This window comes from Silene latifolia, chromosome 11, assembly GCF_048544455.1.
Source record: "Silene latifolia isolate original U9 population chromosome 11, ASM4854445v1, whole genome shotgun sequence".
In the NCBI taxonomy this organism is placed as follows: domain Eukaryota; kingdom Viridiplantae; phylum Streptophyta; class Magnoliopsida; order Caryophyllales; family Caryophyllaceae; genus Silene; species Silene latifolia.
The window spans coordinates 4611438-4681188 of NC_133536.1; the positions used below are offsets into that span (position 1 = coordinate 4611438).

Consider the following 69751-nt stretch of genomic DNA (forward strand, 5'->3'; position numbering starts at 1 on the left):
TTTATCATATCAAACACATAACAATCAATATTTAGTACTCTCTTTGTCTTAAGATTTTATTCATCGTTTATATAATTTTTTGTGAAAAGTATATACTCAAATGCAAACAAATGATTGAAAGTTTTAACGGAGTACATCCCGTACAAGTTACAAGGATATAAGAAGTTCATATTAGTCCTTTATTGCTAAAGGGCCCTTTTTATCATGCACTTTAGGTAAAGTTTATCTACGTCGTCTGAAGTTGAGTCTTAAGCTCAGATTTTTGCAAGTTTGAAGCTAAGACTTGGAATAGAGTGAAGAGAATTTTATTAAGTCTTAAGTTGGGTGTTGAAAATCCAAGACTTAACTTAAAACCCATATTTTGCATGTGTAAAGCATGGGTTGAGTATGTCCCATATATTTTCATGCCTGTTAAAGATCGTCGACACATTACTAATTATCGTCGACAATTTGTAATGACTTTCCTAATCTACCCCTCTAAAGCTCCCATATATTAACATTTTTTTTCAATTACGACATTTCCGTTACCACCGCTTCAATTTCGTCAGCAAATTCAAGAAATCGACGACAAGTAATCTAAATTAGTTTAATTTTTAAAAAATATGTAATTAGTTAGTAGATTTAGGTAGTTTAGAATAAAATCGTTATTGTTAAAACGGATTATCGATTATCGATTACCGCAATAAAAATTAATCTAAGTCAGAAAATGATTTTTTTTCAAAAAAAAAAAAAAAAAAAAATTCCTGGACAAAAAACATTTTCGTCCAGACCAAGGTTCGGACAAAGAATTTTTTCGTTCAAACAAAAATATTTTTTGTCTAGACGGAAAATATTTTCGTCCAGGCGAAAAATATTTTCGTCCGAGAATTTTAGGTTTCTTTGTTCCCTTTTTGTGTTCTTTACAGTTTGGTAAAGTTACTTCTCAGCTTCTATTTTATCGTAATGAATTTGTTTTTGGGGTTTTAAAGTATCCGACTTTTCAGACGAGAGTCTCTTTCTTTGTACCCTTTCTTATTATGGTTCTCCGTGGTAAATAAAAATTCTTTGAATTTCGTTTACCTTTCTCATCCGAGATGATGATATATGTTAATTAGTCAACCTAGTTTTTTTACCTTATAAAAAAAAAAAAAAAAAACCAATGTACTAACTACCAAGTATGGACTCGAATATCACAAATTCTTATTGAAGACGGACACTGTTCGTCACAAGCTGAAGACGGATAGTGTCCCTCTCACAAAATGCAAATGGATAATGCAAGTGGGGGAAAATGGATACCCCACTTGCCACCCACTTGTATTTTGTGAGAGGGCTACTAATCTACTATCCGTCTTCAGCTTGTAACGGATAGTGACGGATAGTGGTTGTCTTCAATGAGACGGACCGCTCGAATATGGACTCTTATTTTAGTGTCTTTGTTTACCAAAATCCCAAATCTTTGGTTGAACCCAAAACCCACCTGTAGGCTGTAACCCTAAACGCACCTCTAACCATAAACTGAGATTATACGGCAGCCGACGACGATAGTGACCGGCGAAGACGACGACGACCAGCTAGAAGGATAAATCCCTCTTTTTTTATTCCTATTTTTAATCCATCAATTATTTAGTAGGTATGATTTTAATCTTTTTATTGTTTTTAATTTCATATGCTTATTTGAATTGAATCTCATACGAATTTGCTATTCAATTGATATTAATTTGTTCTTAATTTCATATGTTTCGTCTGATTTTACTGATGATGATTTGTCCAAGAGTGTGCTAGTTAATGAATGAATGCGTATACCTTTCCAATTACAAAAAAATGCATTAATTACTCTAGATAATTGTCCTCTTATTCTTTTGAGGTAAATCCAGTAGAAGAATAAGAAGATGGTGGCCGAAATTGGTAGTGAGAGAAGGATAGTGTCATAATTTGGAGTGGGTATAATGCAATTCTTTCGTGTAGCGGAAGAGGCTTTGTGGATTTTGGGATGAGCCATGCCGGGTTTTGGGCAAGTGGTTTGCTGCTTTCGCTTAAAAATAATATCTACCAAGAGGGGTTGTGGCCGAATTTTAACAGTGACCAAAGGAGTGGTGGTCGAATTTTAGTCGTGAGATAATGCAATTTTGGTGGTAATTTGGCCAAGAGGCTGGTGGCCAATAATTTTGGCGGTGGTTGACCAAAGGAGTTGCGGCAAAACATTAATAGTGGGTTTGCTGCAGTTTTTGGGGTTGTGTAAGGTGGATTAAGGGTGGTGGTAGTGGAAGAAGATTAACTCTTAATTAAGGCGTTAACTTTTATCAAGAGCCTCACCCTACCACATTTGAAGACCATCTCAATCAAAGCTTTAAGGTTATGATCGACTCAATCAGTTAATCAGTGATCATATATCTTATATCTTGGCCATTTAAATTAAGAAACCGTTGCTTAGGAATTAGAAGATGAGTTTTTAAATTCTAAATTTCCAATTAAAGAAGAAAAGAGTTGGGAATTCGGGTCTTAGAAAAAAAAAAAGAGGGTAGAGAGTCAGGGTGAGAAATTAGAAAAGCATTGCTTCGTTTTTACTAAATTAGATTTTTTTTCTTTTCCTATCACTATTATTATTTTAAAACTCTGAACAATGGGCCCCTTTCTAGCTTGGGCCCTAGGCCGCCGCCCCTCCAGACGACCCTCAGAACCGGGCTTGTTAATATTGTAATATTGTAAAACCATATGGAAGAGACCTTGATGCCTCATTATGGAAAAATGGTGGTTAGTGGAACTTATATTAGTAAGGTTAATTAGGTAAACTAGCATTCGGTTTTACAATAACATTTGTGTACATCGATTTTATACAAGAACTGTTCCGCAAATTATAGGGTAAAGAAATTCCCTAAAAATAAGTTGGAAGACAGCGAGCGATGAAATTTCCGTCTTAACGAATTAATGAAATTTAGGACTTGTATATAGTACTTATTTACTAAAACTTTAATTTTGTGCCGTAGTAAGGATGCCTCGAAAACCTCGAAGATCTGGATTGTCGGCGCCTTGCCCATTCACCTTCTCACCATTTGGTCGTTCGATTTCTAGAGCTTCTGCAGCTTGTTCGTCCTTTAACAAATCCTCTAATTCCAAGTTTGACGGTATGACTTCCTTAAAATGTTAAGGTATCATGTGTGTCGGTTTTTGATACAAATCCTCTATTTCCATTATATTTGATATATATGCTACTGGTTAACAAGATTTACGGCATTTTAGGTTTAAGGGCAAATGATCCAGCATCAGCATCCGACTCTTCTGAAGAAGAAGAAGCACCTGAAGTTAGCTCTTCAGAAGAAGAATCAGCTGAAGTAAGCATGTTTCCGCTCATCCCATTTTAGCTAAAATTCATCGTGTAGGATTATATTTGATAATCCACTTATATATTTTTTGCTCTATTTTATTTAAGGAAGTCGTCCAGGCAGACTTTGCATTCTTCGACCCTAAACCTAATAACTTCCATGGAGTGAAGACTCTACTACCCAACTATCTTGATGATACGCAATGGGATCTAAGTGGTTTTGCGGACATAATAATCGCACAGACAACAGTTGGATCCGTAGTCAGGATAGAGGACGATGAAGACGAGGGATTATTCGCATTTCTTACAGTTTTGAATTTAGGGAGATACAAGGTATTACAACTGATTTACTCCTATTGCAGCAATATGAGAGTGGTTATTATTGACATTTGTGTAGATTTCTAAGCTGTAACCGCATAGAAATAGCCAGCCATGAATATTTCGTGTCCTATGAATATACCATGTTCAATAGTTCAAGTCTTGTGATTCCAGGCTCATAAGTGTATTGCTGAACTCAAGGACTACTTGCTCAAAGTATGTCCAGAGGACGGTCCAGTTGGTAAGCTGAAAATACTTTTGGGGGACGATGCTCAGAATGTTGGCCTGATTGTTTCTCAGCGTGTCACTAATCTTCCCCCTCAGCTGTTGCCGCCTCTTTATGATGCACTGTTTGATGAAATTTCTTGGGCGACTGAAGATGAGGTTAGATCACTTATTTATCTGCAATAGTTGCTCAATGTGTGTGTTAAACAGTCTCATGTCTGTCCATTCAAATCTTTATCTGTCTCACTGGCGAGACCGGCTCTTTCAAGTTTCCGTGTTGATGCCGTGTGTGTCTAACTTAAAAATTTTTTTTTTTTTTGCATTGTTCAAAGCCGACTGTGGATCTCCGAAAATCATTCCGCTTTAAACACTTCTTACTGGTCTCTAGAATATACAAGGTACTACTATTCTGTTCCATGTTTCTAATGTTCTGAACAACTATACCCTTAGCAACGGTTGCATATACAATTTATGTTTTTTTTTTTATAATGGTCGTATGTAGAAAATTGCGCGAAATAAGAAAGGCTCAGCTAGTGGCAGTAACGAAGATGTGATTTACGTGAAGGCAGAAGATGAACTTTTTCATCAGGTTTTCCTTGAACCTGATGCCTTCTTGTTTATTTGCAACATGATTATGTCTACACTAATTTTGATCATTGCAATATCTAATTATTTTTAATGGGTACCTCAGCTCTCCTCATGGTCATTCACTTTTCCTTTGAGAACGCAACCGCCGTCTGCGCAAGAGGTTAGTTTTGTGTTCCCGTATACCAGTCTTGTGATGCACTTCTTTCTGATTGCGGTGTAAAATTACAATCTAGAAAAAAATGCTTATTACATTGCAGCAGCAACAACAACAAACATAGGTTGAGGTCGGCTAACATGAATCACATGCACTTTAGATTAAATTTTATGTAAAATTGCTTGCATACTTTCTCAGAAGAAGAAATGCTCCGATACTACCAATAAAATTGTTCATTATTGAATACGTGACTGTTCTTTTCTTCCATTTAATAATGGTTATAACACTGCAGCTAAAAGATTATCGGATGATCGGACTAGTGATGGCTGTTAAGGCAGACAAAGCCCCTACTTTCCGACAACAGTTGCGATCTCTTATTGACGACTCTTGATCCTGCTGGCCAAGGTGCTATCATTAGTCATTACATCTTAAATGCTTCCTCTTTTGAGTCGTTGTCACAGGCCCTCATCGCCCCGCCTTCGTGTGCTTTGCGCCTTTGAAAACCAAGGTCTGGACGCATTCGGACAGTTTTGATAAGATTACTCTCCTCCATTTGCTTCGTTCCCATTTATTTGTCTTGGTTACCCTTTTTATCGTCATTTTTAAAGTAGTTGTTAAACAGAGAAGAGATTTTTTGTCCTTCGATCAAATCTGCGCAACGCAATTTTTATTAAAGTTATTAAAGGGGGAAGAGAATTTTTGTCCATTTGATAAAGTCTGGGGAATTGTCAAGGTTTTGTCCAACTTCTTTAAGGACATTGTAATGAAGAATGAACAAGTTTTCCGGGGAGTTTTTCATCTGACATTGTTAATGAACGAGCACATCGAGGGTCTTTTTTGTAGTATATTTCTTTAACTGTGACACGGCCATGCATGAAACGCAAATTCTAATTTGCAGACAGTTGCAAGTTACGACGAGATATGTGAGGCTCTTTTATATTATAGGAAGTTCAATAAAATTGTCGACGATTTTAGCAATTGAGTTCCAAATAGGCTAATGTGGGCTTATGGGTCAACTTGGGATGCCTTTTCATGGGCCACTGAGGATGGCAAGTATAAGACTGATTACAATTATTCCCCTTTCGTAAGTCATACAATAATGTCAAGGTTTAGGAGGAAGTGGCTGTGACTCCTGCTTCCTTAGGGTCTCGTCATATGAGTCGGGTGCTTTGACCTAGAATACGTCTCGGTGATGCAATGGGATTAGAGAAATCATATGGTCTATAATTATTGTGAAGACTCGAAGAGAGATCATACTCTTACATCAAAATGTAAAATCTTTTATACACGAAAATGTGGATTATGTTGGTGATTATTGTTTTGATGCGTGTTCAAAGAAATTATTTAAATAATTTGAGTAAATTTAAACCGAATACAAAAATTATTTGCATTAAAGGAATATAATAGCACCTTTATAGCACCTTTTGACCCTCCTATTATAACATCACTATATTCAATTATCTTACATGTATCTTCCCTATTCTCGAATCCTATCGGGCCACCTAGTCGACACTTTTCATATGTCGGAACCCCAGCTTGTGACCAGGTCGGATTTTGGAATTTTACGTTTACACGATCACCAACTGATTACTTTTACGTTTACACGTTCAATCCGATTCTTGTCCCTTTTTTAATCACTGTACTCCTAGGACCTAGTTTCATCAAGGCCTTTGACGGATCATTTTTAAGGAAGATCAATATGTCTTGCTTGTGATCTGGGAATTTTGAGGCCCTAGTGTAGGGATACCCCTACGTGGCACGGTCTCATTGGCCTGAAACTCCAAACCTAGTGTAGGTCCCACGATCCAAAGTACGCAACACATTCCACGTGGCATCACCTACTTGGACCCTGTCGTTAAAAAGTAAGGCCCGCCGGACGTCTGGGTCCCACAGATTCCGTTGTATACTCGTGAGGTTTGTCCTTGCCACGTACTCAAGGATTTTACCAAGATTTACGATATCATTTTCAGCGACTACAAGTGAAATTTCAGCCCATGGAACGACATCGTCGTATGGTAATTGAATACCGTCTGCTATGATAACCGGAACGCAGCCTAAGGCAACTGACTCAACCAGTCGCGGACTCCATGGAGCCCAACCCAATGGACATAGACAAAAGATTGAACGTGCTATTTCTGACTGGTAACCGGCATACCTATTTCTTTTCAAGTAAAATCTCGGGTCGTCGTTATATTTCCTCCATATTTGTGTCCTCACCGCCCTGCAAATAAATAGAGTAAGTCTCCTTTAAAATAGTTTGATTACAAAGTAAATAAGTTATTTTAAAATGGTAACACGATCAATCGATTATGATCACCAAATTGGTTACGTCCGAGTTAACACAAATCAAATTACTGTCGACGTTAAATCGGTTACCAACAATTGTACGGGAAAACTAGCCGACGTGACTAATTTGATCACAAATAATATATTAACCATCTCTTACTCGCTTTTTCGACTAAAATACACATATTAAATATAGATACACTATAGCCAAATCAATCATAATCTCGTTATTATAAATACATACAGTAGTATAATGACTTTCGGCCACGAATCGTGTTTAAATTTTATTATATTTAGCTTTTACGTGTGTGAGAATCAAGCAATTTTTATTTATTTATGATATGTTAGTGAAACTGTTTTTTTTTTTATTCCAATATTTTTTATTTCGTTAGTATTTTTGATTGATCTATTTTAAAACCGGATAAATTATACTCCGTATAATATATTTGAATCACCCTTTCGAATTAACAAGACGACCCTACAAATCTAATTGATCAAAATAATTGTATTATTATATCACACAAGGCATGATCACGAACAACAAATTAATCATAAACAAAGTCGTCTCATGGGTCATGACGATTATACTTCATCAAATTTATTTTAAACCTTATATCAATTATGTCGACAACGATAAATTAAAAAGATGACGATTTTGACTAGGTGTTTTACGTTGCATTATTTGCTTGTTACTATCAACAAATTATTCTTTCTAATTACGTGAAAAAATCAACCAAATTACGTAACAATTTAATCTTTGAATACTACAAAAAATCTAGGGGTAAAATGGGAAATTCATAATAAAGAGAAGAGAAAAATCGTACTTGCTATAAAAGCGACCGCTGACATTTTTAGGGTTAAGTTCCATTTTACCCCTGAAAAATGCGAAAATATCACGTGGACCATCCAAAGGCCATTTCTCTAAGGTTGATTGTATGCTTTCTGGTGGAATATATGGTGGAATTACCACATGATTTACCTCTTGGCATGGGTGCTTGTATTTTACTCCAAATGTTTGTAATATTATTGATTTCGATAATATATCCGGTATCCCGTCCGATATTGCTACGTCCTCCTACGAAATAAATAACCCGAGAATTAGAAATATGATTGAAATACACGGAGTAGTACCGAAAAAAGGGTATTATGCCTTTTATGCGTGATGGTATGAAATTATGAAAATCTTTACACAAGATAAAGAAGAGAAGAAAGAAAATATCGCTCAGAAATAATAAAGGAAAAATATGAATATATAAGATGAGGATTATTGTTTTACATAAAATAATAAAAAAAAATGCAGAAATTGTCCTTATGCATAACACAAAAAATTTATAAAAAAAAATTAGTATTCATTAACGCTCATAAATAAGTTGTCTTTTTATATAATAGGGTCTTACGGTATAAACCGTCTCACGTAATATAAACATTACCATCATGCATGGTGAGCTAAGAGTTGGCATGGGACAATATTGTAGGGACATTTTATAGGGAATCATATGATCTTGAATTCTTGATTTGTCATTTAAAACTCACATTTTTATCTACAAACACAAGGATAAATGTATAATGTACTCGATTGGTGGATTAATTTTAACTAGATTTGCATAAAAAGTTGCTAAATAAGATGTTTTTATTGGAAAGAACAAAGAATTAAAAGAGGGGACAATTTTAACTAGACTCACATGTATATTGTCTAGTTCTATTGAGAAGGTAGTACTACACTACTACTTGCGTTATGGGACAATCTTAACTAGGGAATACCTCACATATATGGTTGGTTACGTTTTACTCTCCTAGTTCGGTTGTTTACTACATCTGATCAAATTATTACGATAAATTTAAAAAATAAAGTAAATTAAATCGAACAATTTCATCTCTTTTACAAGTTTATTATAGAGAACAATAAGCTTGAACGGAGATTATTTATCTCTTAACAAACTTTTTTAAAGAAAAAATTATTATTCGATTGACTTAAGTCTTTCGTTGCCCTATATTACGAAAATTTGAGTTCAGTTCGAGCTTAACTATAATAAACCTTGAAATCTCTATTATCGAGCTTTGACTTAGTCATGACGAACTTTAGCTATACTAGTACCAAAAACAATAATGAACACGACTCTAACTCTTACGGTCATACATATTTTCAAACGACTGAATAGAAGAACTCAAGTTATACTCGCTCCAAATCCATACTAGCAAGCTCTAATAAAATTTCACAAAAAAAAAAGAACATACCAAAGTATGGAAACAAGCACCAAAATCATGAGAAGCAACAAAGATATGATCCGACCCACGAGTCCGATTCCAAAAAGGAAAAGTGGAAGAAATCAAATCGATGGCGGACGAGATGAGAGAACGAGCATGTCCGATAGCAGGGAAGCCATTAATAGTGCTAAAATTGCAAGAAACGTATACAGGGACAAAATAGTAATTTGCTTCATTTGGGTCAAATGTTCTCAAATCACTTTCTAATAATGCCTTATGAATAGCCACCTCCGACGCAAATAAATGTTTGCTACATCTCTCATTTTTTAGCCAATCCTTGTTGTATTTTCTTGGTAATTCATATACATATACCTTCAATTTCAAATTCAAATCTCCTGCAAAAAATTCGTAACGTTAAAACGTTAATGATAGCAATAAATGAGACGTAATAACAACGTATAATGGTCTCACATGATAACTTGTGCAACGTTTGAATGAGGTGCACAAGTTATTATATGGCTGTTACATGCCATGCAACGGTCTTGCATGATATTGTAAAATGAGGTGTGCTATATGGTTGTTATTACATGCCATGCAACGGTTTTACAGGAGACCAGCTGAGAATAATTAACGAACCTTTGGTTAGGAAAGATTGTTGAATGAGAGACCGAGGTCGTAATTTGTGAGAATTTGAATGTTTGAATGAAGGAAAAGAGAAGAATAAATAAAAAGAAAGACAAATCCAAAGAACCCATTTAAAGAATTTATGAAAAAAATAGTGTAAACTATTTTTTATTTTGTTTTGGTTTTCTTTAGCTCTCATTCCATGCTTATAATTTGAGTGCAAAAACTTCATTTTTACATAAAAACCTTTTCTTGCTTTTGTGTGTGAGTTAAAATCAACCATTTTTCGGATCGATTTTTTAGGAGGAGAAATAAAGAGTATGAATTTGTGTAAATAGTGGTTGAGATAAGGCTATCGATCTTTGGTTGGTTTTTAGAGGATTAAGTGAAAATTAAGGAAGATGATTTGGTGAATGAAAGAGAGTTTGTTGAAAGTTCGTTTTTGCTTAGGGAAGAATGTATAATAGTGTTTTTTTTTTTTTATTGGTTTTGGTTGGGTTCTGTTAAAGGATAGGTTGGTTGCTGTCTTCAAGTAAGTTGAGATGACCAAAAAGTGCGGGCCAGCCCAACTTGTAACCCGGCCAAGGATCGGTCCCACTTTTGATAGGCCGGCTTGCAAACCGGGTCAGGTTTGGATCGCACTTTTAATCGCCGGACCTAGTCAGCATGCGAAAAAAAAAGAGAAAAAATAAATAATGGTTAGGTCCGCCCTTTTTTACATGTTGGTCCTAGGTCGAGCATGACTCATAAGACAACCTGGCTCACTTCTAGGGGCGGGTAACATCCGGTCCGGACCCGAAAAATGGATCGTCTCGGGCCGGAATTAAAATTTCGGTCCGGTCCCCGGTGCACTATTTTTTAAGAAACCGGTTTCCGGTTTGGACTGAAGAGACCAATTATTTTTATTTTATTTTATTTTTTTTCCTTAAATACGTTATAGGCCTATTTAATCCGGTCCAACCGGCCCGGATTTATGGACCGGAATTTGAAAGGTGGATATATAAAATGACTTCCGGTCAACCGGTCTGGTCCGGTCTTGGACTGCAATTTTTCAGGTCGGCCTGGTCCAGAATTTTTATAATCCGGTCCGGTTCCGTTCCGAGATTTTTGAGGATTCCGATCCAAACCGGTTCGGTCCGGTCCGGTTTTGGACCGGTGCGGGCCCAACCCTACTAGTCACTTTCTCACATGGACCGGTCCTAGGCGTGGGTGGCCAAGCCCGGTCCGATGTCAATATCTATTAGTAAGTAGGAGTGGGCAACATCCGGTCCGGACAAGAAAAATCGACCGATCCGGACCGGAATTAAAAATTCTGGTCCGGTCCCCGATCCACTATTTTTTAAGAATCCGGTTTTCGGTCCGGACCGGAAAGACCGGAATTTCGAGCTTTAGCCGCGACAACTTCTGAAGTACTATTGAGAAGATATTTTGTATATTCCGTATATTTCTTAATTGCGTAGCAAGTTATATGGTTACCTTATTTCTAGGCATTAGAATAGGAAAGTAAATATCTTTATGATATGTTTTGGGTGTATATAAATACCATGCCTTGTATACGATGTAATTATCATCAAATAATATACACAAAATTTTTTCACCCAATTTCCGTTTTTCAAGTACTTTAGGTCAAGTCCTTCACACACGCGAGCTTGGCTTCAACTTCACTTCTCCACCAGCAATATATTGTGACAATTTAAGTGCGACTCACTACTCCACCAATCCCATTTTTCACTCTCCAATGAAGCATGTTACACTTGCCTTTCATTTTGTCCGCGAACAGGTTCAAGCAGGCTCTCTTCGAGTTGCCCATATCAGTGGCGTTGACCAATTAGGGGATGCTTTAACTAAGCCACTTCCTCGTCCCCGGTTTGAAGCTCTTATATCCAAGATCGGCCTTGTGAATGCACAGTCCGCCTTGCGGGAGAATGTTAATCATATCAAGGACTCACAAGATATTATTGACCCAAATCAACATCTTCTACAATCAAGGAAAGAATAACAACTTTTACTCCTTATTGATAGAGTAGACGTGTAAACTGATATTCATATCAATTAATCCCTCTGTACCATACAAATGGTAACGTGGTAAAAATGGGATTTTTAAGAAAAGAGGGTAAAACAAGGGGTAAAGAGGAAAGAAAATAGGTGGGGTATGTAATTGTGGGTTTAATTGTGAGTTGGTAGGTGAAGTATGTAGTAGCATTTTATGTAAATATCAATTGCGTATAAGGATAATTTGGTAATGTTGTGGACCAAATAAGGAATGTTACCATTGGTGTGGTACGGCCGTATTAGGTAAGTATTACCATTGGTCTGGTATATGGAGGGAATAGTTTTTATCCATTCCTTTTTTATGTAGGGTTTTTCTAAAATGTGCACAATGGGCACATGTTATAATTATTTAGGCATAAGTTAACCTCTATTCCATCATTAATTATTCAATTTTCCTAAATTTTCTCTATTATAATTATCATTTCCTTATTTTTCTCCACTCCCATTGGGTGAGGAAATATTCTATTAACGAAAATAAATTAATTAAGTGTATTAATTTGAATTTAGATAAGGCTTATCATGTGTCTATTGGGTACATTTTAGAAAGACCCTTTTAGGTATATCTTGTGCATATTATTAGGCATATTCTTTAGGTATTGTTTAGCATGAACCCTTGTAATTCTTGTGTATTTTCAACACATACACAATCATATATCATCATATATATATCTAATGCAAAAGCCAAAGTCGCTGACATGGCATCACAAAATTTGATCTCAAGATGACATGTCAATTAATGAAACAACTAAGTTCAAAACACAAATATGGCAACAAATTTAAAGGTTCCTATAAAGCTTCCTTTAATAAAAATGAATTTAGAATAAAACATGATGTATTCCCTATCTTCTTTAAAAATATTTTAGTTGATTTTATAGTTAACTTATGAACAACTATAATGCATAACTAAAGATATGCACGTTACAAAACGTGCCTCGACAAGTATGATAAAGCATCTGTAAGCTTTGGTCTGGATGGGAGGGAGTACTTTTTTTTTTCCAAATTACATGGGTGTAATCATTTCCGAAAGCATATAGACTATAGAGGATAAAGTGGGCTGAACTTATCCACTACGAGTAATTAGTGGAAAATGGAAATCATTCATTTTAAATGAACATATAAATGTTTTAAAGGTATTAATAGCAGTATGACTCAATACATCTATATAAATAATTTTATCAATCTTGAATATATAATAATATACAGAGACTTAATTTTTGTTATAAAATATTTATTACTATAAAGTATTTGATCAAAAATAAAATTGGTGCTATTATATGCAATGATTACTCCTAACGTTCAAATAGAATATAATTACTAAAAATTAATCAAATAAGTTAAAATAATTATACATTTACAAAATATCAAATTTTATATCGGTTACAAACATATTTAAACCTGACTTATCTTCATCACAAAGCAATGTGTTCCGGGTGTAATTCCGGAGCAGGATTTGTTACCACGTAAGCTTGTAGAATGATGACTTTGCTTGACTCTTCCTTTCGGCCTCTCCTGAAACAATGAACAAACTGAGGGCTCGGCTTGTTACCGAGCGAACTCACTCCGACGCTCAAGTCAGTAAACTTAAAAGGGATTAAGTTGTGTGTTACTTGGCACAAAGTATATTGTAGAGAGATAAGGGAGTTTATACCAGATTAGTGTGTTTAATTGATTATTTTCGGATCATTTCCTCAATGAGGGTTGATGAGTATTTATAGACTTTCACCTTTAGTCACATAGTGGCCAAGTGGCCAAGTGGCAGAGCAGGTGGAAAGACTGTTCTACCCTCGGCCGAGGGACCCATGGCAGGCCGGCGGACCTGGTTGACTCCATGTCGAGGGGTCTTGGATATGAGTACGCGGATATGTCTCCCGGCTGGCTAGTTGCCTAGCCGAGACCCAAGTGACGGGCCGACAGGCTGCGTCGGCTAAGATGTCTAATACGTTGACTTGCTGTGGATATCTTTGACTTTGCTCAATATGTTGACTCGGTCAGCGAGTGCAGAATATGCCCCATCACAATGAATTATGTATTTTAGTTGTTTGTATGTTTTACATAATTACATATAATTGCTAATTGTGAGGTTTTATAGCAAACCTAGAATTTTCACGGTTTAAACCTAGTTAATATAATTCTCTTCTACTGTCAATTATCTCTCTTATATCTTACACTCCACACAGTTAAGCGCTCACGATGTCTAGAGACTCTACACCTCATCACTCTGGTTGTATCCTGAAATTCTTGACAACCTTCTATTTATAGGCCCTCTACCAAGTGTAAAGAACAATTACCAGCTTGCAATAAGGATGATTCTGAGGAAACCATGTAGTTAAAAAATTGAAACGAGGAAAACTACAATGACTGCTTAGCACTTACATCATACAACCAACAACTATTACATCACGATCTTGAAAACATAGGCTACACACCAAACAAAAGCATCAAACAAATTCAGCAAATACTATTACTACTACTTATACCATAAGTAGAGATACCAAGTAGTTCATACCTGAGCAGTCGCGGATCCAGAAAATATTTTTTTAGCCTGCCATGAACGTGAAAGGCCGAATTTACCGTTTCACCATTTTTTTTTGAAAAAATTGCGGAAGCAACCCGCTTAATACATTTGGCGCGTTTACCCCGTGTCTCAAGAACCGTATTGGCGATCTTACATGAACATTGGTTTGATAATTCTTTTAAAATCGAACCAAGGTGACAGTTATGTGTTTTTCTTTAGCATTGTTTCAAAAGAAGATTAATATATATATATAAAATGAACGTCAATTGATGAGATCATCACACTTCATTTACCTTCAGTTTAAAACGGTCCAAACAAGCTCACAAAATTGACGGGTACTCAAACGTTGGTAGGCGATCATGAGTGCAAGCTGAGTTCCCGACAAAGTTAAGAAGAATGCTTGTGAAATTGTGTTTGCTGATGGTGCGGAAGCGGTTAATCATGCTCAATCGGCTTTTGATGTGGCTAATCGTGCTATTGCTGCAGCTAACCAGACTGCTGCTACTGCTCTTTATAATGCTGAAACCAAAGATAATCCCACAAATGAGTATGTATTTTTATTTTTTGATAAATTACACAAATGTAAATTATACAAGTGTTAATATTATTCATGAATTGCATAATCTTTGTTTACAACAATGTTCTATTTATAGTACTACATAATACAAGGGTAGTTGTATTTTCACTAAGGGACACATTGGTTCATGAAGGGGAACTAATATCTTCCTTCACACATTCCGCGTATGCCTTGACTCCATCGGTACATTCCAATACCGACATATCGTCAATATACTCCAATATTTTTATTTATATTTAATTAATTACTCATGTTCAGCTTATGTTTTAGGTTTGAGTGTTTTTCTGTTTTAGCTCAATTTTTATTTTGAGGTTAGGGTTTTTTGTTATTATCCTTATTAATCCCCTTTTTTACAAATAACTTGTTTTGTTAAAAAAATTATCAGCTAAAATAGGCGTAAAATTAAAAAGTAGATTTTTTACAAATAACTTGTTTTGTTATTATCCTTATTAATCCTATTTTTCATTTTGAGCATACGACAAAAAATTATATTATTAATTATTTCTCACGTCTTAGAAGATTATCGTCTCCAATCAAATATTTTGTGTGAATAAGTGGTTTGACCATCAATTATAACTAAAATATGAAGAAATTTATTTAATATAATTGTATTATATCATTATCAAATTTTATATGTTTTTGTATGCATTTAACAAACTTGATATAATGAAAAGCAATAAAAATATAACTTATATAAGTGATAAAAGAAGTAAATTAGGAATAAGAGGAGATAAAATTAGGAGAAATAAAAATAAATTAACAAATAAATAAATTAAAAGTCGATTGTATTATATGATTGTATGTATTATAGTATCTCTTACTATATTTTGTGATGTTCCTCTCCTGAACAGCCCTGCCTATGAAGAAGATATCCCTATGGATTATGAACGTGAGATGAAAAGATTTTCTGAACAGGCTTGTAAAGCGTTGGATTATTACAAGGACACTAAGGTATTTTCTTTACGTTACTGTTATAAAAAGTGGGTTCATGTTACCTTTGGTCTGAATGGAAGGAAGTATATTTAAATTTGGTAATTTCATAAATCGTTTCTTATGAATCATAATTTTTGTCTTTAGGATGAAAAATTTGAATTATTTGAGATTACGAATTTTGAAACAAAGCTTTCTCCCGCGCACTGGACTATCACTTTTACGGCTAAGCCAAGATGATAGTTGTCCTCTTAAGCTGTTTTTTTGCTGAAGTTTATGAGAGCGGGTGATCATCTTGGTCAATATCAAGTCAAGATGTGTATGACTCTGGATCCCTCCGACCCAGGTATGATCATGTCATGTCATGTCTCCTTTTCACTGTCTCTTATATATTTATAAACATCTCAATACAAGAGACAATGAGAAGGAGACTCAACAATAGAAATAAACTAGTTATGAGGTGGCAATTGCAACAATAGAAATACTTGATCATGTCATGTCATGACTCTGGATTCCTCCGGCCCAGGGACTTCAATCTAAACTAGTTATGAAGTGGCCCAGAGATCATGTCATGTCATGTATAACTAGTTTATTTCTATTGTTGTGAAGTGGCAATTGCAACAATAGAAATGAACATGGCTATTGTTGCAATTGCCATTCCTTATGATTTACAAATTTATAGAAATTTTAAGTTCATGGGAATTTTCAGTTCCCAACTCCTATGTAAAATCGTGAACTACTTGATCACAATATTGAAGTTCTGGCCAATGATGCTTAATCTTAATGTTGTTGTGGGTATTTTCAGATGTGATGAATGGTTGCGGCTATGCCCAGCATGATATGCTTCATCCGAAAGGTGTTAAATTTTGGGCCGGTCTTCCAGATGGATCGTCTTCTTCTGATGCACGCCGCTAGATGGTATGGATGAAATGTTTGTTTGACAAAGACGCCTGGTTCTATTATGTTAAGAAGCAAGACTTGAAAGATGCTACACGGAGCCTATGAGCCTATAACTGAATGGTGTGCGTGCGTAGTAGTAGCAGTGTTTGTGAACCAAGGTTATATATGTTTTAGGGATATTCTACATGGTACCCCTCAACTTTTCGACTTTCTACGTGGTACTCCTACATTTTTAAAAGCATATATGGTACCCCTAATTGTTGTCATTTTCACTAAATGTACCCCTAAACTTTATTTTTCGTTAACTAAACTCAGTTTTAGGCGTGAAGTGATTACTTGGACGCGTAACCAAGCTTGTCTTTTATCATCCCATGACATAAGGACTCTATTAGGCTCAATATTTATCTTTGGACGTGATAATTTGGCATGAGATCAATAAATTTTCCGTCAAAAAAATTTTAGCCCATATATATCAATAAATATTAGGATCGAGATGGAAATTGAGCTTAATAGAGTCCATATGTCATAGGATAATAAATGACAAGCTTTGTTACGCGGCCAAGTCATCCCTTAACGCCTAAAACCGAGTTTAATTGACGGAAAATAAAGTTTAGGGGTGCACTTAGTGATAATGACAACAAGTAGGAGTACCATGTATGTTTTAAAAAGTGTAGGGGTACCACGTAGAAAGTCGAAAAGTTGATGGGTACCATATAGAATATCCCTATGTTTTACCCAAATTCTATAGACATGTTTACATCTAAGTTCAACAATATATTGACGTGTACTAAGTTCAACAATATATCATTGGTGTAAATTACTTGTACATAACATGGTACCTGTGCTACACATGTTATACAATACTCCGTATGTCTGTGTTCTACACGGAGGATATACCATCCCTTGTTTCATGAAAAATGTCAAATTTCAAGAATACCTTCGGTGATACCTGTCATCTTGAGAAGTGACACTTGGCTTTGCTATGAAGCACGTGTATGGTGCTGGACAGTTGCCACGAGGAAAACAAATGTCTCCACAAATTTCCATCCCATCTCACCGCCATTTGCTTTTATCCGCTTGTCTCATTGAAGACGGACAATATTCGTCATAAGGTAAAAACAAGTAGTGCTTCTCTTACAATATCACAATATCATATTAGGTTAATTTTATTAAATTTTGTTTTAAATATTAAGAAATCTACTTTTTTATTAGGACAATTTTAGTAAATTTTGCTCGAAATCTACCGTTGTTAGAATTTAAAAAAAGTTGACTCTAATATCGCTTTCGAAAAAGTTAACTTACTTTATATATATGTATGTATTGATGATTAGTAAGAGTAAACATATTTTGCTTAATATATTCAATATCACAACTTTATACGAAATATTGTATCAGTCAATTGTAACATGTACATAGCATTCGGTGACTATATTTATATGGTAATCATTTGAGTAATCAATCATGGGATAAAACTATACTTTAAAATAAATATAAGCATAGTTTATTCCAAAATTTTAAAATTTCAAATTATTTTTTTTATTTTATATTAGTTTTATTTGCTTTAAATATAAATTTGAGTAAACTTACCTATTTTTGGGTCAGGTCACGGGTTTAGTGGGTCTTGGCCCTAAATGTGCGAGTTATTAACGGTCGGGTCGTCTTCGAATACGGGTTAAAAAGAGCGGGTTATTTTCAAGCGGATTTCGGTTGTTTTTTCGGGACGGGTCATCTTTTGACAGCTCTAGATACAACCAAGGAAATAAAAACAGATAGAATTGAAGAATTAATTAAAATAGTATCGGTTTTTCTAATTTGTGCCCACTAGACTATCACGTGATGCATGTATGTGTGAATTAGATGGCTACGTTTCCATGCGGCACAAATTTCAAAATAAGACGGTCTTACACTGTAAGATGGTCCTTTACTTTTTCAACGATTCGGTTTAAATCTGGATTCAATCGAATGGTTGTAGATTTATTTGGGAATGAAAAGGTAAGTAAAAGGGATTGCAATATATAATATACTCCCTCTTATTCTTAATAACCCTCCCCTTTTATGGAGGGCACGAGAATTAAGGGAGGGGAGTATTATATGGTAAAGACGTAAAGTATTGTAGTGGGGTAGGAAATTGGAGAGAGAGAAGGTATTGTGTGATTAAAATAAGTATTGTTGTAGGGTAAGGTGATTAAAATAAGTATTGTTGTGGGATAAGGTGATTAAAATAAGATAAAGTATGAGTATTGTGGGGGTATTGTTGTGGGGTGTGGTGATTAAAATAAGTATAAAAGTTTGCCAAATAAGGAAATAATTAGAGTATTGTGAATAGACGAAAAAAGAAATAGGAAGAGTTATTTAGAATAGAATGGAGTAATAATAATGCTTGTGAGAGAAAATAGGGAAAAAAAAAACGGAGAAAATTCATTTATCTATAAATAGCGAGAAAGAAGGGAAGCCTACGTAGCAGTGTATACAACGCAATAAACCAAAGCAAAGAAAATAGTGTTGATCATACAAGTCCAATTACATTTTCGGTGAAAATGGCTGCTATTTCGACCCTCAACTTTTTGAACCCAACTTACTATTCTCCAGGAATACCAAGAGCACCTTCTCAGGTAATCTCTCCGTCTTAATCATTTGCTATTTCATTTTAGGGTGTATTATTCATTTATTGTTTACCTATTGCGTTCGTTATAATTGAGTAAATCATCACACTCTACAGACAAGTCATTAAAACAGTCTGTTCAAATCATACGTTTACTTTATACACGTACATTAATGCTCGTTTTCTTTTACTAATATCTTCTGTTACATACTCCCTCACAGTCACTATATTGTTCTCATTTGATATGGGCACAATACTTAAGGAAAAGTATTAAAATAAGAGTAAAAGAGTTATGTGGGGTTGGTGATAAGAGAGATGGATGAATTATTAGTAGTTAAATAAAGAATTGTGGGGCCAAAACATAAAGGAAAGTAATAAAATAGGAGTAAAAGAGTTGTGTGGGGTTTGATGATAGGAGAGAGGAATGAATAAAATAAGAGTAAAAGTTTCTAAAAATAGAAAGAGGAACATTAGTTGAATAATCCGTTTCGGGAAAAAGGAAACATTATAGTGACTGGGAGGGAGTATTAAAAACTATAAAAAATTATTATTATTCATAATGTACTCAATAGATAATTTAAACAAGATCTCACATGACTATAATCGTGATTAAATAGTAATACAAGTGTTGGTGGTTGGTGTGCATGCAGGAGATGAGGGACGATGATCACGCATCCGTCCCAGTGTAGGATGCATTCACTTTCCTCCTCTTTGGCCTTTGGAATAATTCCCAATAATGGTTGTTGATGTTACGTATGGTCGATCATGCTGGTGGTTCTACTTTATCGTGTCGTGTATCTTAACTCGTCTTTTTAGTTTAAGTTTGTTCCTTTTTATGCTTTTAATAGTTTTAAGTCGGACGACGTACGTCGTCTATGTACATAATGTACCTCATCATCAACCTCTTCAATAAAATCTAAAGGCATGCACTTCTAAGGGTTATGTGCGCGTGTTTTATACTACTAGTTTTTGTACCGCAAGCTTCCATATAAGAATTAAAACAAATAAATGTTTAAGGCTTTAAGCAAGTAGCTTTATGATATGGTGCTACCGAGTATACATAGTTTTTACACGATATCTACAAAAGCATAATATACAATAGTCCGTCATAAGCTGAAAACGGATAGCGACCCTCTCACAAAATGCAAGTGGGTGGCAAGTGGGGGTATCCATTTTCAATTGGTCTCCCTTGTGACGGGTTACCATTTGTGACGGATATTTTGTGAGATAAAATGGTAACAAAATGGGTTAGTGGAGAAAGGGGACCACATGAATAGTGTTGCAGAGAGAGAAAAAGTGGGTACATTGTGAGGTAAAATGGTATCCGTCTTCAACTTGTGACGGATATGTCATGTCTTCAATGAGAATTTGTGATCCATTTTCCCCCACTTACACTATCCATTTGCATTTTGTGATGACTCCAATGAAGAACGACAATAATACCAATAATATAAACCTAGATTATTAGCATCATTAACCAATAATATAAACCTAGATTATTAGCATCATTTTACAACACCGTCAACAATGAATAAAAACGAGAATTGCTATATCACGCCCCCTGTTTTACTTGTTACGCCCCTATTTTTTCATTTATTCCTATTTTGCCCTTGGACTTTCAAATTAGTTTTAGAAAAAATTAAATATCGTTTTACGCAAATGTATTTTGGCGACTATTTTTATAATAATTAATTTAGTAATGTAGACGGTCCCTCACTCGACATAAATTATTTTAATGTATTTAAATAACAAAACCGATTAAAAAAACAAATACATTATACACGATAAAAAAAAAAAAAAAAAAAAAAAAAAAAAAAAACCAACATCCTCTATGTCATGTGGGTTACAAGACACGGCCCAGGCTCCGTCATGTGAAATACACGACATGGCCTGCAGATCAATCACGCAGACCCACATGACATGGCCATGGTAGCGTCATGTAAGTCACATGACAAGGCCTTGGCACCGTCATGTAAGTCACACGACAAGGCCTTGGCTCCGTCATGTACTTCACATGACACTACCCACCCACCGTCGTTTATTGTTTTTTTTTTCCCTAAACTATTTCGATTGTCACTACCAAAAAACGTAGCATATTTACGACAAAAACGCAACCCTAATAGGCTCTACACAACAATAATTCAACACTAATGTAAAAACCGTCTCCGAAAATCAATAACTATAAAACAATATTTATTTTTAGTTTAATTAATTTTCAAGTCCAAGGGCAAAAAAGTAATAAATGAAAAAGTAGGGGGCGTAACAAGTAAAACAGGGGGCGTGATATCGCAATTTTGATAAAAACCAATGAACCTAGATTATCGTCTTCAGCTTGTGATGGATAGTCTTATTCTTCAATAAGAATTAAAACAAATAAATGCAATCAGCGACGCGGCCTTTGACGTATGAACTCTAATATCCACTTATCTTGTCGTTCATCATCTTCGTCCTTTTGGGTGTTACGGTTTCCAAAATTCCAAGAACAACAATTGTTACAGAAATTGTTACAGGAGCGATCATTGTAGCAGCTAATCAAGCTTTCCGCAGCAAAATACGATGATATCAGAGCTATAACACCAGCAATGGAACCGCCGATTATTGCAAGAACTTTGCGTACCCCACTTGATTTGGATTTAGCTTCAGAGCTAGATTCAGATCCATCTTTCAAAAAAAAAAATCAAAAAAATATTAAAATAGAGGATTTTTGTCAAAAACTACCTAATATTTACCTCATTTTCATAAATACTACCCAAAGTTTTTAATTTTGCGAGAAACTACCTAATATTTTTTAACTTTTGTCGAAAACTACCAAATTGAAATTAATGAGCAAATTCGACATTTTTTTTTCCAAATTAACTAAAACAGATTTTCTAACATGTGCCTTAGGACACATGATAATAATCTAATTAGAGAAATATTGTTGAGAATATTTCATGATAAGTTAGAGTTGAAACTCATATTTACCATAATTAGTGTAATAATCTTGAAAATCTTCCCTTATTTAGCTTAAGGGCACATGTTAGAAAAACCCTAACTAAAATTATGACAAATAAGTCACAATGCCAATCGAATTAATCATAATTTTGTCCTCTCGGCCAAATTAGTCAAAATTATAGTAAAACAAATTGAAATAAATATGTTAGTAGCTAATCAAAACAATTGCCGGTGGTTAAGTATAGTAAATAATGTATGTTCAATGCCAAAAATAATATTTCCAAGTTAGAATTTTGTCTAATTTGATCGGATTTTTCAATTTGGTAGTGTCCGACAAAAGTCAAGAAATTTTAGGTAGTTTCTCGCAAAATTAAAAACTTTAGGTAGTATTTATGAAAATTAGGTAAATTTTAGGTAGTTTCCGACGAGGCTGCGATGATTAAGTACACAATTGAGCCAAGCATATTAGTGTAGTTGCATCTTGTTTATATCCCAACATAAAGAAAATCTGTATCAAAAAGGAATAGGCAATGAATGACCATCATGCCTACACTTGTGCTTATAAGTTTTTGGCATAGATTGAAGTGAATAATACTTCCTCCGTTCTATTGAGTTGTTTACATTTGCTTTTTTTTTTTTTTTTTTTTTTTTTTTTTGGCAGCGGTAAAAGAAAACTTTCTTACAATCTCATAGCTCGTTTCGCTAGTCGATGAGCCACAGAATTCAGGTTTCTAGGAGAGCTTAAAGTAGGTGGAGTCATGTTGTAAATTGTCCAAAAGGTGAAAAGGGTGACAACAACAACAACGTCAGAGCCTTAATCCCAAAATGATTTGGGGTCGACTGACATGAATCATCCTTTAGAACCGTCCATGGGTGAACGCAAACCTCAAAAAGCGAAATATAGAAAAGAAAAAGTGAAAAACAAAAGGGGAGTCCGGATTTCTTTTATTAAAACTTAGACTTTAAATCGAGAATAAAGATTAAAACGATTTTGAAAACCGAAGTAAAACTTAAGGGTCCGGAATACCTTAAAAGTGAATCAAGTACTAAAAGTGAACCAAGTAAAAAGGTGTAATAAATCCGAAAAAACAAATAAATTTTTTTAAATAAATAAAATCATTAAATATTTCAAATAAGGTCAAATACTAAAAAGGTGAAAAGGGTAAGCTTGGATTAATTTAAAGTAAGGCACTTTGGTCATTTACAAGCTCATAACTTGTCCAAGAATAGAAATGTAAACAATCAAATGGAACGGCCCAAAATGGAATACGTAAACAACTCAATAGAACAGATGAAGTACAGTTTTATACGAGTATTTGCATAATGGATAGATATGCTTACATGAGTTGGAGATTGTTATCGGCTGGCCTTGGAGTGTAATCAGAGATACTGTTGTTCTGTAAATCAACAAATTGAAGTTGTGAGCTGTATGCAGCACCAAGGTCCAACATGCCACTAAGTTTGTTGCTCTTCAATACCCTTCGTTCATATAGACATTAGCATCAAATTATATTTGTGAATAAACAATGGCTGTAAATAATAACAATAATAACACTCCAAGTACTAGAAGTATTCTGAGATGCTCACACTTTCTGTAACTGAGGAAGGCCGAAAAACGAGGATGGGATTATGCCTTGTATTTGAGATTGTTCCATCATTCTTTCCAAAAGAACAATGTATCAGAGAGCAGCAATTAACCATCCTATGAAATTTGTTTTGAAAATATATTGAAAGAAAGGTATATGATTATGTGAAGCATTTAGGTAAGATAGAAGAATACAGAGTAGTCAAGGAAGGCAAAGCAGTGACCCATGATGGTACATCTGATACTTCAAAGCTATTATTGCTCATGTCCCTGCAACAAAAACACATTTGATTCTGGTTCTCATGGAGTGGATTAGATGGACCAACCGTTTTCAAATTTCAATCCCTGAATCGGGTATAATGTTAGAAGTGTAGTACTCACAAATAACTGAGAAGATTCATGCCAGTAAGGTCCGGCATCACGCCAGCCAGTTTATTGTTCGACAAAAGCCTAAATACGAAAACAATAAACTGTCATTGTATAAGAATCCTGAAAATCCTGGAAATCTCTCTCTACAAGGGTACATGAGAGTTGAGACATGAATTGATCACTTACAGAGTTTTTAAGACGATAAGAGTGTTGATGCTTAACGGCACAGACCCAATCAATGAATTCCAATCAAACCGTCTAATGATTAACACGGTGTTAGATAATGTGGAGATTAATCAGTAATAACTGTTTTAAGTCATCTGTAATTAGTAAATAGTTTACTTACATCACCTCCAATGTTCTCACCAGACTTAATGTTGTTGGGATAGTGCCGCTTAACTGATTGTTATCCAAGAGCCTGAAAAAACACCAAACATAATTTTTTAGTTCAATTCAATGAGGTACGAAGTTCCATTATTGAAAACTTCACGGATAACCGTATCTGACACTCCGACACTTGCAGAAGAGTCAGAGTAACTTAGCTGTATATATACATACCATTGTGTAAATCATATAACATGGTACTTACAAATGAAGTAAATTCATATTTTCATTGAACAGCTGTGGCGGAATTGCACCAGAGAGTTGATTTCCTCCAAAATGACTAGAAATCAAAGTATAGAAATTCAAACAAAGAAAAATAAATTAAAAGTTGATGAAGTGTTAACTTTTTTGGCTCAAAAAAATAATTAAAATGTCATTCTTGTAATACATAACTAGTTAGGCATCCAGAAAAGAGTCACAATTATCAGACGTACAAGAGCTTGGCATGAACTAGCATATCCAGACCAGGGGAGATCGGTATATTTCCAGTGAGCTTGTTCGCAGCTAGGTCCAACCAATAAAGCTCGGAAAGCTTGCCTATTGTTTGCGGTATTGTCCCACTAAAATCGTTAGAATTCAGTGATCTGCAAGAGTGCACAACAGAATAAACTGTTAAACCATGTCAAGATTTATGTCAGCCACTGCTGCTTCACAACGTAAGCGTTGATAGTTTAGTGAGTCATTTTGGTAAATTTTTCCAATATACTTTTAACCCAAATAAGAAAGAATTAACATCCTTATGAATGATCCCGAATCAATAATTTTATTGCAAATGATTCTAAATTAGCATTCTTATTGCCAATGATCCTGAATTAACATTCTTATAGCAAATGAATCTGAAAGAACATTTGTATTGCAAATGGCCAGAATTTACATTCTTACAAGAAAACCAGCTTTGATAGAGATCCAATAGTGTCGGGAAGTTCGCCATTGAAATTACAGCCAGCAAGGATCCTGTAAGACATGATAGTGGTACAGCTTAATGCATGTTTTTCATGTAAAATAATGCCTGCATAGTTATCAAATACATCTTACAGTGTGGTGAGTTTAGCTAAATTTCCGATTTCTGGAGGAAGATTCCCTGACAATCCCTTGTTATATGAGAGGTCCCTTCCATAGAGTAGAATAACAATAAGTTTTACAAAAATGGAAAAAGAATAAGAACCATACAAAGATGCTATGAGTACTGTAGCTGTCCGGTAAGATCACGGAACAACTAATCAACTGTATGATTCTTAATTACTAACAGTCGCTTGTGTACAAGGATTGAGAAACATACAAAGTTTCTAGTTCAGATAGCCCTTGGATGTCACCTGGCAATATACCAATCAATCCCATACTAGACAGCGTTCTGAAGACAGAAATGATTAAAAAAGTATAATTAGGTTATGATAGAGTTTATATGAAGGGTCACCAAAGCAACATCATTATGAGAGTGCCTTAAAGGGCTTCCATCTATTAGATGCCTGGTACATTACATTGAAATGATGCGAGAATCTCTGCAAGTGATTCCCTCCCACTGACCGCCACAAGAATCATTTCCGCGATTCCAAGAGGGTGGAACATTCTTCCACATCTGCTTCAACGTCAATAATGCACTAACTACATGACATAAAACCAATTTACAGTTCAGAATGATTAGAAAGAGGTCAAAAGAAGAGAGTCTAAGATAAAACTGACCATCCTGGCTATTCGTCTCCGATAGTATGGTAGTGCTTGGAATGCATATCAAAATTAGCCAAATTGCTACCTGTAAACCCATCCTTCTTAACTCGTATGCAGCCTGCCCAAATGACAAGACAAAAGCAAACTGAATTCTAAACTTTAAGATGGTGATTTAGAACCTGACAGCTAATCAAAATGTAGAGAGATGTGATGAGGTTCATAAGGTTTAAATGTGGCTCCAAAGAACATACATCAAACTATATCATATCATATCCTTACATCTTAAAAAGGGAGGACTTGGGTTAACTGTAGCAATGAATAGTACCACCCAAAGTCTCCCTCTGCCCTTAGATTTACATATTAGATCTCCACCTTCCATCTCTGCTATACTCTCATCCACAACTTTTGTTCATTTTTTCCACCCAAAGTCTTGTTTTTCCTCCCAATGGTGCCCTGTTGAAATAATAAGTATTTATGCGGTCAGTTTAATTATGTATTAGTTTCAGTTTCAAGTTTGGTTGTGTTAGTTTCAGTTTCGTATTAGTTTCATTAGTTTAACTACAATGCTCTTTTGTATCCCCTTATCCTCACATGAAGATCAATTCCTTCATATCGGGAAAATCAATTCCTTACTGCACCGAATCTTAATAATGTCATCAAACTGACCCCCTTGAACTATGTTTCATGGAGGTTTCAACTAACAAACATCTTATTTGGCTTGAGTCTATTCGGATTTCTCGATGGCTCAACACCAACTCCGTCCTCAACCACCAATAATGAGGCAAACCAGGAAGTCCCCAACCCTGCCTATATGTCTTGGCTTAAACAAGACGGGCTCATTCTCAGTGCTCTAATGGGCACCCTCACTGCCGCCCTCCAAACCCTCATCATTCGGGCAAAAACGTCTAAAGAGGCTTGGGAAATCCTTGCCCATACTTACGCGAATCCTTCTCGCGTCCACATTCAGCAGCTTAAAGACCGCCTAGATTCGATAGTTAAAACCTCGGAACAATCCATCAGTGATTATATCCATTCTATCAAATCTTGTGTCGATCAACTTGCTCTCATGGGCAAGTTAATTGACCCAGAAGACATAGTTTCAAAAGTTTTAAAAGGACTCGACTATGATCTTTATAAACCCGTAATTGACACGATCCAAGCCCGAGACACCACCATCAATTTTGAGGCTCTTCACGAAAAACTTTTACAACATGAATTATTGATTAAAACTCAACCAACCTTAAATCAATTTACCCCCTCTGCTCACGCTGCCTACCGCGGCCACCACCAAAATCGCAACCAAAATCGCTATTTCAATCAGACTCCGGCAAACAACCAGTATGTTGCCCAAACTCAGCCTCTCACTAATTCCAATCCCCGTCCATTCAAAGGACGTTGTCCCGATACACAGGCTCGGATGACCTCATAATTGGAGATGGATCTGCAGTCCCGATTGCTAATATAGGTAATTTTCAATTGAATTCACTCAATTTTAATAACGTAATTCACGTTCCCAGAATGTCAAGGAATATAATTTCGATTTCTAAATTATGTCGTGATAATAACGCGTTTGTTGTTTTTTCACAGGACTCTTTTGTTATTAAGGTGATAGCAACGGGCCAAACTCTTCTCCGGGGCCGAGTTAAAGATGGAGTATACGAGTGGTCTCCTTCAAACCCGAAAGCTTACACCTCTATTAAAGGACCGCTCTCATTATCTTGGCATCATCGTTTAGGCCACCCAACGTATGATGTAATGAAACAAATTAATAAAAGTTTATCAATTACTATTCCAGATTATTGTCATTGTGAATCGTGCAATCTTGCCAAAAGCAAGAAATTACCGTTTTCGACCTCCACATTTAAAACCAATTCCGCACTAGAACTCGTTTTTTCAGACCTTTGGACCAGTCCCGTTCCCTCATACGACCATTATAAGTACTATATTGTTTTTGTTGATCATTATAGCAAATATATTTGGATGTATCCACTAAAACGAAAATCCGACACTACTAGTTTATTTTTACAATTTAAAGCGCTAGTCGAAAAATATCTTGACAAACCAATAAAACATTTTTTCTCCGATAATGGAGGCGAATACATCAAATTAAATAACACCTTGCTTAACAATGGCATTTCTCATTCAACGTCCCCTCCACATACTCCCGAACATAATGGATATGCCGAGCGCCGACACCGTCATATAGTTGAAACGGGCCTCGCCCTTCTTAATCATGCACATCTACCCAACAAGTATTGGACTTTTGCTTTTAGTACCGCCACGTATCTTATAAATCGACTACCAACTCGGTCTCTCAATGGTCGGTCTCCTTACTCTATTATTCACAATACAGAACCCGACTACACCAACCTTCATAACTTTGGATGTCTATGCTACCCATGGCTTCGCCCATATACAAAACACAAATTAGAAAACCGTTCTGTGCCATGCATTTTTGTAGGATACTCCAATACACAAAGTGCATTTCATTGTCTTGACCCAAAAACCCATCGCATTTACACCTCCCGTCATGTTAAATTTTATGATGACATCTATCCCTTTGCAAAACTCAACTCGGAACCATTACCCTCTCCATCAATCGATGAATGGACTACACTTACTATTCCGATTATTCCTCTTGTTGACAGCACCCCACCATCATCGGTCTCGACCTCCACTACTCCCCCACGACAATCCAAACACCCCGTCCAACATGTCTACTCCCGTCGCACACCCTCCGCAGCTGCTCCGCAAAATGTTGATAAACCCATCACCAATACGGGCCCAGTCAGCACTCCTTCGGTCGACATTCCCACGGCCACATCTACTAATCCTTCCGCTACCAACACTAATGTTGCCGCTCCACCTAAAACACGGTCAAAACCCATCCCTCCTCCTCGCACGGTCAAAACCAGACTCACAAATAATATCCGCCAACCAAATCCAAAATATGCTAAAGCCGCTAATGCATCAACCTTAATTACAAGCCTTCCCAACACCGTCAAACAAGCACTTGTCCTCCCTCATTGGCGCCAAGCGATGCAAGATGAATATGATGCTCTTGCACGAAACAACACTTGGACCTTAATTCCACGCTCTTCCGCACACAACGTTGTAGGATGTAAATGGGTGTATCGAAACAAATTTAATCCCGATGGTACACTTAAACAGCATAAAGCCCGCCTAGTTGCTAAAGGTTTCACCCAGCAACCAGGCATAGACTACACTGAAACCTTCAGTCCCGTTATTAAACCCACCACCGTCCGTCTCATCCTATCATTAGCTGTAACAAAATCTTGGCCCATTCGCCAACTTCTTGTTAACAACGCATTCTTACAAGGCACTCTAACCGAGAATGTTTTCATGACTCAACCACCTGATTTCGTTGATCAATCTAAACCAGATTTCGTTTGTAAATTACAAAAAGCTATTTATGGCCTAAAACAAGCTCCGCGAGCTTGGTACACTGAGCTCAAATCCTATGTTATCACTCTCGGTTTTAGTCAATCCATCTCCGACCCATCTTTATTTATATTACAAACCAAGACCAACATCATATACATGCTCATTTATGTCGATGACATTATCATTACAGGACCTAATTTAACTCAATTACAAACTTTCATTACAAACCTATCTAGCCGTTTTTCCCTAAAAGACCTTGGACCGCTATCCTATTTTCTTGGTATCGAAGTTACTCCGAATAATCTCGGACTACACCTTAGTCAATCTAAATATATACATGACCTTCTAGTTAAATACAACATGGCCGACGCTAAGTCCATCACTACGCCGATGGCCACATCACCCCCACTCCTCCGAGAAGACAGAATACCCGTTCATGACCAATCAACGTATCGTGCCATCGTTGAAGCTTACAATATCTATCTCTCACTCGCCCTGACATTGCCTTTACTGTAAACCGTCTTGCTCAATTTCTTCATCACCCAACTGCCAACCATTGGACGGCCCTAAAACGTCTCCTCAGGTACCTACAAGGCACCCAACACCACGGTCTCCAACTCTACAAAGTCACACCTTTGTGTCTTCATGCCTTCTGTGATGCAGACTACGGAGGTGATAAAGATACATACTTCTCAACGACAGGCTACATTGTCTACCTGGGACGCAATCCCATCTCCTGGTCTTCAAAAAAGCAAACCGGTGTCGCTCTCTCCACCACCGAAGCAAAATTTCATGCAGTTGCTTCTGTCACAACAGAAACTCTCTGGCTTCGGAATCTCCTCTCTGAACTCCGTATATCTGTCACCCAACCACCTGCAATCTTCTGTGACAACATCTCCGCCACACTCTACGCCAAAAATCCAATCTTTCACTCCCGAATGAAGCACATGGCCATCTCCTTCCACTTTGTCAAAGATCAGCTCCAACGACACAACATTCGAATCGCCCATGTTGCCAGCAAAGACCAGATCGCAGATATCCTCACCAAGCCACTGCACAAATTACAATTTCAAGAGTTACGAAACAAGGTTGGACTTATCGACCGAACGTCCAACTTGAGGGGGCGTATTAACAATATCTCACCAACCAATAATTCAAAATAACAAGATCAAATCTTTACCTCATAATCATATCATTCTTGCTGTCAAATATTTGTAAATATAGCAATAGCATCAATTAGTTGATTGTACAAAGGCTCCTATCCTAATTTAACTCAATAGCTGTAGTATATATACATGTAATACTCAGTATCAATAATTATCAATTCTCATTACAATAAAACCTTGTCTTACCTTGTCTTATAATACTTTCTCTGACGTAAATGAATTTTCAACGAAAATAATCAGTTGTGTTAGAGTGACGAATTTTACCTGAAAATGTAGTATATTCGTCAGCAAGAAAAGTGAACGGTCCTTAATTGAGGTGCTCGAAAAGTAAGAGTTCCGCTGTAAGGATATGAACAATGGCAGCTGGGGCTGAGAGCTTTATTTGAAGGACAGGAGACGGGTGCACAGTTTCGAGGTGTTGTGTATGATGGATTGGACTGCGGAATAATGCAGTTACTTTGGTCTGTAAGCATGTCTGTTCAAATTGGATTTCCGGTTAATCCAAAGGACACATTGAGACAAACACAAGTTTTTTTCAGTGCAGTCCGTCCGCAATAGAATTCTTACAGTATCTACACAAAAACTGTAGCATCCCGACTCCTGAGAACCGATTGACTAGACCGTCTCTAAAGAATTATGTAATTTAACCTTGTTTCTTAAAGACTGTGTCAATATGAAGTTACAGAAGAAATTGTTTAATTACCATTTACCTCTATGTATACCTACAATAAACGAACGTTTTCTTCGTGCAGACGAAAGTAAGTCATACCGTCTTATATGAGGATTATACGTAACTGATATGCTTACATTAGTTGGAGACTTTTATCTCCAGGCCTCTGAGTATGAGCAGAAATATTGTTGTTCTGTAAATCAACAAGCTGAAGTTGTGAGCTCTGCACCGCACCAAGGTCCAGTACGCCAGTAATGTCGTTGTTCTTCAATACCCTTTGTTCACATAGACACAGGTTAGAAGCCAATGCCACAAATACACATAATAGACATGAAGGCAAACAAATGATAGACAGAAATACTCGTGCCATCCCAGCCAATTGCTTACCTCTGATTTTTTTTTTTTTTTTTGTGAGGAGATTTTAAACAAAGGTAAACAAATGACCGAAACAAATCGAGTATCTGCTGGTAATTAGCATCAAATTAGATTCAGGAACAGTAATAGCTCTACGCTGGTAATGAGTAGCACTCACACTCTCTCTAGGTGAGGAAGGCGGAATAATGCTGCAGGGATTGTTCCTTGAATATGACATCGCTCCATCATTCTTTTCAAAAGAAACCTTATGTTAGAAATCGTCAATACAAAAAAGAACTTGCAGCATTTTGGGCATTGAAGCAACACAGAAGTAATTAGTAATGTTACACATCTGCGTTGCAACATTTAAAACGTATCCAAAAGCAAAAGTAAATAGATGGATGGACATATAGGGAATAGCGTATTATTTGATGAGATTGGTAAATGAAGCATAGTTAGCATACAGTGTTGTCAAGGACGGCAACGCAGTGAACCATTCTGGTACATCCGAAACTTCAAAGCTATTGTTGCTCATGTCCCTGTAACAAAACAAACATGAGATTCTACCCTTAATACTCGGAAAATATCCAACTATGACTTGCACTTGCTTCCGCAATACTCACAAGTAAGTGAGCAGACTCATGCCAGCAAGATCTGGTATCGGGCCAGTAAGTTGATTGTTGGACAAAAGCCTAAACATGTCAAGGAAACAAAATGTGTAAATCTTATCAGCTCTACAGTCCATACTCTACATTATTTGCGACGTAAAGCAAAAGGCCTAATTGCATTGTGCACTTACATGTCACTTAGAATAGTAAGACTGTTGTTGATGCTTGAAGGCACAGACCCGCTTAAAGAATTCCAATCGAATCGTCTAATGATCAATGGTGTCAGAGTGTTAGACAATATAGAGATTAAAATGACTGTTTAGAAACTAAATTAGTCATCTGTAATTAGGAGTAGTAAATAAGATACTTACATCACCTCCAATGTTTTCACCAGACTTAATGTTGTTGGGATGTTTCCACTAAACTGATTGTTATCCAAGAGCCTTAAAATCAGAAATTTTTGCACTGGTTATTTCAATATTTCAAGGATACACTATCATGCAACAACAAATATTATCGTTACCCCAGTGCCTCAAGGGCTCCGCAAGTTGCAGGGTTAAGAGGGGTTTTGGTGTATGGAGGCTTACCCTTGTGCTAGCAACACAAAGAGACGGTACTTGCAAATACAAAAAAAATAAATAAAAATAAGACCAAGCACCAAGTTACTTACAAATGAAGCATAGTCATGTTTTCGTTGAACAGCTGAGGCGTAATTTCACCGGAGAGTTGATTTTTTCCAAAGTGGCTAGAATTCAAAAAAAAAAAAAATACCAATTCAAACAAAGAAAAACCCATTTAAAGCAAAGGTTAGCATTTTGTGAACACAATATCTATTAGGATATTAAAGTATTGATTGAGCCTCAACCATCACCTCCAGGCTTTGGTTGAAACGGTCTTCTCAACATGGTATTAGAGCCTCCGATATCTGAGGAGTGAGAGTGAGTTTCGGAGGTGCATGTGCACTAACCACTCTTCAAGCCCAAAGGGCATTCGAGTGAGGGGTGTATTAGGATAATAAAAGTATTGATTGGGCCTCAACCATCACCTAAGGTTTTGGTTGAAACGGTCTTCTCAACAATATCTTAAGACCGTCTTAACTCTTAAGTTACATACTACTCTTGAGGGTCAAATATTTATCATGATGTGATTTGAGTGTTTGACAATAACTTATTGTAAGACCATAAATAGTAGTCATGCTGACTATATACGATTAGAAACTCATGGAAGTCGGAAATTGTCAGACGTACAAATGCTTGGTATTAACCAACATATCTAGGCCCGAGGCAGTCTCGTTTGAGATGGGGATGGTTCCGGTGAGCTTGTTCGAAGCAAGGTCCAACCAGTAAAGCTTTGTTAGGTTGCCTATTGTGTGCGGGATCGCCCCGCTGAAACCGTTAGAATTCAATGATCTGCAAAGTCATGCAACAGTATAAACTTCTGCAATCTGGATCAGTTGAAGAGGAGCATATGAAATCTAAACTTGACAAAATTGACCCGACCCAAATGAACTAGCCCATACCCGAACTAAGGACCAATTTTGATCTGATCAATATGATGCGACTTACAGAAAAGTGAGCCTTGATAGAGATCCAATAGTGTCTGGAAGCTCGCCATTAAAATTACAGCCAGCTAGGATCCTGTAATAGATAGTACCTTAGAATTTAGAATTTTTACAGGTAAATAATGAAAGTTACTCCCTCCGTCTCATTCATTTGTTTTTTTTTTTTGTTTTTTTTTTTTAATGTGGGAGATGTTTTAGTTAAAGATAAACAAATGACTGAAACGGAGGAGTACTACGAAATACGGGTTGTGTCTTACAAGTTGGTGAGCTTAGATAATTTTCCAATCGCCGGAGGGAGACGTCCTGACAACCCTTTATTATAGGAGAGGTCTCTGCCAAGTAGAATGTAATCAAAAAGAAAAATTTAGAGAATGAAAATAATTAAGAATATGGACTAAAATAATGGATGTTAACATGTGATGAACAACTTAAGAGTTAAGAGTTAGACCAGGCCGAGTGGCCGACTCTTATCATGTACTTAATTCCTCGATTACATCTTGTTCTTTACGTTTTTTATTTTCTTTTTAAGTAATATTTTACTCAAACGAACTATCAGATGAATCGAAGGAAGTATGAGCGAGTAGAGCGCGCTTACAAATGAGACATGATCCTATCGGTTAAACTCATTCTTGTATGTTTGATGTTATGTTAAAACTAGGCAAGGTTAGTTTAGAATCAAGAAACATACAGAGTCTGAAGTTCAGATAGTCCTTGAATATCACCTGACAATGTACCAATCAACCCCATACTCGATAGCGTTCTGAAGATAAAAACCATCCGAAAGTATAAGATTAGGAAAAGAAGAGAATGCATGAACGGAAAAACGATGAAAACATTTCTCATGTTGAAAACACAAAGACGCTTCTTACATAGAAATCACGCGGGAACCTTTGCATTCGATTCCCTCCCAATGGCTTCCGCAAGGATCATTTACGCGATTCCAAGAAGGTGGAACATTTTTCCAAAATTCCTTCAAAGCCAATAACACCGCAACTGCATAACAACACCCAAATTACGGTTCAAAATGACTAAAACCAAGTAAAAAAAAAATGAGAGAAAGTGTAAGGGAAAACTGACCATCCTGGCCATCTGTGTCTGACTGTACGACAATGCTTGGAGCGCATATCAAAATAACCCAAAAAGCAACCCGTATACTCATGGATCTTTTACTCTTAAAAACAATTTGTTCCGATAAGATGAAAGTAAAGAGGAAGAAAGTAGTAGAAATATAAACTTGAAAATCGGAAGATTCTAGACTATACAAAGCTAAGTCATCCTGAAGTATAGTAGCTGTTTAGTAATTAAATAGCAACACCGTCTGAAAATTATGCTTAAGTCGTCTTCATTTTACTAATAGTAGTAGGAATGAAATGTGCACGGTGACAAACAAAGACCAACTGGCCAATGTATGTATATATATATTCTAAGATCAACCAATGGTAGACTGGAAGACGAGTTCAAAGGCAAAGACGTTTACCTGCAAGCCTGCAACGAAGGGTCATTCTGAATGTTTCTTTTACTCTTGCTCATGTCCTTACACTTGCTTCTAAACTTTGCAAGACTCGATTTAGGAAGGAAACATGACTGGCTTTGTTCTGTAAGCACGGTACAACAAACAGGGTTTCCGACCGAGGCTGAAATAAGTACACATTGGAACCAAACTACATATAAATTCCACTTGCTTTAGTATAGCTGTGTAACTTGGACTTTACATCATTTTGCAATGTTTAAGCAAGTATCTTTATGACACGTCATACGACATACAAAATCATAATATACAAACTTATTCTTTCCCTTGGGACGTTTTATGTTGAAAAATAAGAATAAAAAATGAATAAATGCAATCAGGGACGCGGCTTTTGACGTATGAACTGTAATATCCACTTATCTTGTCGTTCATCATCTTCGTCCTTTTGGGTCTTGCGGTTTCCAAAACTCCAAGAACAACAATTGTTACAAACATTGTTGCAGGAGCGGTCATTGTAGCAGCGAATCAAGCTTTTCGCAGCAAAAATCGATGATATCAGAGTTATAACACCAACAATGGAACCGCCGATTATTGCAAGAATTTTGCGTACCCGACTTGTTTTGGATTTAGCTTCAGAGCTAGGTTCAGATCCATCTTTCAAAAAAAAAATCAAAAAAATATTAAAAAATAATCTACAAACAAAAAAAAAAACTTAGGTCACTGTAAACACGAAATTTTACCCGAAAAGGTTGTGTATTCAGCAGGAAGGAAAGTGAAGGGTCCATAAAACGACGGTGGCTTGAATGTCTGACTGCTCAACATGAATCCAATGCTCAAAATGGTGGTTCTATTAAATCGATCTTGGCCAAGTGGGAAGATTTGTAAGGTAATGTGTAGGTAGTTTGAGGTATCTCTGAATATATTACTGAGGGACACTGAACCAACTGGCATTTTATTTGCAAAAAAAGCGTTCATAAACGCCCGCTCCAAAGCTCCATAGTTTGTGAAGTTTTGCAGGTTGGAAAATTGAGGGGCTACAAATGTAAGAGTACCACTATAAGGATAGGAACAATGGCAACTGGGGCTTGAAGCTCCGCCTGAAGTACATGGAACAGTTTCACAATTTCGAGGTGTTGTGTATGATTGACTTGATTGGGGGAGGAAGCATAACTGACTCTGTTCTGTGAGCACAGTCCCACAAACTGGATTTCCGACGAGGCTGCGATGATTAAGTACACGATTGAACCAAGCATATTAGCGTGGTCGCAATCAAATTTATCCAAACTTTTCGAAAAAAGAAAAAAGAAAATCGTGTAATAAAACCTATACTTGTGCTAACCTATGTTACTCTGACTATTCTAATTCCCCCACGTACCCATGTCGGACAGTCGACACTCGGACAAGAGTATGACACTTGGGCACCTCATTTTAAGCCAAAATAAGCATAATTTTCCATAAAAATGGTCGAGCTAGACATTTGGACACGCACCCGGGTCAGATACATCAAAAGGAGTCTGACCAACATAGGTGCTAAATTGCTAATAAGTTTTTGGCGATGATTTACACGATTGAAGTGAATCATACAGTTTTATATGAACATTTGCATAATGGATATACTTACATCAGTTGGAGATTGTTATCGGCTGGCCTTCGAGTGTAATCGGAGATACTGTTGTTCTGCAAATCAACAAATTGAAGTTGTGAGCTGTGTGCAGCACCAAGGTCCAACATGCCACTAAGTTTGTTGCTCTTCAATACCCTTCGTTCATATAGACATTAGCATCAAATTATATTTGTGAATAAACAATGGCTGTAAATAATAACAATAATAACGCTCCAAGTACTAGAAGTATTCTGAGATGCTCACACTTTCTGTAACTGAGGAAGGCCGAAAAACGAGGATGGGATTATGCCTTGTATTTGAGATTGTTCCATCATTCTTTCCAAAAGAACAATGTATCAGAGAGCAGCAATTTCCAAAAACAAGTACTAGATAGTATTCTGGGAACTGAAGCTATACATTTAAACAATTAAACTAAAATCTGGAAGATCAAGTCAAATTTCATATCTCAACACACAATAACTAATATAATCGGTGAAAGTTTTTAAAATCAAGGCCACGACATCAGCGATTCCTTCCATTACACAAACAACACCAGAATACCAGGACTTGATGACCACTATGGCGCTAATTTAATTGAGACCACTAGACCAGTATAAATTATACGGAGTACCATAAATCTTTAACAAAATTGGACTATAATGACCAGAAATTAACCATCCTATGAAATTTGTTTTGAAAATATATTGAAAGAAAGGTACGTGATTATGTGAAGCATTTAGGTAAGATAGAAGAATACAGAGTAGTCAAGGAAGGCAAAGCAGTGACCCATGATGGTACATCTGATACTTCAAAGCTATTATTGCTCATGTCCCTGCAAGAAAAACACATTAGAATCTGGTTATCATGGAGTGGATTAGATGGACCAACCGTTTTCAAATTTCAATCCCTGAATCGGGTATAATGTTAGAAGTGTAGTACTCACACATAACTGAGAAGATTCATGCCAGTAAGGTCCGGCATCACGCCAGCCAGTTTATTGTTAGACAAAAGCCTAAATTAGAAAGCAAACAACTGTGTCATTGTATAAGAATCGTGGAAATCTCTATCAAGTTTCAAACTCAAAAGTTCCGTAAGAAAAGAAAAACCTCACTAGTTTATGTAATGGTCTACTTTGCAAGGGTACATGAGACTTGAATTGAACACTTACAGAGTTTTTAAGACGATAAGAGTGTTGATGCTTAACGGCACAGACCCGATCAATGAATTCCAATCGAATCGTCTAATGATTAGCATGGTGTTAGATAATGTGGAGATCATTAAATAATGACTGTTTTAAGTCATCTGTAATTAGTATTTACTTACATCACCTCCAATGTTCTCACCAGACTTAGTGTTGTTGGGATAGTGCCGCTAAACTGATTGTTATCCAAGAGCCTGAAAAAACACCAAATATAATTGTTTAGTTCAATTCAATAAGGTACGAAGTTCCATTACGACTCGGTACTTCATTTTAGACCAAAAAATTGAAAACTTTACGGAAAATAACCGTATCTGACACTCCGACACCGTGTCCTGTCCGACACTTGCAGACAAGTCAAAGTAACTTAGCTATATATCATTGTGTAAATCATATAACATGGTACTTACAAATGAATTAAATTCATATTTTCGTTGAACAGCTGTGGTGGAATTGCACCAGAGAGTTGATTTCCTCCAAAATGACTAGAAATCAAAGTATAGAAATTCCAACAAAGAAAAATAAATTAAAAGTTGATGAAGTGTTAACTTTGTTGGCTCAAAAAAAAAAATTAAAATGTCATTCTTGTAATACATAACTAGCTAGGCATCCAGAAAAGAGTCACAATTATCAGACGTACAAGAGCTTGGCATGAACTAGCATATCCAGACCAGGGGAGATCGGTATATTTCCAGTGAGCTTGTTTGCAGCTAGATCCAACCAATAAAGCTCGGAAAGCTTGCCTATTGTTTGCGGTATTGTCCCACTAAAACCGTTAGAATTCAGTGATCTGCAAGAGTGCACAACAGAATAAACTTATGAAATTTTAATAAACTAAACAGGAGTGGCAAGACTTCTGGAAAATGGCAATGGATAGGTAGAACTGTATGACTAGAAAAGCACAACAAACACATGACTCAAATAACACAGGCACTGCTGAAAAGACAAGAATGTCTCCAGCGACGATCATTAAAGTATTAAACCATGTCAAGATTTGTGTCAGCCACTGCTACTTCACAATGTAAGCGTTGATAGTTTAGTGAGTCATTTTATTAAATTTTTCCAATATACTCTTGACCAAATTAAGAAAGAATTAACATCCTTACAAATGAACCTGAATGAATATTCTTATTGCAAATGATTCTAAATTATCATTCTTATTGCCAATGATCCTGAATAGACATTCATATTGCCAATGATCCTGAATTAACATTCTTATAGCAAATGACCTTGAAAGAACATTCTGATTGGAAATGGCCAGAATTTACGTTCTTACAAGAAAACCAGCTTTGATAGAGATCCAATAGTGTCGGGAAGTTCGCCATTGAAATTACACCCAGCAAGGATCCTGTAAGACATGATAGTGGTACAGCTTAATGCATGTTTTTCATGTAAAATAATGCCTTCATAGTTATCCAATTCGTCTTACAGTGTGGTGAGTTTTGCTAAATTTCCGATTGCTGGAGGAAGATTCCCTGACAATCCCTTGTTATATGAGAGGTCCCTTCCATAGAGTAGAATAGCAATAAGTTTTAAAAAATGGAAGAAGAATAAGAACCATACAAAGATGCTATGAGCACTGTAGCTGTCAGGTAAGATCACGGAACAACTAATTGAAAGGAGAAAGTAATACAATGACAGTAAGATAAATGGGATTAGTGTGCAGTTGCAAAACCACCCGGCAACAAAGTAGGACCAACCCAGAGACTAAACCTAAAGAGCAAAGACATCAAAGTGAATATTTTTCATTGTTTTCCATACATCATAGATATGTTGTCTCCGGCTATAGATCTCTCAGCAATTCAACGTTCATTGGAAAACTACTGAAGTGTCAAATTTTAGCCAAAAAGCTCGAAAAAAGCAGTTCTCCCATGGAAGCAATTACGAAATTTTCACTTGGTGCCGTAGCATTTTACGAATTTTAATTTCGTTCTGTAATCTGTGTATCTATGCCCACTTTGGTGACCTCTATATACTTGATGTTTAATCGATTAAGGAGCATTTATAATTATGAGAATATTTAGCAAATTTATAAGAAAATTCACTTTCATTACATGTTTATTATTGGTATTCACTCATTGCTATCCATTAAACTTTCACCAAACTACTCACATTTTAACTCACTCGTCCAGGCCACAGATAAAAAAAGGTTGAAGAATGCACAAATAAATATCACAGGTTAAGTGTGAGTATGATAACTAAAGACACAAAAGTGAGATTTGCCTATTCTCAGTGTCCAAAAAGCGTAATATTCCCAGCGATTAAATTCCATACCAATATATTCTGTTATCTGGGTGACTAATGACTATAAACCAAATTAAAAAACGAAAGGCTATGTTACTCCAACTCTTTATACTACCCATCATATCCGTGTCAAACACTCCACAATCGAATATGGATATAACATTTGGACACTTCATTTTAAGCCAAAAATGAAATTTTTCAGTTTTAAAAAAAGAGCCAGGTCTCACACTTCACGCATCCGTGTTGGATTCTAACCAAGTCCGAGTAACATAAATGAAAGGTAAAGTGCATAAAATAGACAAACAAGTAGACAACTAACAAATTTTATGATTATTGACTACTAACGGTCGCTTGTGTGTAAGGATTGAGAAACGTACAAAGTTTCTAGTTCAGATAGGCCCTGGATGTCACCTGGCAATATACCAATCAATCCCATACTAGACAGCGTTCTGAAGACAGAAATTATTAAAAAAATTATAATTAGGTTATGATAGAGTATGTATGATGGGTCATGAAAGCAATCACAGAGCCTTAAAGGCTTCCATCTATTACTAAGCAAGCTCTCTGTGCTCTCAACACAGAAACTTCGTTTGAGATAACGGGTAATAGTATTAACGTAATATATTTCTTACATAGAAATGATTCGGGAATCTCTGCAAGCGATTCCCTCCCACTGACCGCCACAAGAATCATTTCCGCGATTCCATGAGGGTGGAACATTCTTCCACATTTGCTTCAAAGTTAATAACACAGTAACTACATGAAAAACAATCCATTAACAGTTCGGAGTGATTAGAAAGAGGTCAAAAGAAGAGAGTCTAAGATAAAACTGACCATCCTGGCTATTCGTCTCCGATAGTATGATAGTGCTTGGAATGCATATCAAAATTAGCCAAATTGCTACCTGTAAACCCATCCTTCTTAACTCGTATGCAGCCTGCCCAAATGACAAGACAAAAGTAAAGTTGATGACATTGTAATTTGTATATAACCCCACAACTAGTTCAATTGCGGCGACAGCAAACTGAATTCTAAACTTTAAGATGATGATTTAGAACCTCACAGCTTATCAAAATGTAGAGTTGTGAACTTAATTTTAACTTCAAAAATAAAAGAGAGATGCGGTGAGGTTCAATGCTTCATATGGTTTAAATGTCGCTCCCAAGAGCATACATCAAACTATTTCATATCTTAAAAAGCATGACAAGGAATAGTAGTCATCTTATAGGTTTTAGCCAAACCAAATACAACACAACTTGTTCAATTGCACAACTCCTTCAAAACAATGCTAAGTCGTCTTCAATTTGGTGGGAATGAAATATATGCAAGTTGACATTTCAAGACCAAATTTGCTTTCAACATATTTCAAGACCAATGAAAAACTGGAAGAAAAATTCAGTAAAATTATGGAAATGAAGACTTTTAAGCAAGATTACAATAAACAATCTTTCTCCAACAAATAGAGTCAAGTAGACAGAAGATCCAGCACAAAAGATTTAACACTACAACACAGGTCAACTTTGAATGTTTCTTATACACTCTTATTCATGTCTTACTACTTCCATACTTCACATTCTCTTGCTGGTATTCTTCTTTTATTTACTCCCTATAGGAGTAAGAACATTATCAAAGAGAATAACATAATAAATGAGGCTTCAAATGGTCGTCATCCCACATAAGTAAACTATCTTAGGTTATTCTCCCTTATCTTACCGGTAACGTATGCAAGTTTTACTTTCTCACTACCTACCTCATTTCTCAACAGATCCTTTTTAGGTATGACTACACATTCTGTCATTTTCATCTTTAAAACGTAAAACTATTTTACAACCCAAAACGTTATGTCATATAATAGCGCATGCTTAATTTTCATAGAGTAGAATTTACCTTTCAAAATACAATCTATGAGGCATGACCACTTATTCCTTTTAACATCGAACATCTTCTTATCTAAGGTGATCACTATGCTTTTGTGCCTCAAATTTCAACTGGAAAGTATATTCTGATCTTACTTGTGCTCAACACAACAATTGCTTTCACTTCGTCAAACAATACATTACCATCTGCCTACATCATACACCATGGTATATTGTCTTGAATTAATCTCATTAATTTGGCAATGACCAAGGCAAAAAAAATAAGGACTATGGCTATGGAAAAGAAAAAATGACCAAGAGTAGAGCCTGATGCTCTCCACCAATAATATAGAACTATTTGGCTGCCTAGCGATAGTCTGTACACTTAAACAGACTCCGTCGCACATATCTTTGATGAGGTCAGAATGTCAAATATACTCTATCTTTAGAAAATACTCCCTCTGTCCCGGTCATTTGTTGTCCTTTTCCATTTTGAGGTGTCTCAGTCAATTGTTGTCCTTTGTATTTTAAGAATGAACTTGATGACCAATTTGATCATTCACACTCAATTTGTTCCACTTGTCATCTAGTAATTGGCCCCCTCCTCTTTCCTTAGTCTTAGTGCCAAAACCAAAGGACAACAATTGACCGGGACGGAGGGAGTAGCTTTCTTTGGTAAAAACTAACCATGAATATTTCTTGGTAATAATTTATTATTTACCATAAGTCTTCTTAGCTCAATAAAAACAAATGTAAAATCTTGTCTCTTACCCCAATACTTTTCCATTATTTATCTCAACTTCACATCCACTTAAGTAGTTCAAAACAAGTAGTAGTTGTTAAAATTTTCTGAATTTTATGTAATGATAATGCATATGAACATTGGTTTGGAAATCTAAGTATAGTGTATGACATCATTTTTTTGGATAAAACTAACATTTAATTACAAGATATTTGTTGATAAAATTACTCATCCACGAGTAAAGGCTATGTTACTTCGACTCCTCATATGAGCTTGCATACCCATGTCCGACACTTGACACTTGGACATTGGTATGATACTCCGAGGCCTCATCTTAGACTGAAAACTTGACAGTTTTTCCTAGAAGAGCAGAGTTCAGTAACATAAGGTTAAGGTGAAACTGAATCTGATACAGAATTTTGATGATAAATCAGAATACCTTGAAGCAGCAGGGGTAAGCAGTACAGTCATGATACCATGACACATTCTGATAAGGCACACTCAGCCGCCTGAATGAGTTGTGATATGGGACGGGGCACCAGGTATGATTTTGCTAAATCCTGCACAGTAGGACAGTGCATCGACCTCTCCTCCCATAGCATTCTGAAACTCTGCAATTTCTTCCGACATATCCTGTAAAACTTGCATTGTTTGGAAACAGGGCATTTTTTAGCCAAAATTTTACTTCATCTCAAAGACATTCAAAATGATCTCCCAAGATTATACTCCGTAATAATAGAAGCCCTTCATTCATAATCAACTGGCAAATCAAGCAGGAAGATGAAGTTTAAATACTACACAAACTAGGCAGATGAAACCCCAACAACCGACTTAGTGGTTAATAATAAACTCATGCGTACATTAAGTCCCATGTCTACACATCCCTTGCCTTATCGTTGTGGTGATCTAGGATACTCAGACTCGGCTACAAGGGTCGGATGCAATATTGTGTCAAAGTGTCTGATACGACACCCCGATCAAAGTGAAGTGTCAAGGTGCCATGTCATGTCAGGGTGTCAAAATTTCCGACACACGACAAAATCAAAGTGAAGTGTCGAAATAACATAGGTGATGGATTGCCACCCGTTCTCCAAGCATAAATCTCCTCTATGATTTATGAAGTACTCTAGCATAATGAGTAAACATAGGCTTAAACAAACAGCTACACCATTAACAGTCCATTTAATACCATGATTACCATCAAAGCATACTTGAGAATCATGTTAGGACAACGAATAAACTCTCTCCGTTCTAATCATTTATTTACATTTGATTAAAATGTCGCTCACAAATAATAATAAAAAAAAGGTAAACAAATTATTGCGACATCCAATTCATTTCAATTGCTTACAAATGCAATCAACGTAACGAAAAAGGCTAAAAATTGGGAACAATTCCGAATTAAAACGACAGATGAAAATCTACCGAAATCACCGTAATTAATCACTCCTAATTTGATGCTAATGAATTCGAAAATCAGAATTATCATAGCAATTCAGAATTGAACAGCATGAATTGAAGTTGTCAGAGTAAATTCACAAATAATCAATTGAATTGATTGAAAACTTACGACGAAAAAAAGGGAGAGAGGGAAATTGCTTAATCCGGACTCCGGAGACCGGAGCTCCGGAGTACTTCTATTCAGTAACTACTCGTGTACTCTGTCCGAGTCTACAAGAGGACTAAAAAGGAAAGTCGGAAGATTATTTTGAGATGGAGCGTTTTTTGGATTCAAGTAGAGTCGAACCCAAGTCATGTTTGTTATCTTTAACTAGTATTAAACCCTGTAAATTAGATGGGGGTGTTTATAAGTTCGAAAAATAAAGAAAATGAAAAAAAAGTACTCATGGTAAAGTAAAATAAAATAACATATACTTTATCTATTTCGATTATTTTTCTTCCTATTTTTTTTTTAAAAAAAAAAAAAAAAATTGATTCGAGTTTAATTCAATCAATTTGGGTTTTGGTTCAAATACAGGTCCTCTGTTTGATGTAGATTGGGTACAACTCCGATTAGTTTTGCAACGCTATGTGTTGAGCCGTTGGCATTAGGATGACAATGGATCCTGAAACTAACGTAAATCCACAAGATCCGACCTACAATTCTACAAATAGCACAAACTGTGAACATAGCGAAGAATATTCTTCATCCATCTCGATCATTTATTTAACGTCATTTTAGGGTGTCTTGTTTTTTATATCACAATACTCCCTCTGTCCCGGTTATTTGTTGTCCTATTCTATTTTAGAGTGTCTTAGTCGATGGTTGACCTTTCTATTTTAAGAATAAACTTGATGAGTAATTTGATCATTCACACTTAATTTGGTCCACTTGTCAGTTAGTAATTAATTTATTTTAATAGCAGGTGGACCAAATTGAGTGTGAATGATCAAATTGCTCATCAAGTTCATTCTTAAAATAAAAAGGATAACAATTAACCGAGACACCCAAAATAGAAAAGGACAACAAATAATAGGGACAGAGGGAGTATATGAATAACAGAAATTGTAAAAAAAATCAAAATCAATTGAATACAAATTTGTAATGACCGGGACAGAGGAAGTATATTTATCTAACACAAATTCTCCCTTATGACGGAGGGTATCCGTCACAAACTTGTGACGGGTACCATATCGTCTCACAAAAAACCCATAAGGGTGAGAGAAGGAGCACATGGGGTGGGTGTCCACCTTGTCCCCTCTACCCATTTCCACTCATATAATACCCGTCGTAATATCCGACCCGTCACAAGGGAGACCTACTGTTTATCTAGTTCGTGTCTATTTTCATGCTTCCTATAGGTCTTTAGCTACTCAACAATTCACCTGCCATTAAAATAAATTAGGATAATATTAACAAAAGATGCTTTTAATTGTTAATCCTAATTATAAACCTACTGATGCATTCAATGATGCTCAACAGACTAAATTCACCCCATATAGACACTCCTATTTTCAGTATTATTTCACCATATTAATACTTTAATCTCATAACATGACACTATGTTTTAGCAAAACAACATGAATCATTTGTATCATAAAATTGTTTATTTTCTCATTTTGTCAACTTCTTTAACTTCATGACAATATTCATGGTTTCTAGTTTCTACCCAAATCATCCTAATATTCTGATTCCTTTCGCAAATAAAAAATGGCACGAGCATTCCTCATTCTTCCAACATTATTTTATAAGCACACACTAATCATTTAATCATATGTCTAATTATAGTTAGTCTCCCTTAAGACGAACGTATTTATTTTATAGCTAAAACATGTCAAATATTACATTATTTAGATAGACGAGGATAAACTTTTGTTATTCCCTAGACCTGGTGAATGGGTCAACCGGTTCGGGTTCAATTTGGGTCAGCTCACTTTCAAGTTTGTAAGTATTTTGGTCAGATCAGTCATTTTCGAGTCTATTATTATCGAGTTATTAGGGATGTAATGGTCAGTTTAAACAAATATTCAACAATAAACATTCAGGTCAGGTCAAATTAATTCAGGTCAATTCCGGTTTCGAGTCATGCTCGGCAGCTCGGGTAGTCAGTTCGAGGTGTAGGATCGGGTAGGGGTCACGTTATTCAGATGGGTCAATTTTGCCACTAATGAATAATACTTGACCGATTTCAACTATAAAACAGATACCTCCGTCTTCAAAAAAAAAAAAAATGAAACCCATGAATCTATTGAGTTTATACAAGTATATAAGCAAGCAAAGTTACAAATCAAGGTCAACCAACTTGCCAAAAACACCTAAACTAAACACAATGAATCATCCCAATAGTTCAGGGAACATTACACCAACAATCCCATATTTTGGCAATGAGTTTAACATACAAGACTTTGTTGATCCACCCTTAACATTTGATCAAGTCATAGAGATGATGGGAGGGGAAGCAACTAATCCAATAACAACTCGTATCGGCGACATTAATCAAAATTTTGATGCCCACATTTTCACTGCAACAAATGTACAGGGTGTTCAGAATTATAACCAGAGTTTTACAGGTACAGGTAATGCACCAGGGGCTGGTTTCGACAGTTTTAACTCGCCGACAATGTCTTGTACGAATAACTCGTTGATCAATTCGTTCTCCGGGATTGACAATGACATGATCAACGGAGAAAATGAGGATGACGATGATGAGGAGGATAACTGTGGAGAAGGCGAGAATTCTTCTGCTAACAACAGTAATGGACCGTCTAAGAAGGGTAAGGTTGACCGATCCAGGACGTTGATTTCTGAGAGACGGAGAAGAGGACGAATGAAAGAAAAGCTTTACGCCTTGCGTGCTTTGGTTCCTAACATTACCAAGGTATTGACTTCTTCCATTTTTATTCAGTGCAAGGTACAATCCATTCATTTCATTTCTATGCGTTTGAATACAGATGGATAAAGCGTCAATAGTCGGAGATGCAGTACTGTATTTGCAAGACTTACAAATGCAAGCAAAGAAGTTAAAATCTCAAATAGAAGGCCTTGAATCGTCTTATGAATCAGCTACGCGATTCCAAGCCTTGGTTGATACTACAAAGAAGAATGTTCCTCTGCATCATATTCCAGTGTACAAGATTATCATGCAGGTCAGTTTACGAGGGAACTGTTAGAATATAAAACCGATCATGGGACTTCAACCATCAGCTTAAGCTTTTGCGTATTGTGTTTGTGATTACAGGTAGACGTGGTTCGGATTGAGGATAGAGAATTCTATGTCAAAGTAATCAGCAACAAAGGTGAAGGTGTAGCGGCCGCTCTTTACAGAGCCCTTGATTCATTGAGCAGTTTTATCATCAAGAGTTCAAACCTTTCGTCTCTTTCAGACGAATTTGTGCTCACCTTTACCTTAAATGTAATATACTCAACTCGGTTTCTTTCCTTTTCCTTACACTTCCTACCTTTAAAACCCGACAGCATCAAACTCGACTGAATGCTTTGATTCTAACAGGTAGGAAAATGCATGGAAGACTTCAGCTTGCCCAACATAAGACTATGGATAAGCGGAGCTCTCTTGAACCAGGGATTCGAGTTTCAGACTGTCCATAATGCTTAATTTTCATATCCCGATGCTAAAACAATGAAGATGCGCTCACAATCAATGTCAGCATAGTTTTTAGACGGCATTTCTGATTAAATAAGAAACTGATAAGACGTCAGTTTACGAGTAACTGCTAGTATACTTAATTTTCGGAGTTAATTTACCAGATCAGAAAAATTTAGAATTTGTTTTTATTTCTGAATTTTCTCAGTTTCAAACTCAGAAACTTCAGCATTACATGTCAATTACAATAAAAAACCAGGTAATCTTACGCAGTGTGATGTTTAAACATGTTCGATAACTTTTGACATATAGAAGATGCAGTTGGCTCAGCTGCAACCCTTGTAGAAACGGTGTTGTGGTACGAGGAACCTGCAGCCGTACTGATGATTGTTCTGCAGGAGCATTGTTGTTGGTATGAAACCAATTGTTGCAACAGGAACAGGAACAGTTAGTGCACAACTGCTGAATTCCAAGTGATGCTAATATAGCTCCAGTAACAGATACTATGGAACCAAAAACGAGTACAGAAAATTCGAATATCAACACTACTTTGGATGTAGATTCAGAGCCAGATTCAGATCCGTCTAACAGAAAAAAAAAAAAAAAAAAAATTAGAAAATAATCAATTATAAACCAAAAAAAAAAAAAAAAAGTTCTTAGTTAGGAGAATGTTTTAAGCAATGTTACCCGAAAAGGTTGTATACTCGACTGGGAGGAAAATGGCGGGGCCATAATACGATGGTAGCTCGAAAGTCTGACTGCTTAACATGAATCCTATCATCAAAATGGCTTTTCTACTAAATCGAGATTGGTCAAGTGGGAAGATTTTTATGGTAATATGAAGGTTGTTTAAGGTATCTCTGTATATATTACTGACGGACACTGACTCAACGGGGATATTATTTGAGGAAAAGTCGGACAATAATGCCCGCTCCAAAGCCGCTGCATAGTTTCTGAAGTTTTCCAAGTTGGAAAATTGAGGAGCTACAAAGGTAAGAGTACCACTGTAAGGATAGGAGCAGTGGCAACTGGGGCTACAAGTTTTGCCTGAAGTACACCGAACTTTTTTACAGTTTTGTGGTGTCGAGTATGATGGATTCAGTTCAGGAAGGACGCATGAATGACTTTGTTCTGTGAGAATAGGCCCACAAACCAAATTTCCGACAAGTCTGCAATGATGAAGTACACATTTTAAGAAACCAGATAGTTTCTGGTGTAAATTGAAGCAAATCAGACAGAAGAGAACTTACATTAGTTGGAGACTGTTATCGGCCTGTCGTTGAATGTAATCAGAGATCATGTTGTTCTGTAAATCGACAAACTGAAGTTGTGCGCTGCGTGCAGCGCCAATGTCCAACATGCCACTAAGTTTGTTGTTCTTCAATACCCTTTTGTTCATATAGACAAAAGTCAGACGCTACGAAAAAAAATTAAATTATATTAACAGTGCTCTAAGTTAGTAATGCAAAAGACAAACTGATACTCACACTTTCTGCAACTGAGGAAGGTTGAAAACCGCTGCTGGGATTATGCCTCGAATTTGAGTTTGTTCCATCATTCTGGAATATCAAGTAAAATTTAAGGGTTTCTGAAATCAAGGGCCCAAACATGAGACCAGTTCCGAAATTTTATACCTATGAATCTGCAAACTAAACTAGAATGGCGTATATATGAAGAACGGTATGTGAAGCATTTTAGTAAGAAAGATAGAATAATACAGAGTTGTCAAGGCAGGCAAAGCAGTAATCCAGGGTGGTAAATCCGAGACTTCAAAGCTATTATTGCTCATGTCCCTGCAACAAAAAAAAAAAAAAGATTCTGAACCAACCATTTATAAAACCTGAATTTAATTCTATATTAAAAGTGTAGTACTCACAAATAACTGAGATGATTCATGCCAGTAAGGTCCGGCATCCGACCACCAAGTTTATTGTTAGAGAAAAGCCTAAATATGAAGAAAAAAAAAAACTGTCATTCATAACCCGGAGTGTCTCTCTTTCAGATGATTTAAATTGATCACTTCTTACATAGTTTTTAAGCTGAATAGAGTGTTGATGCTTGCAGGCACAGACCCAATCAAGAAATTCCCATCGAGTCGTCTAATAATGATTAATGGTGTTAGATAATGTAGAAATTACTTAGTAACATCTAGTTAAGTCATCTGTAAGTAGTGTGTAGTGTACTTACACCGTCTCCAATGTTCTCACCAGACTCAGTGTTGTTGGGATAGTGCCGCTAAACTGATTGTTTTCCAATAGCCTGAAACTCCAAACATGTTTGTTCAATTAAATTCAATGACTTACAAAATTCAACTATATATCATTGTGTAAAATGTACTTACAAATGAAGCAAATTCATATTTTCGTTGAACAGCTGTGGCGGAATTTCACCAGATAGTTGATTTCCACCAAAATTCCTAGAAATTAAAAGACATTAAAAACCCAAGAAGGAAATGATTCATGTAATACATAAAACTAGCCAGGATTCCTGAAAAAAAAGTCGAAATTATCAGACGTACAAGAGCTTAGCATGAACTAGCATATCCAGACCAGGGGATATTCCGTTTGATATGGGTATATTTCCAGTAAGCCTGTTTGCAGCTAAGTCCAACCAATACAGCTCGGAAAGGTTCCCTAAAGTTTGCGGTATTGGCCCACTGAAACCGTTAGAATTCAGTGATCTGCAAGAATGCACACCGAAAAAGACTGAATTTCTTATATCTAATGATCCTGAACAAACATTCTTATTGCAGACGGTCCTAAATTAATATTCTTACAGGAAACGGAGTTTTGATAGCGATCCTAAAGTGTAGGGAAGTTCTCCATAGAAATTGCAGCCAGCAAGGATCCTGTAATACAGCATAAGATAACGGTACAGCATCACGCATAAGATAATGATTATCATTTTCAAACTTACAGTGTATTGAGATTAGGTAAGTTTCCGATTGCTGGTGGAAGACACCCTGTCAATCCCTTGTTATATGAGAGGTCCCTGCGCAGTAGAACCACAATAAGAACTATACAAGGCTATGAGCGCCGTAACTTTCAGGTAATAAATAAACATACATACAGTGTTTCTAGTTCCGATAGTCTTTGGATTTCATCTGGCAATAAACCAACCAATCCCATACCAGATAGCATTCTGAAGACATAAATAATAACAGCAACATCATTATCAGATTGCCTGCATGCCTGAAAGGCTTTCGCTAAAAACATTTCTTACATAGAAATGACGCGGGAATCTCTGCAAGCAATGCCCTCCCACTGATCACCACAAGAATCATTTCCGTGATTCCAAGAGGGTGGAACATTATTCCACATTCGCTTCAAAGACATTAACGCATTAACTGAAAGACACACAACCAACAACCAACATTCAACAATTCAGACTTCAGAATAACCAGAAAGACGTCAAAAGAAGAACAAATGTATGTAAGATTAAACTGACCATCCTGACTATCCGTCTCTGATCGTATGATCGTGACTGGAATAAATATAAAAAGAAGCAAAATTGTAACGCGTATAAACATCCTTTCAAACTAGTAAACAACCTGCACAAAAACAACATAAAAACGACTTCATTTCCTCCAACACAACTAGCACATCAATGGTTACAACATAATATCAGCTTTCTTATCCGCTACATATGTACTTAAAAACGACTTTATTCGTTCACCATCTTTTTTTATCAATACTGGTGATTTGGTTCAAACAAGAATTTGTGTAAAACAAGTTTTTTATAACGGATTTCTAAGAATTTGTGATTCTGTAAAGCTATATGGTGATTTGTTTGACATAATACTACGATAAAACCGTCTTATAAAAGACTCATTATAATGGACCGACTGTACATCAGAACGTAAATTTCATTTTATATCCTCAAATTCAGCGAGTTCAGGATACGCAGAAACTCCCAAACCCTAGAATTTCATTTCAGCTTTTGAAGCACAAATAAAATTGATTGAAAATTTTTTTTTCACTCCATTTTTAGACATTACATGTTGATTTCGAAAAATTCTTGTGTTCTCCGGGAGGACTATCCTCCTTACACCTAAAGGCAATCCACCAAATGGAATATTATAAAGGCTTAGGTGTAAGAAGACGGTGCTCCCGGAGGACACAAGAATTTTTCGTTGATTTCACTATACAAAAGTCTCTATCCTACGAACTGAAATCACCAAAATTACACAATTTTCCACCATTTCTAGCACCAAAATTGAACTATTGAGCATCGACATATGAGTTCGAGTAACAATTTCAAGTTTTTTTTTTCTTTTTTTGCTTGAAAGATTGAAATACAGAGAATCCATCGATTAGTTTGCACGGAAATTGACGAACAAAACCCTAACAATTTGGAATCCCCCAATTTCGTTTAACAAATCAGCAAAAACATTAAGGGTTCGTTTGGATTGAAGGAATTAGAGAGAAGGGGAGGGGAGGGAAAGGGAGGGATTTAATTTCCTTTGTTTGGATAAAAAATATGGGAGAAAGGAAATGGAAGGGGAGAGAAATGAGAGGACTTATTTTCCCTCCTATCGAACAAACTATAATTTTTCCAATGGTGGCAAGATTTGGAAAGAAAACATTATTTGGACTATAATTATACCACCAACATCCTTCAATCCTCCATCCATTCTTCATCTCCCTCCTTCCTCCCCTTCCATTTCCCTTCATAATTTTTGTTATCCAAACACCCACATCCCATTTGCCCTCCCCTTCTCTCCCCTCCCTTCACCTCCCCTCACTCCCCCTCCCCTCCCCTTCCCTCTTAAAATTGTATCCAAACGGACCCTAAAGGTGTGTTTGGTTTGAGTGACTTGGAGGGAAAAGAAAGGAAGTGGGAATAGGGGATTTAAAATCCCTTATTTGTATAGGAAATGAGGGTGGAGGGAAATGGAGGGGGAGAGATTTTGAGGGATCCAAATTCCCTCCTCCAAGTTTAATCAAAATCTCTCCACAATAAGTAAGATTTGGAGAGAAATAGTATCCAAACACCCACACCCCATTCCCCCTCCCCTTCCTTTCTCTCCCTTTCCCTTTCCTCCTTATACTTTCCCTCCACTTTTGTTATCCAAACACACCCTAAATGGTAACTGGACTATTTGATAAGGTATCCTTTCGAATGAAGAAGGCTTTCAAACAATCTCTAAAGAGTTGAACATGAATATCTAATAAAATGTTTAATTATCAGCTAGACCTGACAAAACGGGTTAATGGGTCGGGTTCGGGTCGGGTCGGGTCAATTCGGGTCTCTCATTGATATCAGGTTAATTCGGGTCGGGACGGGCCATTTCGGGTTTCGGGTCTAGCGGGTCGGATTGTTTCGGGCCGGGTCATTTTCGGGTCAATGAATAATAGAGAAATAGCCATTTCAAGTCTTTTCAGTTCAATTAGAGTTATAGTTTGTCGGGTCATTTTCGGGTTTGGTGGTTTTAGATCGGGTCATTTTCCGGTCGGGTCAATTATGGGTCAAGAAGCTTGTGTGATGTTCGGGTCGGGTCGGGTCAATTCGGGTTTTCGGGTCACATTCGGGTGATGTGGTTCGGGTCACTTCGGGTCTCGGGTCAGTCTTTTCGGGTTGGGTCAATTGGGTCGGGTTGCTTTTCCCGGGTCTAATTATCACCATTGAAAGAATGACTAATTTCACATCTGATAGAATGGTAATTGGACTATCGCAACTTTTCGGCAAATTTTCAGGATTTTCTGAACTCCCAAACAAAGCTTGGCCAAGTCCAAATTTTAGAATCATACCCCGGTATAAACAAATTCTTATTTAATACGCACTATCCGTTTTAAGTTTACGATTGATCAATTATTATATAACTTGTGTATATATATACATTATTATTTTTAAAACCAATGTATATAAAGCGGAAAAATGTTTATATCACTTATAGGATTTGAACTTAAAACGGAAAAATATATATACACAAGTGATCTGAACATATAAAGCGGAAAATGTATATATATATACAGATCCTATAAGTGAGTTCAGATCCTATAAATTCAGTTTAGCTCCTATAAGTTCAGTTCAGTTCTGAACTAAACTAAACTTATAGGATCTAAACTGAACTGAATTTATAGGATCTGAACTGAACTTATAGGATCTGATCTGAACTGAACTTATAGGATCTGAAGTGAACTTAAATTAAGTGACTTTAAGTCCAAAAGAACATGGCCTAAAAAAGCCTAAAAACAAAACCGAACAAATAGATCCATAAAACCTGAAAGAAAAAAAAAATACGGAGTAATAAATAGGTAAATAGTGATTACGACAAGTAATGGCTAGATCTTGCAAATTTCCGCTTAACTGAATAACTGGTAATATCGACATAAATTATTATTATTATTATTATTATAAAAACGCAAACTTTGAGATCAAACAAACTTTTCCAAGAAATTAGTGGGCAAGATACTATCTGGGCTCCTACCCCCTTAACAACAGTAAAAGTTTAGTAAAAAATGTAAGTAGCCGGGAAAAGTGGACAAGAAGTAATGATATTATTACTATTATATCATGAGATCATTTGTAAATGAGAATTTAATGAGCAAATAAGAAGATCTGCTCATTAAATTAAGCTTAAACCGAAAACATCAACAAGAATTAATGATATTATTATTAACGAGCAAGATAAGATTTAGACTTACTGCCGGCGGCGACAGCCGACAGATGTGGGACGATGAATCGACGGCGATGAAAATGGCGGATTTGAGGTAAGCCTAGCTGTTGAACAACATTGATGGAGGCTGATTACTGAATTGTCCTAGTGATTAGGGTTTTAAGCACTTTTCGTGTGGTTATATACTATAGTAAATTGTAATTAATTAATTGCATGCGCACTACGTATGGATAATGTATTGCTGAATGCTGACGACGTATAGTTGAATTTTGAGTCCAGGATACTACGATTGCTTAGTGATTAAGATAATAGCGTGATTGACGGTAGTAAGTAGTAACTAGTTGCCTCATGGGCCAATAAACACAGCCCACCAGCCAGCGCAGTCCAGCCCAATCCCTCACCTGGGCTGGGCCCACACTCGAGGTAGCTTGATCACCTGACTCAACCGAGCTTTTTTCATGGCCGGTTTAGGACCACGTGGCGCGCCCATCGCCCAGCTTTAATTCTAGGTTACTTTCATATATCATTGTGGCCCATATCATATGTGCATTCTTTCATGTATCAGCGGTAGTTCTGTTTAGTTCATTTCAGCTTATTGCTTAACTTATTTTAACTCTATTCATCTCAGTTAATTTCAATTCAATTCAGCTTTATTTAGCTTACTTTAGTTCAGTTGAGCTCAATTTAATTCAGTTTAGCTCCATTCAGCCTAAAAGAACAAACCTTAAGAGGAAGTACTGTTATATTTAATATAGGTAGCTCTTCTGTAAGGCATTCTTACGATAAGACGGGTTCAGTGAGGGGTTTCTTCACTGGTTTTTAGTGCCATTGTGCCAACGACACAATTCACAAAACAATTATTATGCAAAACTAATTCGAAGAGAATCATAGGCAATATTGTAAAAATAAGTATACAATACCAATGACAATTCACACAAAAATAAAAGTAAAGATATTATTATGAGTACATAATCTTTATGTAGCAAGAAGTCAAGAACCCATGATTTTTCTTACGTAAAAGTTACTGTACAACTTATAACAAAATACTACTCCTATTATTACTTCCTCCGTTCCAATGAGTTGTATACGTTTGCTTTTTGGGCACTATTCATAAGTGAGAAGAATCTTCATTATAACTTCTAGTATATAACATAAAAGATAGTCATGTGAGATCTTTTTGGAATTGTCTTATCGAGTACGTTATTAATATCAAATTTTTATAATATTTAGTAATGTGTAGCTGAAAATATGAGCAAAAGAAAACGTGCATTGATGTACATGTATAAAGCAAACGTATTACAACTCATTGAAACGGAGGAAGTATTACACAACAGTACTCTACGCTATATTTCTAGTACTCTTCATATGCATTTAGATGTAGACGTTTAACTATATGCGTCCCATCCTTCGGGAGAACATGTTTAGGGTTGCTATTCCCCGTGTAATAGTTAATAGTTAAATTTCGGGGCTTTGCCCCTCATTCGCACCGAAAAAAAACCTGGCTCATGACATATACCTTCTGATATCACTAATTGTACACTCGAGCCCAACCCATTTTTGACCACGATTGGGTTACAACTTAAAAGGTCAACTATAATTAGGACCGCCTTAGGGCGTTCATTTAGTGATATGGACCGAAGATTGGACCAAATTGGATCAATTATTTTGTCCATATGGCCCAGTTTGATTCGGATCACGTATTTTCTATGGTCCAAGTCGGATCGTTCATTCATTTATTTACCTATTCTATTTTTGGTTTTCTCGTTATTTTGTCCATGTGGCTGCTAATGTTTTTGAGTCAAAACCTGGCTCGAGCTTAGGCTCTTAAATCTTAATAACCATATTAATACGAGGTAATTTGTTGATGATTTGTTACGCACCTATTCAAGCGATACAAGTTTGTCAACAAAAAAAATTTTCCTCTAATCTTACTTCGAATTTAATGAAATTTCCCCTTAAAAGTTCTATGGAGATAGCATTACATGCGGATGTCACGAGTCGTCATATCATGGTTTGAGATTCTTAGGCCCTGTTCTTTCTGGCTTTTTAGAGCTCAACTGAAATTTTGAATGAATGAATTGAATCGAATGGAGCCGAATCGAATCGAATCGAATAATGGGAATCTGATCTGAATTGAACTAAATGGAGCCGAAATTTGAATCAATCAATAAAGTTTGAATCAACTAAGTGATTGAATCGAATTGAACTAAAATGATAATAAATTATAATAATAATAATAATAATAATAATAATAATAATAATAATAATAGTTGCGGGCATCCTTTATAATAAAAATAAAAATAAAAATAAAAATAAAAATAAAAATAAAAATAAAAATAATAATAATAATAATATTATAGTTATTATTATTATTATAGTTGTTATTATTATTATTATTATTATTATTATTATAGTTATTATTATTATAGTTGTTGTTGTTATTATTATTATTATTATTATTATTATTATTATTATTATTACTATTAGATTTTGTATCATATGAGAACAACCCTTAAGGTGAGAAATGGTGAGAACACTTTCCAACCATTAGATCTAACACCACAACCATTAGATCTAACACCACAAAATCTAATCTAAGCGTTGTGATTTAACTCTATTATACAACCTATCACACCCAGTCAAACATAATTGACCATATGACCGACAGTGACTGTAATACAACGGTTTTATGAGCCTCTGGGTACTCTATCGAGTGGGCCTTACTCTGTCGAGTAAGGGTGTTTTGCAGTTTAAAATAGTTTCTGACCTGTAGGGTACTCGATCGAGTAGCCTTGGTACTCGATCGAGTAGGCGGCACTCGATCGAGTAGGCGGCACTCGATCGAGTACGTCAGTTACTCGATCGAGTAACCCGGTTTACGGGTAATGTTTTGTCGGGTTTTGTTAATAATGCGAATTGGTATTTAAACATTTCCGTCACTTTCATAAAACGCTTTTACAAACCTAATTACATTGAAAAGAGATTTCAACCTACGTACTTCGCATCCTTCGCATTATTGACAAACCCCGGAGCTTGGGAGGTCGGAATTCATCATTCTTTACATTCTTGTGATCCTTGCGTCGAGGGTAAGATCTACGTACTGATTTTATGGTATTTTGTTAAGGTTGTTTAAATCCTAATTTGGAGGTTTGGGGGTTTTGTTGTCTTTTATGATTGTTAGTAATTGTATGATCATATGTTAGGAGGAGGATTCGTAGAGGAGGCCGTTTGATAACAGCTGTTGAGACCGTCTGATTGTATTGCATTCCAGGTAGGGTTTCCCTACTCACTATTAGTCCCATAATGTGTTGGTTGTGATGTGTGATTGTTGATTATTGTCATACGAGTATTGTGACGGTTGTTGGTTTTGATTGTTGATAGTAGTTGTGGTTGATTGTATCATCCGTGTGTTCTTCGGGCGCGTCGTCGTGGTCGAGTGGAGTCACTTGCGGGAGTGGCTTCACGCCCATTATTCGCCTTATGTGGAACCCGCCACATAAGGGATGTGCACATTAATGGATTTGGGTTTATCGCTCGATGGAGATGAGCGGGGCTTAGGTGGGAACGGCTGCGGTTCCCCACTGGCGGCGAGGAGTAACCTGTTGCGATGGGTACTCTGGTAGGGCTACACACTTTAGTGTGTAGTTAGTATTGTGGAGTTGATGATAGAGTTTGGAGTATATCTGTGACGATTGAGCTGTGTTGTTTGTCGTATTGTTGAGTTATATAAATTGTGTGATTAGTACTGACCCCGTTTAAATGTTTTAAAAACTGTGGTGATCCATTCGGGGGTGGTGAGCAGTTATTGAGCAGGTATGATATGACGCGTATGCGATAGCTTGGATGAGTCATCACGTGGTAGTTAGAAGTCTTCCGCTGTGTCAGACGATGTTTTATATCTTTGATAGTTTTAGCAGTAGACCGTCTGAGAATCTTGTAATTCAGTTTTACAGTTTTGGTTTTGATCATGTAATCACTTTAAACTATATTGTTATTTAAATTATGTTTGTTCATTGTCATTTGATTATGATTGCCTCGGGTAACCGAGATGGTAGCACTTTCATGCCTTAAGTGGTCCTGGTAAGGCACTTGGAGTATGGGGGTGTTACATTGACCCGCCGAAAAAGTCAACCCCCCGATTTAGGCGGCGATTAACGGTGGTGATCGACCGTTCAAAGTCGGTGAACAGTAAATGGTGCTCGGTCAACGCCGATCAAGGGAGGCTGGTGATGGTAACCAGAAGTGGCAGGCGGTGGTTGGCAGGAGATTAACGGTGGTGATCGACCACAACTATTAGATCGTCAACACCGTCGCGTAATGAATATTATTGATTTTAATAACCATAATATTCATAATAATAAAAATAATGAGGATGATTAATTAATAATAAATTAATGATGATGATGATGATGATGATGATGATGATGAATTATTAATAATAATAATAATAATAATAATAATAATAATAATAATAATAAAAATAAAATAAAATATTAATAATATTAATAAAAACTATTAAGTTTAAGATTCGCAAAATTGAAATTGGCTGAATTCTACCTGAAATTTGAATCGAATGGAGTCAATCAATCAATGGAGTGAAATGTTGAATCAAATAAATAGAAATGAGAATTAATCGAATCAAGTGAAAAAAATAAGCCAGAAAGAACAGGGCCTTAATCCACCCCAAAAAAAATCCTTACCTTTAATTAGTTTTGTTTTCAAATTGACATATTCGGAGTATTAATTAACTAGTCTTACTATTTTGATCATTAAAATATACTCTCTTTATCTCGGTCGATTGTTTACCTTTTTTTTATTAATTGTGATGATTATTGTAATAAGATAAATAAGTAATTGGAATGGAAAGAGTAATAATAGTATGTACGGACTACGGGGAGATATCATCATAGTAAAAAGTCCTAACTAACATTATTACATTTAAGTTAATTTTTCCCAACTGTTTGTTTATATGAATATAAACTAGTCAAACAACGTTGATAGCGAAGTGGCAAGTGCTACTAATTTATAGATGAGCATGAAAATTGAGTTTGTATTTGTTTGCTTAGCTACCAAACAAGTGTTGACAAAGTAATATACATTTTCTGTTTGTAAAAAAATAGGAAAATTTGATCTTATTTTCAAGTAAACAAATTACTAATTTTATATTCGTATTTTTGTTTGTCTGTAATTGTCTGTTTTTGTAGCTTATCTTTCCTAATATATGTTACTCGTATGTGATAGCTTATGTTGATCTTGCTCGGAGTTATAGGTGCTTATCATAATATGATGTTATCTGTAAACATGTCAGACACGACTATTTAATAAAAGAAATTTCATATTTGATCTGTATTCACATATCTGATGATCTAAACCCGAAATAAAATCAGTCGAAAAGGTCCAAGTACCCACCAAATTATTTGTCCAATTCAGAAAATGAACTTGGAAATTATAGTGGATTAGTGGGTAGTATACTAAGTATATGATATTTTTTTTTTTTTGAGAAAATATCATTATCATTAATAAAAAGTCATACGACATCTACAACATATGTCAAACTCAATCGGATACAAATCGATTACAACCATATGAAATAAATTCTTGTTCAAAGAATGAAACACTGTAACAGAGTCTCTATCATCGATTCGCCGCAAAAGGCTTTCATCCATAAGAGGGTCTCCGAATCTTCCTTGACGAGTATCCATTTCTTCTGACGTAATTGATTGTAGCCCTGAATCGGACAAAATATGTAAAACCATATAACGATTTATAACAACGCTGATCTTCTGCTGACTTATTAGAAAACTGCAAACGAACCAGAAAACGAAAGCTCTCAAATTGAGAGAAGGACACCACCGATAGACGGGGATAGAGCCCTCAGAAAGAGAGACGAAACAAAAACAAAAACGAAAGCGGAAATTAAACAAAAACATAAAGGAAACAAAGCGGAACATAAGGAAAAAAAAAAACGGAAGCCACCGCCTCCCTACCAACCCACAACACCGCCAGATCCAAACACCACCCTGCCACACCACCTCAACAAACTCGTCCGATAAGACCCGAACAGCCCACATACACCACGCAGACCGAGAGGAACAGACGGACCCGTACGATCCAGAACCGGGTGTGGGTAAGAAAGGGGATGAGGGTTAATCGAAAGAGAGGAGACGGGTCGCCGGTGTAACACTACGGATTCTCCTTGGTGACTACTCGACCGAGTAGAACCTACTCGGCCGAGTAGTGCTGAGGTTGTGTGTTGTTTTGGTTCTGCCGAGGAACACTCGGCCGAGTAAAGTGAACACTCGACCGAGTATAGGACACTCGGCCGAGTATACACTTACTCGACCGAGTTTCCGGTTTGGCGGAGTGTTATTTCGACGGTTTGATTAGGGAATGTTGAGGGTATTTTATATTTCCGCGTCAGTTTCTAAACATCATTCCAACCCTAATAGTTCTACGATCTCTCCCTAATCACTCCCTAATCATCCTCATATCTCGTTGTGTGTGCAAATCGTCGTGATCCTTGCGTGTAGTTTCTTATTCTACTGTTGGTAAGTTTCATTCCCTTGTCATTTGTATTCTTTTGGGGTTACTGTATATATGGAATTGGGAAAATGGGATTGTGCAAAGTGTAATTGTAGTATGTGATTATTGTTGTAGGTGACAATGTGATATTCGTTATGCATTTGTATGGTTGATTGCGCGTAAGCGGTTGCGAGAAGGTAGGGTTTCTCCTACTCGATCTTGTTAATTGATTGAGATTGCATATGTTTTATAATTGTTGTTATCTGCTGATCATCGGAGGTTGGGTGTTGTAGTGACGGTATTGGTGTGGTTGTCTTTGTGACGATTGTGGGGTTGTGGCAAACTTGTGATGCTTTGTGTGTGTGATTGTGGTGGAGTCACTTGCGGGAGTGGCTTCACACCCTAGTTCGCCCTCCGTGGAACCCGTCACGGGAGGGATGTGCACATTAAGGGACGGGGATTGTTAGTCGCTCGTTGATGAGTGGACTAGGTGGGGATGGGCTGCGGTCACCCATCGGCGGCGAGGATTACCTGTTGCGATGGGTAATCGCGGGGCTACACACTTCGGTGTGTAGTCGGTTCTTGTGTGAGATCGATGATCACCGGTTATATTGTTGTCTTATATTGATTGAGTAATCTTGACCCCGTGTTGTTGTTTTGTAAAACTGCGGTGATCCATTCGGGGATGGTGAGCGGTTGTGACAGGTAATGCACGGATGTTTAGCTATGGGACGGTTATGGGAGTCACCACGTCAAGTCTAGCTTCCGTTGTTATGAGTTTAGATGTCTTGGATTTCATTTGTATTGAGACCTTGTACGTTTATTTTGAGTTGGTCTGAGATAATGTAATCTTTAACCTTTATACTTTAATAAATGTTGTTTGGAATTTGTAACTTTGATATACTAACCTCGGGAAACCGAGATGGTAACAGCCTTTCATGCTAGGGTAGTCCTTGGTAAGGTACCTTGGTATGAGGGGGTGTTACAAAGTGGTATCAGAGCCGACGATTCCGGCACCTAAAACTAATGAACTCAATGAACTTAGGGAGTCTAAATAAAATGAACCCGGGGAGAGTTGTTTGGAGCTACCGCAAAGACTTGGGAGACGTCCTGGAGTCGCACTAAGGCCCTTACGATCTCAAGCCGGTCACATGGGGGGAAACTGTTGTATGTTGGAGTTATGTGTGTTTGATATCTGTAGTTTGAATCTTGTGCATGGTTGGATTAAATGAGGAAAGAAGTGGAATATGGTAGTAGTTGAAAGATGTATCGACGATTTGTTGATGTTGAAACTTTGAGCATGGAATATGTTGGCATGTTAAGTGTTGGAACATGGTAAAAGATGAAAAGTGAATTGTGAAATTGTATCTGGTTGATATTGAGCATGAAGAATGTGATCATGTTATCTGTTTAATACAATGTTGGACATGAAGTATGGTAGTGGTACATGTGCATATGAACATGATGATTTTAATACTTGATTGTTGGTAGAAGCATGTGATTAAGGTCATGCATCTATATATGTGAATGTCGTGTTTAATTTTTATGTGAGTATGATAAGAGTTCACTTGTGTACTGGTTTCTTGGAGTTTTGAGTTGTTGTTGTTGCTTGATGCATGTTCAAATCGTTTTGGTCTAGGAAATTTGATTAGTATGAAGATCGATTATGGAAGGGTTGTCTTAAAACTGTCATAAGTCGAGTTCTAGAAAAGATATTGTTGTGATTCCAAGTTGAGGTGATAGCTTGTCCTCTTACGATTCTAACGATAGGTCACATGCCCAGAATGACCAAGTAACGAGTGAGATATGACTGTTTTACGAAAACTGGACGGTGCTGAGAACTGCGCCTATACTCGACCGAGTAGTCCCTACTCGGCCGAGTGTCTTTTATAATCGACCGAGTATCCCATATTCGGCCGAGTAATCTCTCTGTGATAATACTGTTTAGCGTCTGGAGTCGTGAACTCGGCCGAGTAGTCTCATACTCGACCGAGTAAGGTCTACTCGGCCGAGTATTGCCAATACTCGACCGAGTAATCCTTCTGCGACAATTGAGTTTGCTTCTGGAGTCGAAAACTCGACCGAGTACCTTGTACTCGACCTAGTATGTTATGTATTCGACCGAGTACCTCGTTGGGCGGCCACTTTGAGTCGGTGGCTATGGTCTTACTTTTGTTTTGAGTCGGTGGCTATGTTTTTACTTTTGTTTTGAGCCGGTGGCTATGTTTTTCATTGTTTTGAGTCGTAGGGTATATACACATGTATGTTTTGAGTCTTAACGCCTTCTTTTATATGTGAGACGGTCTTGATACGTAAGTTACCGGAAGTTATGACATGGAGAATGACGGCTTATGAGGGACATGTGTTGGGTAAGGAAGACATGTGTTAATGTGGTTGTGAAGGATAGTGGAAAAAAGAAATGGTAAAATGATGAGCTAATCGAGGTAAAGAGCATGTTTTGTGAGATATGATGAGTGATATAGTCGTGTGATGAGTAGTAAAAAAACAAGTGTATATGGGCAAAGGTGATGAGTGTAAAGAAGCATGAGAATGAAAGATTGAGATAAGGGATACGAATAGTGGCATATTTGGATGTGTAAGGATGTATGGAGGAAGACAACTAGGATAGAGTTGCTTAAGGATATATTTAATGGAAGGTTGTTGTAAGAAGATAGGAAAGAGAGCTATATAGTGAACTTAAAGGAAGTTATGTCGCGATGTGGATTTGTAGATAGTGGTTAAGTTTGGGAATTTGGAATATCAAGAGGTGAGCTTAGTATGTAATTCCTTGGGAAATTAACGGTATGAGGTAAATTTTTGGTTTCCTAGAGATACGAAAGGGAGATACGACTAATGGAAGAGTAACCATTAGTGTGTAGACTTGATGTGACAAGGGTGAGTGAGAAGCAAGATGAGAGAGGATAAATGATAAGAAGAATGTTAAGATATTGATGTGAATTAATGGAATTAGAGTTGTGGAGCTATGGGAGAATAAACAATTACTAAAGAGTTAGGTAGAAGGAGAAAGGAGATGAATTATTAATTGGTATTACTGAGTAAAAAGGGGGAAAGATGGATGGAAGTAAGTTGAGTGAACATTGACCGGGGTTAAGGAGCATGAAGGTAGGAAATTATGGAAATGTACGATAGCCTCACTAGAGGGTGTGAGTTAATGGTTATATAGGAGAACAGGACGACATGTTAGCCGTGAGGTTTGAGGTATTAAGGGAATAAGAAGCTTGTAAAGTGTTTGCACGATCTGAGAATTTGGTGGAGAGTTAGGTAACGATATGATAAAGGATAGAATTGGGAATAATGTTGAGGTAGATTTTGTTGATGGATTGGATGTTCGTTATTTGGGATGATAACCAAAGAGAGGAAGCGGATTGTCATATTAAGAAGTGATAGTAAGAGAGTAATTGCAAGGGAGATGGTGGTGTCATAATGTTGTCTAGTGGTTAAGGATGAGGGTAAATGGAGAAGTTAGTCATTCTAAAAAGGTTGTTTTGTGGAGGCTTGGTTGGTATGTGTGGTTTTGAGGGACTGTAAAATATGGATATATGAGGTATTCGGGCTTTGGTAATTGGGTCGATGATATGACTTCGTTCGTCGGGTGGTGATAATTGAGTGTATGAGAGGGTATGTTATGAAAGGCATCTGTGTTAAGTCCGGATAAGAGGTATTCATTGTCAAGTGGTAACTTACGTAATCAGGATTGACTATTTGGATGTGATTATAGGTCTTAGAAGTATGTAAATGTTTGTGTGAGGTTGTGACCTCACGAGAAGCAGTATGGTGTGATAGTCATAAAGTTGTTATATGAATGTTTGTAATATATGTTGGATACGGTAACTTAATGGAATGATGATCAAAAGTGATATTTTGGGTGGTCTGACAAGACTGGTTATAATTGTATGTGTATTGATGATACATGTTTATTCCGTGAAATGGTAAGGATGATGTTCATGAGATTCTTGTCTATTTCTTCCGTATGATGTATGGTGTTGTGATCTGGTAAAGCAGTTTTGAGTAAGTTTCTTGTCCAAGATGTTATATTGAGTCAGTGTTTATGGGATTGTGTATGTTGTGATGTCTATCGGTGTGGTTGTGGTGCCTCGGGTGGTGATCCAGGCACGGTACTTACTGTTGTGATGCGGGTATTTTCGCACTGTGGTGCGGCTGTTGGTGGCGGTGTTGCGATGATGTCACCGGTTGTGGTGGAGTAGGTGAGATGACTATAATACGAGTTTTCGGAAGTGCATACCAGTTAAACATAGATTGTTGTTTTGTTTGCTGCTGTTCCCTGTGAGTTTTGGTTGAACATAAAGACTGTTGTTTTGTTTTGTTGATGTTTCTTACCAGTTTCAGTTTGGGAATGAGGGTAGAGTATGATGTGAAAGAGAGTTGTATATGTTTTCGTTGTTGTCATGGTATAGTGATATTCTGTTGATGGGACACAGTTGTGAGAAGTTGTTGTAGTAATTTTGATCTTGTTTTAAGATGAGGCATCGGTAGACATAGTCATGGCAAGTGATTCGTGGAATATGTGTTGTAATGATCTGAAAGCGACAAGTGGTTCATAATCTTTTGTTGAGATAGTGAGTGCAGGATATTGGGAATTGGTGTCATGTTAAGTTATGTATGAGTTTTGCGGTAATGAAAGAAAAGAACTTGAGGATCTAGTGTGAGTGTGGAGTGTGAATTATGCTTTTGGTGATATGAGTTTTATATAGTTTATATAAAGATATATGTCATGTTGCGGTAATGTGGAAGAGTTGAAGTTTTGGGTTAGGTTAAAGATTTTGAGGTATAGGTTAGGGGGTGTGACGAGTGAATTGAAGGATGAGAGTCGTTTAAGTAAGAGAGCCTAAGATATATGCATGGCGACTGTTCAGATTATAAGTGGTTATCTTTGACATGTGGTGGTGATGAAGATAATGAGAGGTATAGCTAAGGATCTAGTATTAGTGAGTTACGAGGACGTAACATTTATCTTAAGAGGAGTAGGATGCGATAAAAGAGATTTTGATGGTTGTGCATATGGTAGTATAATTGGAAGTAGAGTGTTGGTGTAGCATAAAGGACGGATATTTGTGTTGATTTTATTAAAGGTCATGACCGTGCTTGTAGTAGTTCGATGTTTAGAATGAGAGAATATTTCAACAGTGTTGACAGTTGAATGATAATGATTATGAGTCTAATAGTTTTGGCAGTTGGAAGATGATGTTTATGTGTTTGAGTAAACTTCGAGGACGAAGTTCGTTTTAAGGATGATAGAATGTAACATTCCGTTTTGATGATTGATCTTCTTTTGTGGATTGAGTGCTATTGAGTGTTATGGAAGTATGTGGATTGAGTGCTATTGAGTGTTATGGAAGTAATACAAGGTTGACAACATTATATTGTGGTTATTGGGTAATGTTATGGAGTCAGTATTGAGAACCTATGCTATAGTTGAGACGATATCGTGAGCCATGTTGTGGAAGGAAGAGTAGTTTGTGGAGTTGGTGTTAAGTGTCCATGTTTTATAGGTTGGGTTGGAACTTCGCGGTCGTGTTTCGTTTTGTTTGTTGTTTTGCTTTGATTCGGGATAATGATTTTTGTGGTGACTTGTATAGTTCCTTGGTGTTGTTATATGTGGTTGGTATAGTCTTGTGGCGTAGTGTTGGGCTTTGTTTTATATTAGAGTGTGAACTTCGGGACGAAGTTCTTTTTAAGGGGGGAAGATTGTAACACTACGGATTCTCCTTGGTGACTACTCGACCGAGTAGAACCTACTCGGCCGAGTAGTGCTGAGGTTGTGTGTTGTTTTGGTTCTGCCGAGGAACACTCGGCCGAGTAAAGTGAACACTCGACCGAGTATAGGACACTCGGCCGAGTATACACTTACTCGACCGAGTGTCCGGTTTGGCGGAGTGTTATTTCGACGGTTTGATTAGGGAATGTTGAGGGTATTTTATATTTCCGCGTCAGTTTCTAAACATCATTCCAACCCTAATAGTTCTACGATCTCTCCCTAATCACTCCCTAATCATCCTCATATCTCGTTGTGTGTGCAAATCGTCGTGATCCTTGCGTGTAGTTTCTTATTCTACTGTTGGTAAGTTTCATTCCCTTGTCATTTGTATTCTTTTGGGGTTACTGTATATATGGAATTGGGAAAATGGGATTGTGCAAAGTGTAATTGTAGTATGTGATTATTGTTGTAGGTGACAATGTGATATTCGTTATGCATTTGTATGGTTGATTGCAGCGTAAGCGGATTGCGAGAAGGTAGGGTTTCTCCTACTCAGTACTGTTAATTGATTGAGATTGCATATGTTTTATAATTGTTGTTATCTGCTGATCATCGGAGGTTGGGTGTTGTAGTGACGGTATTGGTGTGGTTGTGCTGTGACGATTGTGGGGTTGTGACAATTTGTGATCTTGTGTGTGTGATTGTGGTGGAGTCACTTGCGGGAGTGGCTTCACACCCTAGTTCGCCCTCCGTGGAACCCGTCACGGGAGGGGATGTGCACATTAAGGGACAGGGATTGTTAGTCGCTCGTTGATGAGCTGGACTAGGTGGGGATGGGTCTGCGGTCACCCATCGGCGGCGAGGATTACCTGTTGCGATGGGTAATCTGCGGGGCTACACACTTCGGTGTGTAGTCGATTCTTGTGTGAGATCGATGATCACCGGTTATATTGTTGTCTTATATTGATTGAGTAGTCTTGACCCCGTGTTGTTGTTTTGTAAAACTGCGGTGATCCATTCGGGGATGGTGAGCGGTTGTGACAGTAATGCGATGTTTAGCTATGGGACGATTATGGGGAGTCACCACGTCAAGTCTAGCTTCCGTTGTTATGAGTTTAGATGTCTTGGATTTCATTTGTATTGAGACCTTGTACGTTTATTTTGAGTTGGTCTGAGATAATGTAATCTTTAACCTTTATACTTTAATAAATGTTGTTTGGAATTTGTAACTTTGATATACTAACCTCGGGAAACCGAGATGGTAACAGCCTTTCATGCTAGGGTAGTCCTTGGTAAGGTACCTTGGTATGAGGGGGTGTTACAGCCGGAGAAAGGTCTTGAGAGACCCCATCCCCAGCGACATGGTAGGGGGATGATGGGTGGCGGTGGGAGGAAGGAGGAGAACGGCGGCAGCAAAGGGGGAGGATTTAGGGTTTTGTTTTTTAGAGAGAAGGGGGAGAGAAAACTAGAGAGAGAAGGTCTAACGTGTATTATTGTAGTTAATTCATAAAATTAAGTATATGATATTTGAAATAGTATACTTTTGTTTGTTTAAGTGTAATGGAGTGAACAATACATATACGGAGTAGTATACTTGGTCGTAATCGTATACAACTATACAAGCAAAGATATGCTTTCAACGTGCGAAATGTAAACTTCTTGCTTGTTAGAATGTTTAGTCCCCACTTTTCATTTGCTGCGTAATGCAATTCCTTCTTGCCGACTATTATAGGCTTTATCATCATATACTCATTTCTTAATAATATTAATATTTTCATCTGTATTATTGACTCTAAACATGTCTCTTTTTTGGACTTTGCTTGCTTATTTTGCCCCTTCAACTCCTATATTTCAATATTATTGATCTCACTTAATTAAGCTAAGGGTTACATTTTAGAAATTTGGGGTATATGCCTATATTAACAGTCCTGAACCCTTCATTTATATTAAGGAAAATATACTTATTACTTCTAAAATTTTAAATATTGACATTCTAAAAGGCCGTCTTCTTTTGGACTTAATTTCGGTTATTATAAGTTTAGTTCGGTTCAAATCGATTCATTCCAGTTAAGTTCAAATCAGTTTAGTTCACTTCACTTCGGATCAATTTAGTTCACTTAAGTTCAAATCAGTTCAGTTTAATTTTTTACTACTTATAAGTTCAGTTCATTTCAGTTCAGTTTAAATCAATTCAATTTAATTCAGTCAGTTTCAGTTCAAAAAAATAAGGCCTGATTTGAATTAACATTTTTACCTTTTTTTTAAAAAAAAAATTGATTGCGAATATGGATATCCATCCATAATGCACAAATACTATAAAATCATATACTTATTTGAGTCAAACCCCGTTAGCATTCTTGTAGCTCTCTTTACATTAAAAATTAATACTTATTTAATAGATTTAATATTCTAGTACACTAATATAAATTCATTTATTAAAAGTACCACTAAAACTTATAAATTATCAATATGAAACCGAAAAATAATATACCTAATCTTTACACAATGCATGTACTAACTAAATAGACGGTTGTTAATTAGGCTAACATACACAACACCAAAAACTTGTACACTAGCTAGAATTAGTCTAATATGAAACTAACTTAAAAGAATTTAAGAGCAAAAGGCAATAAAAACACCATAAATAACATAAGTTTCTTAAAGAGGAAACAAGGTTAGTTCAATGAATACACACTTAATTGTCCTCCTTCTTATAATTAAGTACATAGCAATTAGTGTTAATTA

At 36.6% G+C, this 69751-nt stretch overlaps 7 protein-coding genes and 1 long non-coding RNA gene across 31 annotated transcripts in view; 4 read left to right on the forward strand and 4 right to left on the reverse strand.

Moving 5' to 3' along the window:
• The window catches only part of LOC141610719 (putative xyloglucan endotransglucosylase/hydrolase protein 32), a 3682-nt gene extending 3673 nt beyond the window's left edge, over window positions 1-9 (forward strand). The window contains exon 4 of the mRNA XM_074428943.1: window positions 1-9. This exon is cut by the window's left edge and continues 561 nt beyond it. The gene's annotated coding sequence lies outside the window, so the exon portion shown is untranslated.
• Window positions 10-1408: 1399 nt separating this feature from the next.
• On the forward strand, window positions 1409-5289 carry LOC141610718 (protein BCCIP homolog). Of its 4 annotated transcripts, none has more exons than XM_074428940.1 (9): window positions 1409-1605; window positions 2964-3101; window positions 3217-3308; window positions 3407-3631; window positions 3791-4000; window positions 4174-4239; window positions 4344-4430; window positions 4533-4589; window positions 4876-5289. In XM_074428940.1, exons 2-9 carry the CDS (start codon window positions 2969-2971, stop codon window positions 4972-4974), a joined length of 969 nt encoding a protein of 322 aa, XP_074285041.1. In that variant the 5' UTR covers window positions 1409-1605; window positions 2964-2968; the 3' UTR covers window positions 4975-5289. The 4 variants fall into 4 exon arrangements, with proteins under 4 accessions (XP_074285041.1, XP_074285040.1, XP_074285043.1 ...); XM_074428939.1 differs by having other exon boundaries at window positions 1427-1609; XM_074428942.1 differs by lacking the exon at window positions 1409-1605 and adding an exon at window positions 2310-2331.
• A 612-nt stretch (window positions 5290-5901) lies between these two features.
• Window positions 5902-10179, reverse strand: LOC141610720 (putative glucuronoxylan glucuronosyltransferase F8H). Its single transcript, XM_074428944.1, has 4 exons — window positions 9711-10179; window positions 9105-9469; window positions 7694-7944; window positions 5902-6804 (listed from the first exon to the last, which is right to left on the reverse strand). Exons 1-4 carry the CDS (start codon window positions 9979-9981, stop codon window positions 6348-6350), a joined length of 1344 nt encoding a protein of 447 aa, XP_074285045.1. The 5' UTR covers window positions 9982-10179; the 3' UTR covers window positions 5902-6347.
• An 8919-nt stretch (window positions 10180-19098) lies between these two features.
• LOC141610721 (uncharacterized) lies at window positions 19099-20216 on the forward strand. Its single transcript, XR_012528394.1, has 2 exons — window positions 19099-19284; window positions 19925-20216. It is a non-coding gene; the product is annotated as an uncharacterized LOC141610721 (long non-coding RNA).
• Window positions 20217-21414: 1198 nt separating this feature from the next.
• On the reverse strand, window positions 21415-44840 carry LOC141610722 (leucine-rich repeat receptor protein kinase HPCA1-like). Of its 14 annotated transcripts, none has more exons than XM_074428949.1 (18): window positions 44657-44838; window positions 43526-43719; window positions 42376-42555; window positions 41323-41425; window positions 41121-41244; window positions 40866-40937; window positions 39674-39748; window positions 39521-39592; window positions 38885-39034; window positions 38655-38729; window positions 38370-38441; window positions 38215-38286; window positions 37990-38058; window positions 37804-37878; window positions 37311-37382; window positions 37065-37202; window positions 36184-36662; window positions 21415-21935 (listed from the first exon to the last, which is right to left on the reverse strand). In XM_074428949.1, exons 4-18 carry the CDS (start codon window positions 41402-41404, stop codon window positions 21658-21660), a joined length of 1905 nt encoding a protein of 634 aa, XP_074285050.1. In that variant the 5' UTR covers window positions 41405-41425; window positions 42376-42555; window positions 43526-43719; window positions 44657-44838; the 3' UTR covers window positions 21415-21657. The 14 variants fall into 14 exon arrangements, with proteins under 14 accessions (XP_074285050.1, XP_074285057.1, XP_074285055.1 ...); XM_074428953.1 differs by lacking the exons at window positions 21415-21935; window positions 42376-42555 and adding exons at window positions 35644-35973; window positions 36054-36097 and having other exon boundaries at window positions 44657-44840; XM_074428945.1 differs by lacking the exon at window positions 21415-21935 and adding an exon at window positions 35644-36097 and having other exon boundaries at window positions 44657-44840.
• Window positions 29709-35550, reverse strand: LOC141610724 (leucine-rich repeat receptor protein kinase HPCA1-like). 5 transcript variants are annotated; one of them, XM_074428961.1, is made up of 15 exons: window positions 35453-35550; window positions 34845-34968; window positions 34664-34735; window positions 34233-34307; window positions 33980-34051; window positions 33662-33823; window positions 33085-33159; window positions 32786-32857; window positions 32606-32680; window positions 32430-32498; window positions 32271-32345; window positions 31985-32056; window positions 31590-31727; window positions 31047-31121; window positions 29709-30668 (listed from the first exon to the last, which is right to left on the reverse strand). In XM_074428961.1, the coding sequence occupies exons 1-14, from the start codon at window positions 35475-35477 to the stop codon at window positions 31067-31069; spliced, it is 1161 nt and encodes a 386-aa protein (XP_074285062.1). In that variant the 5' UTR covers window positions 35478-35550; the 3' UTR covers window positions 29709-30668; window positions 31047-31066. The 5 variants fall into 5 exon arrangements, with proteins under 5 accessions (XP_074285062.1, XP_074285061.1, XP_074285065.1 ...); XM_074428960.1 differs by having other exon boundaries at window positions 31047-31219; XM_074428964.1 differs by lacking the exon at window positions 33662-33823 and having other exon boundaries at window positions 31047-31219.
• A 2016-nt stretch (window positions 44841-46856) lies between the features above and the next one.
• Window positions 46857-48217, forward strand: LOC141610727 (transcription factor FER-LIKE IRON DEFICIENCY-INDUCED TRANSCRIPTION FACTOR). The gene is made up of 4 exons (XM_074428970.1): window positions 46857-47405; window positions 47479-47673; window positions 47766-47939; window positions 48036-48217. Exons 1-4 carry the CDS (start codon window positions 46857-46859, stop codon window positions 48138-48140), a joined length of 1023 nt encoding a protein of 340 aa, XP_074285071.1. The 3' UTR covers window positions 48141-48217.
• LOC141610726 (leucine-rich repeat receptor protein kinase HPCA1-like) lies at window positions 48184-54900 on the reverse strand. Of its 4 annotated transcripts, none has more exons than XM_074428965.1 (16): window positions 54776-54900; window positions 51576-51678; window positions 51351-51474; window positions 51198-51269; window positions 51045-51119; window positions 50905-50976; window positions 50647-50808; window positions 50470-50544; window positions 50316-50387; window positions 50156-50227; window positions 50005-50073; window positions 49847-49921; window positions 49616-49687; window positions 49379-49516; window positions 48816-49297; window positions 48184-48712 (listed from the first exon to the last, which is right to left on the reverse strand). In XM_074428965.1, exons 2-16 carry the CDS (start codon window positions 51655-51657, stop codon window positions 48360-48362), a joined length of 1995 nt encoding a protein of 664 aa, XP_074285066.1. In that variant the 5' UTR covers window positions 51658-51678; window positions 54776-54900; the 3' UTR covers window positions 48184-48359. The 4 variants fall into 4 exon arrangements, with proteins under 4 accessions (XP_074285066.1, XP_074285069.1, XP_074285068.1 ...); XM_074428968.1 differs by lacking the exon at window positions 54776-54900 and adding an exon at window positions 51823-52504 and having other exon boundaries at window positions 48265-48712; window positions 51576-51723; XM_074428967.1 differs by lacking the exon at window positions 54776-54900 and having other exon boundaries at window positions 48265-48712; window positions 51576-51741.
• Window positions 54901-69751: the final 14851 nt, after the last annotated feature.

What these genes read in the sequence shown, in the direction of transcription:
- LOC141610718 (XM_074428940.1), top strand. Translation starts at nt 2,969, where the DNA reads ATGCCTCGAAAACCTCGAAGATCTGGATTGTCGGCGCCTTGCCCATTC. An exon ending in CTCTAATTCCAAGTTTGACG is followed by an intron (nt 3,102 to 3,216) that starts GTATGACTTCCT and finishes ACGGCATTTTAG; the next exon opens with GTTTAAGGGCAAATGATCCA. An exon ending in TGAATTTAGGGAGATACAAG is followed by an intron (nt 3,632 to 3,790) that starts GTATTACAACTG and finishes TTGTGATTCCAG; the next exon opens with GCTCATAAGTGTATTGCTGA.
- LOC141610720 (XM_074428944.1), bottom strand. Translation starts at nt 9,981, where the DNA reads ATGGTTGATTTTAACTCACACACAAAAGCAAGAAAAGGTTTTTATGTA. An exon ending in GTGCTTGTTTCCATACTTTG is followed by an intron (nt 7,945 to 9,104) that starts GTATGTTCTTTT and finishes TTTATTTCGTAG; the next exon opens with GAGGACGTAGCAATATCGGA. An exon ending in AGCGGTCGCTTTTATAGCAA is followed by an intron (nt 6,805 to 7,693) that starts GTACGATTTTTC and finishes ATTTATTTGCAG; the next exon opens with GGCGGTGAGGACACAAATAT.
- LOC141610724 (XM_074428960.1), bottom strand. Translation starts at nt 35,477, where the DNA reads ATGACCCTTCGTTGCAGGCTTGCAG. An exon ending in GTGAAAACATTGGAGGTGAT is followed by an intron (nt 32,681 to 32,785) that starts GTAAGTATCTTA and finishes ATTGATCATTAG; the next exon opens with ACGATTCGATTGGAATTCTT. An exon ending in GATAAAAGTCTCCAACTAAT is followed by an intron (nt 31,220 to 31,589) that starts GTAAGCATATCA and finishes ATTATTCCGCAG; the next exon opens with TCCAATCCATCATACACAAC.
- LOC141610722 (XM_074428949.1), bottom strand. Translation starts at nt 41,404, where the DNA reads ATGGGTTTACAGGTAGCAATTTGGCTAATTTTGATATGCATTCCAAGC. An exon ending in CTAGTTCATGCCAAGCTCTT is followed by an intron (nt 38,730 to 38,884) that starts GTACGTCTGATA and finishes TTTGATTTCTAG; the next exon opens with TCATTTTGGAGGAAATCAAC. An exon ending in CTTCCTCAGTTACAGAAAGT is followed by an intron (nt 37,203 to 37,310) that starts GTGAGCATCTCA and finishes ATATGAACGAAG; the next exon opens with GGTATTGAAGAGCAACAAAC.
- LOC141610727 (XM_074428970.1), top strand. Translation starts at nt 46,857, where the DNA reads ATGAATCATCCCAATAGTTCAGGGAACATTACACCAACAATCCCATAT. An exon ending in TGTACAAGATTATCATGCAG is followed by an intron (nt 47,674 to 47,765) that starts GTCAGTTTACGA and finishes TTGTGATTACAG; the next exon opens with GTAGACGTGGTTCGGATTGA. An exon ending in TGCTCACCTTTACCTTAAAT is followed by an intron (nt 47,940 to 48,035) that starts GTAATATACTCA and finishes TGATTCTAACAG; the next exon opens with GTAGGAAAATGCATGGAAGA.
- LOC141610726 (XM_074428965.1), bottom strand. Translation starts at nt 51,657, where the DNA reads ATGTTTATACGCGTTACAATTTTGCTTCTTTTTATATTTATTCCAGTC. An exon ending in AGAGACGGATAGTCAGGATG is followed by an intron (nt 51,475 to 51,575) that starts GTCAGTTTAATC and finishes TGTGTCTTTCAG; the next exon opens with TTAATGCGTTAATGTCTTTG. An exon ending in CTAGTTCATGCTAAGCTCTT is followed by an intron (nt 50,545 to 50,646) that starts GTACGTCTGATA and finishes TTTAATTTCTAG; the next exon opens with GAATTTTGGTGGAAATCAAC.